This window comes from Sander vitreus, chromosome 4 (assembly GCF_031162955.1).
Source record: "Sander vitreus isolate 19-12246 chromosome 4, sanVit1, whole genome shotgun sequence".
In the NCBI taxonomy this organism is placed as follows: domain Eukaryota; kingdom Metazoa; phylum Chordata; class Actinopteri; order Perciformes; family Percidae; genus Sander; species Sander vitreus.
In genome coordinates this window covers 37,816,721-37,868,720 of record NC_135858.1, presented here as the reverse complement: position 1 = coordinate 37,868,720, position 52,000 = coordinate 37,816,721, and the positions used below count along the sequence as shown (strand labels likewise).

Here is a 52,000-nt window from a genome sequence, read left to right as displayed (position 1 = left end):
ATGAGGTTCATGTGTTTGTCGAAGGCCTTGAAGGTGCCGATGAAGATACGGCCGTCCTGCAGGATGCACCTCATCCTGAAGTCAATATGTTGCAGCATCTTACTGCTCTTACCCACCGTCTGGAACCAATCAGAGACACGCGTTACTATGACATCAGCACCAACACAGAACCAATCAGAGACACGCGTTACTATGACATCAGCACCAACACAGAACCAGAGAGCATCAGACGGACCCTTTGACTACCAAACACACACAGAGCGACACACACACCCCGAAAGACAGAGACACACCGAGAGAGAGAGACACACTATTGTCATAAAGCCACCAGCGCCCCAGTATTAACTTCAGGCCACTAACGTAGGCAGAAAGCTCTTCGTGGAGCCTCCACCCAACCATACAGACTTAAGTCTTCCTCAAACGAGTAAAAACACTGCATGGGGGGGTATTAAACAGGTAGAGCACGTGCTAGCACACAACAGGGGGTTACGTTTGGTCTGGCTGAACTTGCTCCAGGAGTTAAAGATGGCCGACCTCTATCAGTGCTGTAAACAACTTCACACATTAATTAATGTCTGCCAGGTCAGACACACTAACATATAAACTGATAGTTAACCCTGAGTACAGTGACTCTACGGGTCAATACTATTAATGGATGCATTCACTTCGACGCATGCGCAGTATCGGTACCGGTAGCTTGCAGCTCCGTTAGCATGTAGCTAAGAGGTTATAATATTATATTCTGTTAGTGTCGCAAGACCAGAAACGTTGGCCACCGGTGTGAACAAACATTAACCCGGTAAATGTTACGTTAACGGCGCAGTTAAAACAAACATGGAGGAAGTTTTCATTCATGAAACCGAAGTTATCACAACACCGCAGCGCTAACGTTTAACGGGCTAAACGCGGTGTTTACAGGCAGAAAGTCGTTAACGGAGCGACAGACTGAAGATTAACTGATTACTGATGAGATTTCTGATGAGTTTAACAACTCTTGAGTGCAAGCGAGGAGGCTGACGATGAACCGACGTTCATCCAAATCTTCCGCCATTATTACAGTCAAACCGTATAAATCTGGTATAAATCCGGTTACCCCCGCAGCCCACAGGCAGCGGACACTCCGCCCGGTAAACACTCACCATGTTCGCGGTTCTGATGGCTCCGATTCAGACGGATTCACCGAACAAACCCAAAAATTTAACCTGCGGAGTTCCCGCCGCCAGGCTCTTCTTTATCAGAGATTCACAGGAAGTGATGTGCAGCAGCGGGAGTGTTCCGACCCAAACAAGGACACACAGTAAAGAGTTCCTACCTTCACACACATGGTTCCCTCTGTGTAATGGTTTATTCAATAAACACACATATTTTTTTTAACTTTATATTCAAACAGATCCATGTCAGAAAAGCACAGATTAAATGTTTAAATGTTTGAAACACTTAAAACTATAAATACAAATAAATAAAAACAACGGGGCGTCTTATTACAATAATACATACTTGTATTTATTTCAGGGATTTCATTTTTTAACTTAAACTTTCAGTTTTAAGTATTAAATATTTAATTTTTTTCTAGTCAATTTTTTTATTGTACAGACGTTCTGATACAACGGTACAAACATATACATCGATTGGACATTAATAAACAGGAACACAAGAAAATAAAACATAAAAATAAATAAATAAATAAAGGGCTGGAAGGGTTACATATACTGCCGGAAGTTACGCAAAATTACGCGAAATCTAGACAAATAAATATACATTTAAACCCTTTCTTTCAGGGGGCGCTTTCTAATCTTGATCCTGAACGAACGAGTCGTGTTGGTGTTCGCTGGATGCCTTCTAGCTCAACCCCCCCGTTGCCATGGTAACCCCGTCTCCCGCTGCCGGCTTCGCGCTGCAGTGAGTCAGTGAGCAGCAGAGACACAGAGGACACACGGGGAGTCACCGACGGAGACCGACGGACCGGAGACACTACGGACACAGTAACTACGGTAACCGTTAGTCTGTTAGCCTGCTAGCCTGTTAGCTTTCCCGCTGCTGCTGAGGCGCGACACCCTCACCGTTACTGAGACTGATGACGAGCAACGGCCGCAGTGTTGCTTCAGCCTGAGACTCCAACTTATACAGGTATATATGTATGTATGTATGTATGATGCTGTGTATAATACATTATATATATATATATATATATATATATATATATATATATATATATATATATATATTATACACAGCATCATGCGTATATATATATATATTATGTATTATACACAGCATCATATATATATATATATATATATATATATATATATATATATATTATACACAGCATCATGCAGGTATATATATATATTATGTATTATACACAGCATCATACAGGTATATATATATATATATATATATATATATATATATATATATATATATATATATACACTTTTTAAGAAAGTTAAAAAAAGAAGGGTACTAAACAGTTGGCGACTGTGCTAAGGCCATATCGTCAAAATTTAACAATTAAGTTAACAATTAACAGTTAAGATTTAACAATAATGTAATCACTATAACAATAACTTATTTCACTAGTAAATTGCTGTTGAACGACAAAAACAACCACCAGATGGGAAAAGGACATTTACAATAACTTCAAATGCACCACGAGGCTGTAGTTTACCAGTTTCATTGAACGCACCGTCTGTGTTGTTTCTCCGACGGCAGCTGCAGATTGTTACATCCCGGTGTTGAATCCTCTACAGTAAAACACAGTCACACTTTACACCGTTTAGTGTTAGCTGTCAGCATTTAACCCTGTTTAATCCAGCTACTAGCTAGTGGTAGGCTAACGTTAGCTGCTGTCGAGTATAGTGTTAACTAGCTAGCGGTAGGCTAACGTTAGCTGCTGTTGAGTATAGTGTTAACTAGCTAGCGGTAGGCTAACGTTAGCTGCTGTCGAGTATAGTGTTAACTAGCTAGCGGTAGGCTAACGTTAACTGCTGTTGAGTATAGTGTTAACTAGCTAGCGGTAGGCTAACGTTAGCTGCTGTTGAGTATAGTGTTAACTAGCTAGCGGTAGGCTAACGTTAGCTGCTGTTGAGTATAGTGTTAACTAGCTAGCAGTAGGCTAACGTTAGCTGCTGTCGAGTATAGTGTTAACTAGCTAGCAGTAGGCTAACGTTAGCTGCTGTTGAGTATAGTGTTAACTAGCTAGCAGTAGGCTAACGTTAGCTGCTGTTGAGTATAGTGTTAACTAGCGTCATGTGCAGCGGTGTTTGTGTTTCAGAGCATCAGAGAGAAGAGCAGACATATCAGTGGCACCAGATTTCGGTAGCCAGGGTTGGCAGGAAGAAGATTTTTACAAGTAAATGTTCCAATCAATAATCCAGGCAGCACATTCTCGTCTCCCTCCTTCATTTTACAGTCCAATGGTGGCTGTCAAAATAACGCGTTCATTTCGATTAATTAATCTGAGAAAAAATAACGCGTTAAAAAAATAACGCAGATTAATCCATTCCATATTGAGGTTTGACCCGGAGCCGTTCTAGCACCATTGGACTCTAAAATGAAGGAGGGAGACGAGAATGTGCTGCTTGGATTATTAATTGGAACATTTACTTTATTTGATTTAAAAATCTTCTTCCTGCCAGCCTGGCTACCGAAAATCTGGTGCCACTGATATGTCTGCTCTTCTCTCTGATGCTCTGAAACAGACGTTACAGGAAACACAAACCCAGCTGCATGTGACGCTAGTTAACACTATACTCAACAGCAGCTAACGTTAGCTCTACCGTAGCTAGTTAACACTATACTCGACAGCAGCTAACGTTAGCCTACATGCTAGTTAACACTATACTCGACGCGCAGCTAACGTTAGCCTACCGCTAGCTAGTTAGCACTACACTCAACAGCAGCTAACGTTGGCCTACACGCTAGCTAGCAACTTGTACTAGCAGCTAACGTAGCTACACAGCTAGCTAACCTGCTCAACAGCAGCTAACGTTAGCCTACGCTAGCTAGTTAACACTATACTCAACAGCAGCTAACGTTAGCCTACCGCTAGCTAGTTAACACTATACTTGACAGCAGCTAACGTTAGCCTACCACTAGCTAGTAGCTGGATTAAACAGGGTTAAATACTGACAGCTAACACTAAACGGTGTAAAGTGTGACTGTGTTTTACTGTAGAGGATTCAACACCGGGATGTAACAATCTGCAGCTGCCGTCGGAGAAACAACACAGACGGTGCGTTCAATGAAACTGGTAAACTACAGCCTCGTGGTGCATTTGAAGTTATTGTAAATGTCCTTTTCCCATCTGGTGGTTGTTTTTGTCGTTCAACAGCAATTTACTAGTGAAATAAGTTATTGTTATACATTATTATTAAACATTTAATTTTGACCATATGGCCTTAGCAATAAACAAGCCCTTCTTTAATGTCACCAACTGTTTAGTTGTTGTTGTTTTTTTTACTTTCTTAAAAAGTATCGGTTCAGGCACCGTTAATTATGTATGCGATTAATTTCGTTTAATCACAGAATATGTAATTAATTAGATTCAAATTTTTAATCGATTGACAGCCCTTATATATATATATATATATATATATATATCTGTCCAGTCCACCCAGCATTCCTGGATGGGAGAAAAACGTGCTCTGGTTTATTGGCATTTCTTTAAACCAATCACAATCATCTTGGGCGGGGCTAAGCTCCAGACGGAGCCACGGTGCCTCTGCTAAATAGTCTCAGGAAGGAACTTGTTTTGGTGGAACATGTGGACGTTCAAAAGTAGTTTTAGTCGAGCAACAGAAAACTCCGATTGGACAGATAGTCTAGCTAGCTGTCTGGATTTACCCTGCAGAGATCTGAGGAGCAGTTAACCATAGTCCTCACAAATCCACCAGAGGTTAGAACGCCAACACAAAGGAAGAGGAAGGGGAGGGAAAATACATGTATCCGGCCAAATTTCCTGCAGCACCAGAGCAATCCCTGAAGTGGAATGTCAAGGATATGGACTAGCTAAATACTGACATTTGGATCTCTGACTTGGTAACAAAATGCTTTAGCTAACGAAGACGTAACAGACATAACGTTATCTTAGTGTCTCTCCATGTTCTCCCTGCTGATTCCTCATGTCTGTTTCCACTTTGGTCTTCATTAAACCTCAGTTCTGGGTTTCTTACACACTATACTACTCAGACTGTAAATATTAGTACATGAAATAAATACAAGTAAGATCATATTATGTAAACATGAGAATAGATGTTTAAATCTTGATAAAGTTAAATGGAGTCTGGTCTGCCGGGAACTAGCTGATCTGGTCTCATTGGAGGTTCAGCCGCAGGTAGAGCTGTTGCTATAGCAACATCAGCATCCCCAGAGTCCCCTCCCCCGGTTACATCACAGCTGCAGTGTGTGTGTCTGTGTGCGTGCGTGTGTGTTTCTGAGGAGAAAAAATAAAAATATACCTTTGTACTCTGCTTCTGTACATGGTTAGTACAAGATGATACTCTGTCTGTCTGTCTCTCTAACCTGTCTGTCTCTCTGTCTCTAACCTGTCTGTCTCCCTGTCTCTCTCTCTAACCTGTCTGTCTCTCTGACCTGTCTGTCTCTCTCTGTCTCTGTAGATGGGCGTCCTCTCTGACTGTCAGACTGCTCAGCTGATCTGGAGTCAGGTAGGTACCTGCTGCTCCGACTAATCAGATGACACTTCATTGAAGAATACGGCGTTTAGCTTGTGATGATGAGCCAGTCTGTGGAGTCAGCTAGCCTTCTATATAGCTATATATACATCTATATATCTTTTATCTAAATATAAGCACAATGAAAACGGAGGATAAACCACAAAAGATTGGTTTGAAACAACATTATATTTAATATTTTTGGCCAGTAAAAAGATTCTTGGCTGCTGAGTGAGAAAGTTAGTTTCACCCCACGGTGCTTTCTGATTGGCTGTCTTCCAGTCAGCTGACGGTTGAACTCACCTTCCTGGTTCAGGTGTAGACGGCAGCCAATAGGATGAGTCTGCTAAAGGGGGCGGAGCCTGGACCAGAGATGGATGCCAAGGTGAGATTCCTTCTTTCTTTCAATGCTGGGTCATTAACTGTAGTTATGGTGCGTTCAGGTGCCGACCTGATTAACTGTAGTTATGGGGCGTTCAGTTGCAGACCTGATTAACTGTAGTTATGGTGTATTCAGGTGCAGACCTGATTAACTGTAGTTACGGGGCGTTCAGTTGCAGACCTGATTAACTGTAGTTATGGTGTATTCAGGTGCAGACCTGATTAACTGTACTTATGGTGCGTTCAAGTGCAGACCTGATTAACTGTAGTTATGGTGTATTCAGGTGCAGACCTGATTAACTGTAGTTATGGTGCGTTCAGGTGCAGAACTGATTAACTGTAGTTATGGTGCGTTCAGGTGCAGAACTGATTAACTGTAGTTATGGTGCATTCAGGTGCAAACATTAACTGTAATTATGATGCATTCAGGTGCAGACATGATTAACTGTACTTATGGGGTGTTCAGGTGCAGACCTGATTAACTGTAGTTATGGTGCATTCAGGTGCAGATCTGGGTCACCATAAACACACCATAACTGTAGTTATGGTGTGTTCAGGTGCAGAACTGATTAATTGTAGTTATGGTGCGTTCAGGTGCAGAACTGATTAACTGTAGTTATGGTGCGTTCAGGTGCAAACATTAACTGTAATTATGATGCATTCAGGTGCAGACATGATTAACTGTACTTATGGAACGTTCAGGTGCAGTCCTGATTAACCGATATAAAGGTCAGCGACCATTAACTGTAGTTATGGTGTGTTCAGGTGCAGAACTGATTAACTGTACTTATGGAACGTTCAGGTGCAGTCCTGATTAACTGTAGTTATGGTGCGTTCAGGTGCAGAACTGATTAACTGTAGTTATGGTGCGTTCAGGTGCAGAACTGATTGACTGTAGTTATGGTGCGTTCAGGTGCAGTCCTGATTAACTGTAGTTATGGTGCGTTCAGGTGCAGACCTGATTAACTGTAGTTATGGTGCGCTCAGGTGCAGAACTGATTAACTGTAGTTATGGTGCGTTCAGGTGCAAACGATTAACTGTAGTTATGGTGCATTCAGGTGCAGACCTGATTAACTGTAGTTATGGTGCATTCAGGTGCAGATCTGGGTCATTAACTGTAGTTATGGTGCGTTCAGGTGCAGACCTGATTAACTGTAGTTATGGTGCATTCAGGTGCAGACCTGATTAACTGTAGTTTTGGTGAGTTCAGGTGCAGATCTGGGTCATTAACTGTAGTTATGGGGTGTACAGGTGCAGACCTGATTAACTGTAGTTATGGTGCATTCAGGTGCAGACCTGGGCTCCGTCTCTGGAGGAACTGGAGTGTAAGATCTGCTTCAGCCGCTACGACGCTCGCAGCCGTAAACCCAAACTGCTGCGCTGCCGACACCTCGTCTGCGCCCGCTGCCTGAAAAAGATGGTCAACATGGGTGAGTTCCCCTAAATACATCTGGCAGGGAAAACAGACTTTCTACCAGACTCCATGTAAATAATCAGTACTTTTATCATGGTAAAACACACTTCATTCAAAGTGGACAGAAACTAAATCAAACTATCAAAAGCCGTCTTGGTTCATCTTTCCACTGTTCCAACAATCACCACTCTGGTTTGGTTGAAATAAACCCTTAATTCACCCATTTACATGTGGAGATATGCTGGCTCTATACACGCTAAAAGTCCTGATTATTTACATGGAGTCTGGTGGAAATATGTTGGCTCTATACACGCTAGAAGTAGTGATTATTTAGATGGAGTCTGGTGGGTTTGAGAGAAAACTCCAGAGACGTGACTTGAACTTGTACTTAAGGACTCCAACACAATTCAGCTAATGAGATCGCTGATCACATGATTCTGAAATCATCCAGAGTGCCATGTGACGCCTGCGATCTGATTGGTTTTCAGGAGAGTCCTCGCCATGCATCATCAGCTGTCCATTCTGTCGCCATGAGACCCGCGTCCCAGACGACGAGGTGAGAAGTAAATGTTTTTGCTTCGCTTCCTGTATCAGTATCGTTCTCTCCTAAAGTGATATGTTCAGTTTGGTTTGTTAACGCATATTCTACTGATTTTTGACGCGTTTTTTTGTTGCTCTTTGTGATGTTTTTGTAGCTTTTTTTTCCGACATTTTGATATCATTTTACTAACAGAGAGGAGAGACCATTGGTGCAAATTCCCGTTTGCAATGACGCTTTTTGTCTCTCTCTAACCTGTCTGTCTCTAACCTTTCTGTCTTTTTTTTTATTATATTATATTTTTTCATTTTATTTTACATAAACAGTGTAAAGATATTTCAAACACACATCTCATCATTCATATTCCAGATCCTTCACACTAGGACACAGACAAGAAATGCCATAATCATAAACAAAAAAAATAAAACAAACTAAATAAAGACACAAAACTACAGGTTCTGTCTTTACTAATATAATAAATTCTGTCCAAAACAAAGTAGCTTGAGAGTTGATTCCACCAGTGGACTATTGCTGGGTGGTTGGAAGCCTTCCGTTTTAAAGCTATACATTTCCTAGCTGCCATCAAAGCAAGATCTATGTACATACTTTCATATATATTCCACTTGTCAGACATATTGGTTCCCAAAAGACATAAACGAGGTGAACGGGGAACAGATACATTTAAACACAGAGATATCAACTTGGTAACAAATTTCCAAAATAACGAAAGTTGTTCACATGACTAAAGCATATAAAAAAAAGTACCTTTATATTTCTTACACCGCCAGCAAAGGAATGATATTTCACTGTTCATTTTATTTAATTTCTCTGGGGTATAATAGACCGTATGCATTATCTTAAATAGTGCTAATTTATGCCTTAAATTATAAGAGCATTTATGTACTTTCCTGCAAATAAAAGACCAATCTTCTTGCTGTATTTCAGTCTGAAGATCTTGTTCCCACTTTTTGTCTTAAATAGTCAGTATTTACCCTTGAGCTTGTAGTAAGAACACTATAAATCTTTGAGATAAGTTTATCCTTATTTTTTCTCCATATTGTTCATTATAAAATCAAATTTTTTGTTGGTTCAGGTTCTTGCAAAGAACCATGCTCCAAGTTGACTACATGCCTTATTTGAAAATATCTAAATAAATGTGAAGAAAGAACTCCATATTTCTGCTGAAGCTGAATAAATGAAAGAAAAAATCCCCCTTTCAAACAAATGTGAAATTTCTCTTATACCTTTATCATACCAAAGTTTAAAAGTATCATCCCCACAACAAGAAATACCTGGATTTCTCCAAACTGGGGAAAACGGGAGAGAGTATTTTTATATCCTAACAATTTATGAGACCATTTCCAAATATGGAGGCTATTCAGTATAACAGGATTTCTAATGATTTTAACCACTTCTTTAAGATCCATATATGGTAAATATTCCAAGTTATATGGACCCATGTGCAAGGATTCTATTCTTTTCCACGAACATGTTGTATCTAAAAAACCTGAGATGACAAAAAAATAATAATAGAAATTGGGAAGCGTCAGGCCACCAGAGTCATATGGTAAGTGCAAAACAGACACCCGGACACGTGAGGATTTGTTATTCCAAATAAAGGAAGAGATAAGACTTTGTAGTCTTTTTAAAAAAATGTTGTGGTGGAGTAATCGGGAGATTTTGAAATAAATATAAAAAATTTAGGCAAAACAGACATTTTAACTATATTTACTCTCCCCATAAGTGAAATGGGTAGTTGGCCAATTCTTTTGAACTCCTCTGATACTTTATTAATTACTGGAAGGTAATTCAAACTAAACATATCTTCCATTCTTCTAGGGATGAACAAACCCAAGTATTTAATAAACTGTTTAATTGAATTGATTTATAAGTAAACTACAATCAAAACTGGAAATTGGCATTATCTCAGTTTTATCCCAGTTAACTTTGTAGCCTGATAACTTTCCAACGTTTTCAAACAATAATAACAAAAATGGAATTGAATTCACTGGGTCATGAATATACAACAAAATATCGTCTGCATACAAGATATGAGGTGCTCCTCCATCCCAATTTCCACACTCTTGATATGATCATGAGCTCTAATTGATGCAGCTAAAGGTTCGATAACAATAGTGAATAATGCAGGTGACAGTGGGCAACCCTGTCTGGTGCCTCTTGAAAGTACAAAGGGTTTAGAGTAGTTAGCAGTAGTTTTAACTACCTCCATCGGGGCACTGTAAAGAATATGTATCCAATGACAGAACTTAAGACCAAAATTAAATCTTCTGAGAACAGACTTAAGGTAATCCCATTCAATCCTGTCGAATGCTTTCTTTCTTATTTGGCAATAATTTTGTAATCAACATTTAGAATTGAGATTGGCCTATATGAAGAACATTGAACAGGATCTTTACCCTTTTTTTGGAGTAAGATTATGGAGGCCAGGTATAAGGACTGTGGAAAGTGACCTTTACTAAAGCAAGCATCAATCATAGCAAGAAACAGCGGCAATAAATAACTTGAAAAATGACTATAAAACTCAATTGGCAGTACATCCAAACCCGGAGCTTTACCACTTTTAAGTGTGGCCATGGCAGTCTGCAGCTCCTCTAAAGACACATCCCCATCTAATAATAATCTGTCTTCTTGTGTTAAGGTAGGTAATAAAGTGTTCTCCAAAAAAAGATCTGCATCTGCCCAGGTCACACTGTGAAGTAGATGGATATAGTTCACTATAGTATGATTTAAAAGCATCATTGATCTGAAGAGGGTCCATGGTAGTGCCGCCATCTTGTTTTTTGATTTTAAGAATTGTTCTATCTTCTGACTCTTCCTGTTCCGGCAGCATGACGTGAACACGTCTCGGTCGCTCCGTCCTCTGATAAAAGTTTGTACTTTTGACCATTCCTTTAATTAAGACTACACAATGTCCTGAAATCCATAATTTGCGGAGCAATTCTGCCATGCACTCAGTCAAGGATCGCACAGAGCTCACCGTGATTATAAGAGATGTTATTCGAGAGGAGATTGGTTTGGCATTTGATTTAAAATTGCAGCCGATAAAGTAATCACTAGACTCTTTACAAGAAGTTATAAAGGGTTAGGGTTAGGGTTAGGGTTAGAGGAGAGCAGGAGGTAGAGGAAGCAGTTACAGATAATGACCATCGGCTGACTGAACTGGAGAAGAAATATGCCAATCTACACGTAGAAAACATCTCATTGAGAGAAAAGATCCAACAAATCGAAGATCACAGCCGTAAATTTAATGTTCGCATCATCAGGATCCCTAGTGGCGCAGAAGGAGGACAACCGACTGCCTTCATGAACAACTTTCTGAGGGAAATGTCTGGTGCGGACAAACTTGGGCCGCAGCCATGTGTGAATATTGTGCACCGCACCGGTCCTAATCCCAGGCACGCACAATGATTGCCCAGCTGTTTAGCTGGGAAACTAAAAGTATCATTATGAAACTTGCTGGGGGAAGCAATCTGAAGTTTCAGGGGAAGAAAATACATATCTTCCCCGATCTTTCCCCTGACCTGTAGAAGAAGAGAGACGCATTTAAGGACATAAAAGTTTGACTGAGAGGAGCAAGAGTGAAATACAGCCTCCTGCATCCATGCAAGCTGATAGTTACTCATCAAGAGACCACGGTGACATTTACTGACGCTAAAGAGGCAATGATCTATTATGAGCAGGTAATCAAACCATCCCTCCGGGATCCACAAGTGTGAAAGGTCCATTCTCGAGTTCAGACTACTGTAAGCACCGCCAGATTTCTTTTTTCTTCTTCTTTTTATTATTTATTCAAATTTTTGCTGGCTGTTTTCTGGCTCACTTTTTGATATTGAGTATATTCATGTTTTGTTAGATAAACGGGCCAGGCAGTCTATATGGTGGTTTGATTTTCTATTATTATTATTACTATTTACGCCTGCTCTTGCCCTTTCTTATTTTTTTTCTTTTCTTTTTTTCTCATCATCTAAATGTTTGTCCAGATGGCGTAAAGAATTTAAATGAGTAGACTGGGAGTTACATGGAGTATGGATAGTGTTTTTGTTTAGTTTTGACTCTTAATGGACAATAGTTAAAGGATATGTTCAAACTTCAATACGGACACACGGCGGAGCTGACTGTATACCATGCAGCACCTCTTTCTTTGCTCAGAGGGGGACATGTACAGGGAGTATATAACGTCAGAGGTGATCAGATGTTTGTGATGATTATCTTCCAATAAATAATCAATAAAACATTCTAAAGACGTATTGTAGTACCCAAAGGTGGATCCTCTTCGACTTCGGGTCACATTGACCCGTTCATTTTTAATTTTTGTTTTATATCAGAAAAAATGGGATGTAGAAATGAGCGCTGAAAATGTGTAGAAGAAACATTTAACAGTTTAAAACGTTAGAAAAAGCAAAAACAAACTGTGAAAAAAAGGCGTCAACAACGTTGAAAAAAAGTGTTTTCTTCAAGGTTGATAGGAAGACAACACAAGGGTTAACCCTTTACTGATTATCTCTAACTCACTGTTACTACTGTTTGACAGTTTCCCCGTTTACTGACTGTTGTCTGTTTGCTGTTTCATGTTCAGTTACAGACAACGTTTACATTTTATTCTGAAGGAGAATCTATGATTTGTGATTTAGTTATTTATTTATTTGAATGTGAGTGTAGAGTTCTTATGATTGAAGCACTGATCATAAATGCGGCCATGATAGTAAATATCCTCCTCCATAATGATATCCCAGCATGCACCTCTGCATTATCCCTGACACTGATCCTTGATATTGACTGAATGAGGGAATAGAACATATCTTCTCATCGCTCCACACAGATGTGATGTTTTTGATTCTTCGGTGATATTGATAGATCATGCCGTGATGTCATTACTCTCCTGCAGGTGTTTGTCACAGCGTTGGCAGCGAGGAGGAAACGCTTCCAACTCCTGCACGGTGCTGTCGCTGCTCGGAGCCTCGAGCGCCTTCATGGGCTCACTGTCTGCTGGACCTGTGGCCGAGTGAGTACTGATCAATACGTACATCAATAATAACTGGCTGAGGTCATCATTTAGATATGACACTCATCCATCTTCCATCCATCCATCCATCTTCATCCGCTTATCCGGGGTCGGGTCGCGGGGGTAGCAGCTCCAGCAGGGGACCCCAAACTTCCCTTTCATCCATCTTATAAATATATATATATATATATATATATATATATATATATATATATATATATATATATATATATATATATATATATATACACACAGGTCTACAGGACATCCTGTATGTTCAGTTCCATTTAAAGCAGCAGATAAAGTGAAGGTGACACTTCCTGTCTTATTACAGGATCAATCATTGATCGTATCCGTGGAAACGGCTGAAGGTTGGACGACTCAGTGATCAAATTTAGATTTATAAACTTCTGAAACTCTACAAGTCCTTGTTTCCTCATCCTCTCTCATCTCCTCCCTCCATATATGGATGATGGGGGTGGCGAGACACATGCCTTTGGTGTGGGAGATCTGGGTTTAAGGGCGTTTTCACACCTGTAGTTGGTTTGCTTTGGTCTGAATCCATTGGTGAGTTTGTAAACTTGGAGCAATTTGCCCTCGGTTGGTTTGGTTTCACACCTGGACAAATCCAAGCGTACCAACATGCATCATTACAAATCACGCAAGAACGTCCAGCTCTCTTATTGGTCGGATATGTCTGGGGGCGGGAGCAAGAAAGTAAATACAGGAAGAAGGTCCTGTGTTCTGGTCTAGTGGTTAAAGCAGCTCTTTTCATTAAAATGATCAGACATTGTTACGCGAGAGACGTTACTACGTCTGCTCTGGTCACCGAGACTTGGCTCTGCTCTGCTGGCGTCTGTCTCCCATTTTAGCAGCAGCTGGTTTGACCACGGAGATAAGAGTGATGGACAGCGAGCTTGAACGGAGTCTATTTCTGTGATAGAAACACTGCAAGCTGCTACAGTTTGATGCTCTGCTGCATCGCAGATTGCTAAACACACCTGACTACAGGAGACACTAGCTCAGACTGCTGAACACACCTGACTACAGGAGACACTAGCTCAGACTGCTGAACACACCTGACTACAGGAGACACCAGCTCAGACTGCTGAACACACCTGACTACAGGAGACACCAGCTCAGACTGGAGGAGTACATATAGTTGGTGAGGGTCGAGTACAGATCACGTTCTCACCACAAACGAACCGCTCCAGAGTTGGATTGGTCCACTTTTGGTGCACACCGGAGTGTGAATGCTGCGTTCTCACCTTCCCTGACGAACCAGCGGGACAAACAAACACTAGTTCGACTCAACCAAACTAAACGAGGCAGGTGTGAAACCACCCTCATTCCCACTGCAATACATCAGCCAATGTGTGCCTGAGCAAGACACAATAACCCCTAGTTGCTCCGGAAGCGTACAGCCTCTGACACATATTTCAATTGTATGTTGTTTTGGATAAAAGCGTCCGCTGAATGACATGTAACGTGTGAACATAAATATAAACGGTATGTATTTATAATAAATATATTATATAGAGATGTGACATATCCTCACCTCATCAGTGTAATGTATGGTTAAGACACACTTTCCTATCTGTAGTTTTGACAGTTTCCTGTCTGTAGTTTTATTTTGGAGGATTTTCAGAAGTTCCATATCGATGTGTCTCTGGTGTCTGAGCACGCTCAGTGTGTTCTTCCAGCCTCTGTGGTCATCAGCAACATCAGCACAGGAAGCCGCACCATCCTGCACATGAACAGGTGTGTGTGTGTGTGTGTGTGTGTGTGTGTACACGTGTGTTGTCACTAACTGCCTCTATTTCAGAAACCTCACCTCCTTCTCCTTCAGAGAGCAGCTCCTTCCTCTTCCTCGACAGATGAGTCAATGGTCTGTCAGTGCTTTTATTGTGAAAGACAGAGATGATATGAAGCAGTTTCCTGTGTCTCTCTGTCTGTCAGTTTCATCATGGCTGACTTCTCGCAGCGTGCGATCGATGTCTCGGCGGTGGTTTGGCAGGGCGAGAGTCAAACTCCGTGTGCGTGTTGTGTTGTTTGTCCGTCCAGCGGATCTCGAACCGTCGTTCTCTCTGACACGTAAGACAACCTGATGACCGGCACAGAGCTTTCACTAAACACCTCTTTATCAATGTGACCTTGTTACCATAGAGACCGGCTGACATCACTCCTATACATTTAATAAACCTTCACTTAACAAGGTCATTTTCATTGAGTTTACAAATCTCTTTCTATGGCAGCAATACAGAATCTAGCTATTGAATTAGCCTTCAAACCTAACTAAAGTTTTAAATTATGAATCTGAAGCTCCACCTATCTAGTGTAGACCCCATCCATCTGGTGTAGGCCCCATCCATCTGGTGTAGGCCCCATCCATCTGGTGTAGACCCCATCCATCCGGTTTAAGCTCCACCCATCCGGTGGTGCAGGTATATAAAACAAACGTACTGAGGTGTTTAGTGAATGCTGTTTGACCCGCCTGAAGAAAGCATGAACTCCTGATCCTGGTGTAATGAACCACTGCAGAGCAGAGTGAGCTGTCCTGAAACTGAAACATTCTCATTTCCAACTCGTCATACTGACGCCTGGTCTGGACTCCTCTGGAGCTATTTTTTAAAGAGCAGGCTCAGACTTTGTTAGGTTTATGCAACAAAACTACTTGGATAGGTTTATTAAAAGATGGTGGTTAGGGTTAAATTAGATGTTTGTTACATATAACTGACGACGACTGACGTTAGGTAAGTACACTACCTACGTGAGTAATAAGTCAATGTTGACTTTTAATTCCTCATGGGACAAGAACAGCGCTCAACTGCATGAAAGTCCTGTGTTATTTTGACCCTGTCACTACCCGATGGGAGTCGAGTGCAGATGTGAGTTGTGCATGCTCAGATTTAAACGGTTTACGGCATAACGCCAAGAGATCCGGATCCAGCAAACGTTTTAGCTATCTATGATTGTTTGATTGCTAACGTTAGCTCAAAACGCCATTCAAGTGACAGCCTTTGTTGTGTCTGGTTGCTAACTTGTAGCCAGCAGTGAACCAATTTCGTTATTAGGTCCATTTTTATTGTATTGACATTCCAGAAGTCTCTCGTTAGCAGGTTCTTGGAGGCTACTTCAGCCTCTAATCTACAGCTGACATCAGGGATCGTGCCGTGACAATGTCATGCCTTACGCTAAATAATAAATTACTGCTACGTAATGTATCTATCTCATTATTCTGTGGCTAACAGCAGAACACATCTGCGTGAAATCTGGTCATTGTCGCAAAGTGACGCATGCACAACTCACATCTGCACTCGACTCATATCGGGTAGTGACAGTCCCACTCGTCCACCCGACCTCTTCCTTACACAGACTTTGATGCTCTTTTTATGATGTCATCTTACAGCGCCCTGGTGCAGCAGTTGCTCTGAGTGTCTAATTTTCTTGTGGATAAGTTTACTTAGTTACTCAAAAAGTCTGGTGCATCTAATACAGACACGTATCTTGAGCCTTGGTATTAGATATTGAGGGCTGCTGACCAAACTTGTATTTTATGAGTTGCGAGTGAGAACGGGTTGGAACCTGTATTGATCCACCAATTAGATGGAGCGGAGGTCAGCTGACTTTTAGCTTTGTCTGTGTGAAGAAAGGAAGTCACTAAAAGAAAAACTGAAAATTAGAAACGGTTTGTAAAGAGGCGAAGAGACGATAGGGTACACTAATGAAAGTACTGTTCAAAAACATCTATCCTACATTGTTACTTCCTCTCCATTACTTTGTACATTTAAAAATTCAACATACTTTGAGATGGATATCGTTGTCATGGCCGTCAGGATGTGGTTAGCTTAGCACGAAGACTAAAAAGAGAGGGGGACCGATAGCCTGGCTCTGTCCAAAGTATAAAAGTATACCTATCAACACCTTCTAAAGCTTGCTGATATCTTTTATCATTCGTACCGTCTCTATGCTGGGCTTCATCCCAAACATCGGTTTAGTTAGTTTGAGCCTCTGCAGTGGTTTTGGATTAATTCATCAACACTGATTAATTTAATATCTCTGATTCACACTGAAATATGTTCTATAATCAAACTGTTTCTAATCTGCCGTCCGTAAGGAGTTTTCTTCCAAAATGATCAAATTAAATGTAGCTGTACATGTGTTTTAAAGATAACTTCAGTTACCACCTCGGTCCTTTCACAGAAACTGGAGAGGGTTAAAGACAAAATAAAAAACTTAAATGTCTTCTGTAAATAGGGAAAGTTTATTTTTTCTGTTGATGACTTTGGAAGTGAACTCTTCACATTGAAACTAAAACAACATTTAACTGTTTCATGGCGACTGTTGGACTAGAGATGATGACTTATTTTTAGTCTGAACTGATGATCAAACATTTGTATACCAAAACCTCCAGATCCATAAACAGACTCAAAGGTCAGTCTGATACATACTTAATTGGCCTGATGGATCAGCAATAAAGTAAACTTCTTCAGAGGAGAAAGTGACACAAAATGCAGAAAATGAAATAGGACATGCAACGGTTCTGCCAGACATTTATCACATGTCCAAACTTTAATGTTTAAATGTCTTCATCTCCACAAAGTCCTGACAGACTCAAGAATCAATCACGTTTAATTAGAAATCGTTAAAATGTTTAAATTCTGAAAATGGTAAACTGATTGTTGAAGTTTGTGTTAAACTGATCCAAAGGTAACAGTTAGTCATCGGCTTGAGGAAAGTCTAATATAGCCTGCTGATGTCATAGTGACATCATCAAGCTAAGACTTTTATAACTTTGAGTCTGAGTGACGGACTGATGAAGTGACCTTACTTCCTGTCCATCAGGAACCTTCCTGACGTCACAGCGGAGGATTTCTCCAAAGTCGACCTGCGTCAGTTCAGCTGGATCCACTGGGAGGTGAGCTGACCTAAACCAGACTAACCCAGACTAACCATTCCGTGAACATTCTTTGTTTTAAAACAGAGTAAACGTTGACCCAGATTAATTAACAAACTTACATTGCTTTATTTTCAACATAAAAGTTTAGCAGTGTTACCTGGTGTTTCAGTCTGTGAATGTGTTTAACTCGTGCAGGGCCGAAACGCAGAGGAGCAGGTCAAGATGATCCAGCAGGTCATGATGTACAACAGCATGTTGCCACAGCAACAGAGAATCACCGTCTCCGTGGAGATAGAGAAGACCAGAGAGCCGCTGTATCAGCTGTTTCCTCACGGTGACGTGGTGCGAGTCTTTCAGACGCTGAGACATCTGTCCATCCAACACATTCTCACTCCCATCGCGTAAAATACGGACGCTTGGTCAGGTGCCTTTGGCGTTGTTATTGACACTAAAAGTCTCTTTAAGCGTCATATAACGCACTTTATCTAAACGCGCTGGGTTGGGACTATTGGCGTCACTTTTGACGCAGTTAGGTTAAGGAAAAAGTCGTGGGTGGGCTTATAAAAAGGTATGTTTCCATGACATGCGGGACAAGAATGGGATGGTTGGGTTTAGATAAAGAAGAACGGGACGGTTGGGTTAAAGTCCTGTGTTGTTTGACCCATCCACCACCCCAACCAACCTCCCTATGCCGATTTTCGGGCTTTCATACTACTCGTTTGCTCTTAATGCTCATCTGTCATCTTACAGCACCGTGTAGCTGCTGCTCTCACTGGTGCGTTCTACACACACGCTGAAGGGTGCTTTTCTTGTCGCTTCTGACACTGACAGCCACTGCCCAAGCGTCCGTATTTTACGACTTTGGAGTGAGAACGGGTTGGTCCATCATCGGCTGAGAACACCAACGCGCTGCACTTTTCCTATCAAATATTAATCCTGATGCACATTTTTCAGTCTAACATTAATAAAAACAGACCAGCTAATATTGGTACAGAGCAACAAGTTATACCTGGCTCACACTAAAAGATTTGGTTTCTGTAGTGTGTGGAGAGAAATGATTTGGCCACAACAGCATACATTGACATCATTTCATTCACAAACTACCAGAGAGTCCGGAATCTCAAAACAGGAAGTCTCGGGCGAGCAAACGTGACTAGACAAACATGGTGAGGACAGAAGAGCCGCGCTGCCCGGGCCGGCCTTGAGCGGGAGATCTGTGGTTTCGGTGAAGATCGCTCCCTGTTTCCTCCACCCTCTCTCTCCCTTACTGATCTGCTGATCAACGGTATGAGACAGAGAAGCAAACAAGATTCAAACAAGACTAGACTGTGTCCTCTGCTGTCCTCGGCATTCCTACACAAACAACATGATATCAGATCGTAATATTGTTTAATATTTGCGATTTGAAATCTGTGCGGCCATGACAGACTTCCCACCAATCGGAGGATATAAAAAACACTCTTAGGGTCCTATCTTGCACCCGGCCCGGCGCAGCACAAAGCCCGACCCAAGTGTCTTTGCTAGTTTAAGACTGACCCAGTCATCAGTTTCCCGTCCAGCGCCAACATCGTTTAAATAGCAAATGCACCTGCGCCCATCTGTGGCCCATGGGCGTGCTGGTCTTACAGGGAGGTGTGTTCAGGTGCATTCTGGGCCCATGGGCGTGTTGATCTTACAGGGAGGTGTGTTCAGGTGCATTCTGGGTGTGCTGGTCTTACAGGGAGGTGTGTTCAGGTGCTTTCTGGGCGTGCTGGTCTTACAGTGAGTTGTGTTCAGGTGCATTCTGGGAGTATTGCTATCTTGAGGCAGTGGGAAGTGATCGTGCCATTGACCAACAAAAACCTGGTCTAAATTCAATAACGCAGCATTTCATTGTTATTTTAACAGAGCATTAGTAAAATGCTCCTAGGCTCGTGCACAGCGCGCACACTATGCTTGTTACACACACAGGGATGCACAGCAGCACACACACACACACACACACACACACACACACATACACATGCAGAAGATTACAAATATTACGGTGCAAATCCTCCATAACAGCAATGCTCCAAGGTCCAAACGCGCCTGGCTTTTAAAGGGAATGGGAGATGACACTCTGATTGGTTGATTGCATGTTACACCCAAAACACGTAACATGATTAATGAAGACACTAAGTACAACCCTTTTGAACCATGCGCCCGGCACACGGAACCTTTTTTCCGCCGTCAAACTAGCAAAAGTGGATTTGGACACGCCCTAAACACACCTGCACCAGACGCTTCACGCAGTGCGCTTAGATCATTAAAACACCACAGGAACATCTGGCAACATAATCTTATAACCATCAAAACATTTGTGCTGTGCTGACTATTGTCCGGGGGGGGGGGAGATTATGAGGACAAATCATTACTGCACCTTTCTCTGCTCCACACCAAGAGAAAGCCATGCCGAAACAGACCAAAGGAGAGGAGACAGACAGCGAAACGCAGTACACTGAAACACTAAACCACTGTGCAGCAACATGTGTCTTTCAGATGAATTAAAACCAGGTCTGAACAGGGCCTTAAACCGCAGTTCAGACTAGAGATTCAGATTCAGACAAGTGTAAACTTTAGTCTCCCTGCAAGCCTTCAGTCTGCAGCATTCTGAAAGCTGCCAGTTTCCACCAATCAGATGAGACGGTGTATCATCTCCATAGAAACCTCTCTCTGTACTGCAGCTCCAACTTCAGACTTCTCAGGCTTTTTTGTAGCTGGATATCATTTGTAGCATCTTAAAATCAGAATGAGGATAGTGATAGTGAGAGGCTTGCTACAGGGTTAGGGTTACATCTCGTCATGAGTCTTAGGTCTGAACTGGACTAGTTTTCTCATCTTTTTTCATGTCTTCTTCAGGTGTTTGTCAGTAAAGACGTGGCTCGTCACTTTGGCTTCCTGTCAGCTGAAGCTGCTCTGAAAGGACTCTACAGTCGGGTCAAACCGGGGTGAGTGGAGGTCAAAGGTCAGCAGGTACAACATATGAGAGCAGGAAGTTTACTCTGTCTCTCTCTCTCTTTCTGTGTGTCTCTATATCTCTCTCTCTCTTTCTCTCTGTCCTGTCTCTCTGCCTCTTTCTCTCTCTCTGACCTGTCTCTCTTTCTCTGTCTCTGACCTATCTGTCTCTTAGGGCTGTCCTGGTCTGTGCCTGGGCAGAAAAAGGAGCAGATGCTTTGGGTCCTGACGGTTTGCTCTTACATTCAGACGCTTTTCCTCCTAAAACTCTCGTCGACACTCTCGGAGCCGGGGACACTTTCAACTCCGCCGTCATCTTCACCCTGTCCAGTGGTGAGCCATTTCACTGTCCAGCACTGAGACATTTCACTGTCCTACGCGCAAACATTTCACTCTCCAACGCTGAGACATTTCACTGTCCTACGCTGAGACATTTCACTGTCCTACGCTGAGACATTTCACTGTCCTACGCTGAGACATTTCACTGTCCTATGCTGAAACATTACACTGTCCTACGCGCAAACATTTCACTCTCCAACCTGAGACATTTCACTGTCCTACGCTGAGACATTTCACTGTCCTACGCTGAGACATTTCACTGTCCTATGCTGAAACATTTCACTGTCCTACGCTGAAACATTTCACTGTCTTACGCTAAAATATTTCACTGTCCAACCTGAGACATTTCACTGTCCAACGCTGAGACATTTCACTGTCCAACGCTGAGACATTTCACTGTCCTACGCTGAGACATTTCACTGTCCAACGCTGAGACATTTCACTTTCCTACGCTAAAACATTTCACTGTCCTACGGTAAAATATTTCACTGTCCTACGCTGAGACCTTTCACTGTCCTACGCTGAGACCTTTCACTGTCCTACGCTGAGACATTTCACTGTCCAACACTGAGACCTTTCACTGTCCAACATGAGACCTTTCACTGTCCAACATGAGACCTTTCACTGTCCAACGCTGACACATTTCACTGTCCTACGCTGAGACATTTCACTGTCCAACGCTGAGACATTTCACTGTCCTACGCTGAGACATTTCACTGTCCTACGCTGAGACATTTCACTGTCCAACATGAGACATTTCACTGTCCTACGCGAGACATTTCACTGTCCTATGCTGAGACATTTCAATGTCCTACGCTGAGACATTTCAATGTCCTACGCTAAAATATTTCAATGTCCTACGCTAAAATATTTCAATGTCCTACGCTAAAATATTTCAATGTCCTATGCTGAAATATTTCACTGTCCAATACTGAGACATTTCACTGTCCTACGGTAAAATATTTCACTGTCCTACGCTGAGACATTTCACTGTCCTACGCTGAGACATTTCACTGTCCTACGCTGAGACATTTCACTGTCCTACGCTGAGACATTTCACTGTCCTACGCTGAAATATTTCACTGTCCTATGCTGAGACATTTCACTGTCCAACGCTGAGACATTTCACTGTCCAACGCTGAGACATTTCACTGTCCAACGCTGAGACATTTCACTGTCCAACGCTGAGACATTTCACTGTCCTACGCTGAGACCTTTCACTGTCCTACGCTGAGACATTTCACTGTCCTACGCTAAAATATTTCACTGTCCTACGCTAAAATATTTCACTGTCCTACGCTAAAATATTTCACTGTCCTACGCTGAGACCTTTCACTGTCCTACGCTAAAATATTTCACTGTCCAACGCTGAGACATTTCACTGTCCAACACTGAGACATTTCACTGTCCAACACTGAGACATTTCACTGTCCAACGCTGAGACATTTCACTGTCCAACGCTGAGACATTTCACTGTCCAACACTGAGACATTTCACTGTCCAACGCTGAGACATTTCACTGTCCAACGCTGAGACATTTCACTGTCCTACGCTGAGACATTTCACTGTCCTACGTTGAAATATTTCACTGTCCAACATGAAACATTTCACTGTCCTACGCTGAAATATTTCACTGTCCAACATGAAACATTTCACTGTCCTACGCTGAGACATTTCACTGTCCTACGTTGAAATATTTCACTTTCCAACATGAGACATTTCATTTGCCAGCATATTGATTGGGATTTTAGTCTTTTAGTTTTCAAACATTTAGATGTTTTAAAGATTGTTTTGGGCATTTTTACTGTATTATGCATAGAATCAAAAAAGCATCAATCAATGAAATACTAAGGTTTATGACTTTTTAAAATTAATACAGACATCAAATATTATCAGTCCCAATTTAAAAAAAGGGCCACTTACATGACTTTTATTTTGATAGAGGAGAGTCGAGCCTTTACTTCCAGGTCAAAGTGAAGGCGTCTCAGATCTGATGTCGACCTGCAGACTCAACTCACATCGGATTTATTTGGTTTTGTGTTACTTCTACATATTACTGAAATAAATCAATTTGTCAACCGTAGGTGGAAGTTTGCAGGAGGCTCTGACTTTTGGCTGCCGAGTCGCCGGCAGGAAGTGTGGTTTCCACGGTTACGACGGCATTGCTGGAAAGTTTGACGACTGACCGAAGACTTTAAGACAGAGACATATACAGAGAACTGTGGTTACAGCATGTAAAGATGTTGGGTTTTAAAAACACATTTGTATCTTTAATGATATGAAAAAGAACTGATGATTTTATTTAGCAATCCATTTATAATAATAAACGTTATTTATATAGGACCTTTGAAACAGGGAGTGTAGCTTAAAGTGCATTACAGCAAAGGGAGAAACCGAGGAAGCAAATAGCCTAGAATATGTGAAAATAAAAATAAGACAAGGGAAAGCATAGTATGAATAAAACAGGTAAACTATGATAATAAAACGAACAAAGAGTGACCGTTAAATAAGTTTTCAACTGTTTAAAATGTCACGGAGGTTGCATCGCTCACAGCTCTTCTGGCTGGAAGATTATGAAAGATGTAAGTTGGTGCATCTGAGCTGCCAGTTGTTTAATTTGTGTGATAGTTTGCATTTAAAAAAACGGCAGCAGAGGATCTAAGAGGCTGTGAAGGATTTTTAAACAACAAAGATTTAGTGTTGTAGGGTTACAGTTATTTAAGGAAAACTATTAACAAGCTGCTAACAAATAGTTTGAATTAACTGGGAACTGTGATGCAGCGAGTGTAAATGAAGTGAAATGTTATAACTTCATTGCTGTATTTTTTACCTGATGAGAATAAAATGTCACACTGATCAATAAATGATGTAATTCTGATTTAATCTGACTGACTGAAGTCAAACCTGAAGCTTTTCATCAATCGATTCATTCAATGATCCAAGAATCCGTTAATGATGATGTTTAAACTCACTTCAGACCAAAGATTCAGATGAGACGAGTGTAAACTTTAGTCTCCCTGCAAGCCTCCAGTCTGCAGTGTTCTGAAAGCTGCCAGTTTCCACCAATCAGATGAGACGGTGTATCATCTCCATAGAAACCTCTCTCTGGACTTCCGATCTAACTTCAGACTGTCAGGGCTTTTTGTAGCTGGATATATTGCATCTGTGGAGTATCCAGAACTTAGTCCACAGCGCTGGGGAGATAAAGCTGGACATTACTCTTGTTTACATGAGATTACAATAACATTATTTATTTTTTACTGATTTACACTGGTTTACACTGTAACATATAAACGTATGATCTTATAGAATATTATGCATTGTATGTAAATATAAAGGAGGAGTATATAAAGGAGTTAAAACATTAAACATCTACAGCAGTAAAATTCATATTAATGCAGCAGGAATATTATACCATATACCATATTATAGAACCAGAACAGAAAAACACTGACCGGGAAACCTTTACTGCAACATATACTCTATCACTTACTTAAACAACATTGTGCTGATAATACTTTTACTTCAGTAAGGTTCTGAATGCAGGACTTTTACATAGGGGAGTATTTTCACAGAGGGTATTATTACTTTTACTTCAGTAAAGGATCTGAACACTTGTTCCACCTCTGCTGGTTTCAGTCTAATCCACAGATCTACAGGTGGTTCAAATAAAAAAACAGAAATGCAGACTTTTAGCAAGTGAACATGGATGCAAAGAAGAATGTAAAATATTTAAACATTCCACTCTGTGAATGTTTTATGATTTTTATGTTTGTTAGAGGTTGGAGATTCAAACAGTTGTAATAAGAAACAACTCCACATACAGATTTAATTACAACTTTCACACAAAACAACAAAGATGTGAATGTCATTTGTCCTCGAGGTTCAGTACAGACCTGTGTGAACTGTATGTTCATATATATATATATATATATATATATACACATACACATACACACACAACTTGAACCCTATATTTCTATGTATGTATGTGTATATATTAGATTCAACTTTATTGTCATTGTGCAGAGTACAAGTACAAAGACATACATATATATATATATATATATATATAAAAATGACAGACAGCTAACAGACTTGGAACATCAGAGGTCATGGGACTGTCCCAGTTTAACACCGGGAGTAAACTGTGTTATTTTTATTTTTTGAGCAGCATCAGGTCACTGAAAGACTTACCTAAACTGACCACGCCCACAGAGGGGACATCCGTTATATTACTGGTGCTGTAACCATAGAAATATAATGGATAGAAAGGCCATTCCCACTAAAATCAACATAGAATGATCAGTTCTATGTTGCTCGCCGTCTCTCCAGTGACTCTCACAACCCTACACTGTACATTGCTGCAGGTGGAGATGGTTAGGGGATGTGCTCTGCAGCACATCCGCTCCGCGAACAGTCCACATATGTTATGTGTTTGATGTAGCCAAAGCGTAACTGTTCCTCCTCTTCAATCCCCACCACTACTGTTGTCTCACTACATACTACTATTGTCTCTTCATACTACTACGGGAGAACTTCTCCCGAGCTGCGTTGGACTGCTCTCCTCCACCGAGCTGCGACACACTTTACACTGACGTGTTTCTCAACATGACAACTAACAACAATCGCCGTTTTGTTTTGGACTAATTAAATGACCATGGCAAACAGCTCAATGAGCTCTCTATCCATTTGATTTCTATGGCTGTGACACATTGTTGTCATGGATACAGTCATTACCTATATGCTGTTTTTAGTCAGTGTTTAACGATTCAGTATTGTTTTTACAGTCTTATATCTGTGTCTATATACTGTAGGGACAATAACTATGTAATGTATATATACACATACATGTATAGAGGCTGTGTTGTATCTGATTGTTTCCAGTGATCATTCTCTCAGTGCTTTGCTGAAGTGTGTGTATATATTCACATGTTGTAATATATGTTCACACAGTGTATTATATATTCACTTTGTGTGTGTCCATATAAATATTTAGATGTTTAGACAGTGTTGGTGTCTGTCTCTGTCTGATTGTTGCCTCCTGTGATCATTTCTCTCAGTCCTTTGCTGAAGTGAAGATTCGCTCCGATCACAATGAAACCCTGCAGAGATTAACACAACTGTTGTGAACACCAGGAGGCAGCAATGACAGCATTGTAAAGTGCTAATTCAGTCTCACTCCTAGCGGGTCAAAAACCATTTGGTCAGGGGAGTTAGTTACTGACGCAAAATGTCTCATTTAGTCTCAGTCAGACATGGGGCTTTAAGTCATTACAATACCATCCTTGGAGATATATGACGCTCCGGATCAGGAACCTTGCTGTCAATTTTCAACATGCGGGGTAAAACCACTTACTTGTTGGTGAAAGATTGTGGGTGGGATTAAAACATTTATGTTTAAGTGACACGCTGGACAAGAAGGGGACATGAACCCCAGTCTCCTGGCTGAAAGTCTTGTGTTGTTTGTGTTGTCTCTCTACATACTACTCTCTACTGTTGTCTCTCTACCTACTACTCTCTACTGTTGTCTCTCTACATTCTACTCTCTACTGTTGTCTCTCTACATACTACTCTCTACTGTTGTCTCTCTACATTCTACTCTCTACTGTTGTCTCTCTACATACTACTCTCTACTGTTGTCTCTCTACCTACTACTCTCTACTGTTGTCTCTCTACATACTACTCTCTACTGTTCTCTCTACATACTACTCTCTACTGTTCTCTCTACATACTACTCTCTACTGTTCTCTCTACATACTACTCTCTACTGTTGTCTCTCTACATACATCTCTCTACCATTGTCTTTCTTCAAACTATTCTCTACTGTTGTCTCTCTTGATCCTACATCATCTTACAGACGCTAAAGGAGACTTTTTGCATGGGTATCTGACGCTGAAAGACACTGACCAAGATTCAATATGTGACGAGTTGGGAGTGAGAAAGCGTTGACATTGGAGGGTGAAACTAATACACTCTAATGACCAATCAGAATACAGCATCATTTATAAACATATACAGGTCAATGTTTAACTTACGTTGTGATATTCAACCACCTCCTCAATGAAATCCATTCCATCAGCCAGAGGAATCCGAACTCCTTTCTTTGTCCAGTCTGAACACACACACACACACACACATAGTCAGTAAAACATCATTACAGTCAGAGACAGTTTAGAAGCAAGACGCCTAGCTCAGAAAACGTCCTGTCTCAGAGTGACTTCCTGTCTGTGTGTCCTGCCTCTTTAGGAAACTAGCGGCAGGTCCTGAGTTTTGGTTTCCAATGGGAGAAGTGAACGTGAACACAGAATTAGAGCGATTCTTATGGTCATTGCACATGCACAACACAATTGAATGCAGTCCTCTCACTGCAAAACATCAGTAAAAAGTGCAAAGCAGGAAAATAAATATGTAAATACCAGGCTTGTGCAAAATTCAGAATTTCAGAATTGGCCTCCATTCAATTCATGAATTGGAATTTGAATTGAATTGACTCCGCCCCACAGGAAGTTGAATTTGAATGTGAATGACAGGAAGTGGAATTAAATTCATGGCAATTCAAAGAAATTCCACACAGTCCCACAACAGAAAGAATGTGTTGAATCTCACATCCATCCAGTGTTAGGAAGGTTACTTTGGAAATGTAATTGCTTACTGTTATTAGTTACCCATTATAAATGTGGTTTGGATTACTTCATCAATGCAAAGAAATTTCCTTTTAATTTGATTAGTAACTAATTGAATTACACATTTTACCTCAGTAATACAACTAAATACAATTACATTATTTTGTAATTTAATAACATAATTTCATTACACGTAACTAGTCACTCCTCAACCCTGCATACATTTTGTTCCAAAATATAGATAATGATAAGCATTCTGGGAAATGGAGTCATGTTCCATTATGTTCCACAAAACAATTATAACAAAATCATTACAATAAATCAAAACTTAATTATTTGTTTTGTGACTAGAGCTTTTAACATTCATTGCTGGGGGAAAACATTTCCTGTTAATGTAATCTGTACAAGGAGTTCAACTTTTATACATTTATAGAATATGTAATGCAATCATATCTGACATATATAGTAAAGCTTCATTGTTAAACACTTCACTTAAATGATGTATATGAATTTCTTTGAATTCTTATTGAATTGCAATTCTGCCTTCTTTAATTCAAATTTGAATTGTAATTCTAGATTCTGTTTTTGACATCAATTCAAATTCAAGAATTGAATTGGAATTTAGCAGTCATTCTCAATTCAATTTGGAATTGTACACAAGCCTGGTAAATACATTAAAAAAGTCTCTAAAGTCACAATAAAAATATATTAAGAGGTAGGTTATTTCTTTAAAAAGGAAAGTTAAAACACAACACACAGGAATACCAAACAAACAAGACTCAAAACTCAAGTGACTCAAGTCAATTATTAGTTCCTTTGTTTTTGTGGTGTTAAAGACCAGGTTGCTGTCCGTGCACCACACTGACAGGTGCTCCACTTCATCCCGATAGGCAGACTCGTCTCCCCCAGAGATGAGCCCCGCTACGGTGGTGTCATCCGCAAAATTAATAATGCTGTTGCTGAGGTGGTCAGTGGGTGCAGTCATGGGTGTACAGGGTGTAGAGTAGGGGGCTCAGCACACAGTCCTGTGGCGAGCTATTGCTGAGGCTGAGGTTTGAGGAGATGTGAGGGCCTACTTTCACCCTCTGGGTGCGATCCGAAAGGAAGTCTTTGATCCAGAGGCAAAATGTTTGAGAAAGTCCTAGGTTTGTCAGTTTGTCCACCAGTCTGTGAGGTAGGATGGTATTAAATGCAGAACTGAAATCAACAAAGAGCAGCCTGGCATAGCTCCCCTGCTGCTCTAGGTGGCTCAGGGCAGTGTGAAGAGTTCAGCTACAGCATCCTCTGTAGACGTTGTTGCTCTGTAAGCAAACTGGTGTGTGTCAAACATGGGTGGGAGGCTTGAGATGATGTAAGTCCGTACGAGTTTCTCAAAGCACTTCATGACGATAGGTGTAAGTTCCACTGGACAGTAGTCATTCAGGCTGCTGATGCTGGTCTTTTTTGGAAGAGGAACCATAGTAGAGGACTTCCGGCTGGGTGGGACAGTATACTCGGACAGGGACTGGTTGAAGATCTTGGTGAAGAACCAACTAGCTGGTCTGCGCAATCCCTCAGTACATGTCCAGAGACACCATCAGGTCCCGCAGCTTTCCTTCGGGTTCACCGCCCTCAGTGCATGCCTAACCCCATGCTCCTCCACAGTGAGGATGTGGCTGCTGTGGGCTGGTGGATGTGATGTTGTTGTCTCCGGCGGCTCCACCTCGAAGTGGGCAAAGAAGTGGTTCAACTCCTCTGCCAGTGTAGTGTCCCCAATAACAGCTGAGATGTTGCTAGATTTGTAGCTGATGATGATGTGCTGAACCCCCTGTTGTTGCTGAGGAAGTAGTCCTCAATCCTCTTATAAGCCACCTTGGCCTTTCTGATGCCTCATTTCAGGTTGGCTCTGGCAGCACTATATTGAACCCCATTATCAGACCTGAAAGCAATGTTTCTGTCTCTGAGCAGGTGCTGGACAACTTTTGTCATCCAGGGCTTCTGGTTGGGTTAGGGTTAGGATAGACCTAGGTAAACTTGTCCACAGTGACAGTGTCTGTACAATACCTAATGTAGCACAAGACAGTTGTGTACTCCTCTAGGTTCTGATACTTAAAAATGTCTCAGTTTGTTCTCTCGAAGAAGTCCTGCAGCTGATGAGAGGCACCTTCGTGCCATGTTTTAACAGTCCTAGTCCACTTTTCCTGAGGGGGGGTGTATGCTGGGATCTAGAGCAGTGATCCAATTCAATTCAATAACATTTTATTTATAGTATCTGATAGGGGTGGAACGGTACACAGAAGTCACGGTTTGGTTCATACCCGGTTCGGATTTCACGGTTCGGTTCGGTACAATGGAGGGAAAAGCAAAACAAAAATGCAGAAGGCAATTTATTTTTTATTGTGCATGTCTCAGGCTGTACCACCTAGTGTCATCCAGTCTCTCTCCCCTGAGCTAGCTGCAATAGCCTGAAGTGTGTAAAGTAAGATGTAAACAATAAGGACCCCACATCATCTCCAGACTCCATATGTAAGTTGTAAACAAAATAAGACAATCAGCTATAAAACTGGAAATACAGCATCTCTTATTTATGAAAGTGCAAATTACATAGAATAATAACAACAACAAAAATATGTGGATGGGATGGCATGTTGTAACGAGGTTTGAGTACATACAGTAAATACTTGAAGCCAGGTTCCTCTACGAGTGAGTACGGGCGCATTGAAGATGACATGTAAATTCCGATTGCTTCAGTGATTTGGCCCTATTTGTATTTGTATCTAAAGGCTGGTTAAGCACTGTAGGGAGGAGAAGTTGGACAGTTTTTATTTTGTCTTGTTCCAGTAATTGGTACAGCTGGGTGATGGCGTCGGATATGCGTTAGCATCTTAGATGTATTTCCACTCACATACCCGACAACTGAAACCAAAAAACAAAGTTTTCGAGGCTGGGACGGCACCAGGCGGGAGGGCATGAGACGGGAGGCTCCAGGCTTCATCCATACAGTCTTGAAGTTTTCCCAAACTTGCAATCTTAAAGAGGCCGGCAGATCCTGTAACTCTTGTGGGTCGCCACCACTCGCCATACTCGTCCTTTCGTGCTGCTATCTCTGACTCACTCAGTGGACCGTCGACCTGACAAAAAAACTGCATGTAGGCGGAGCTCGGCTAGCTTCAGAGTTAAGGCGGGGCTACAGATTCGGTGTCCCTAGAACCCGCGTATCTAACAGTAGTTCTGCATTACATTAGTTCCGCATTACATTAATTCATTTGCATGCCAGTTTTATTTATTTTCATACCGTGTATTCTCCATGTAAATTCATGCACCGAACCGTGATGGTTCAATACAAATACATTTACCGTTCCACCCCTAGTATCAAATCATAACAAGAGTTATCTCAAGACACTTTACAGATAGAGTAGGACTAGACCACACTCTATAATCGAAGAAATTGTCTCCAGGACTCCAGGGAATAAGCTCCCCAGAGCTAAGTTAGTAACAAGCATTTCTGGGACATGGATGCACACAGATGGAAAGAGAGAGAGAGAGAGAGAGAGAGAGCTCAGTGATATATGGTCAGACTGGCCCAGGTGTGGTAGCGGTTTCACCTTGAACCCCTGTTTGATATTGGAGTAGACCTTGTCTAGTGTATTTGCTACCCTAGTAGCACACCTTACATGCTGATAAAATGTAGGGAGCACTGCTTTTTCTGGGGACACAGAGAAACTTACGGCAGCTAACGTTCACCAACGCCCTAACAATGTTACTGCAGAGAAATATGGCCTGTAGCTGTGAAATAATCTAATATATTAATAGATTATACAAATATAACGTTTCATCCATCCACACAATGTTCAATACACTTTCAAACAAGGCCACACCCATTTAGGAGAAATGAAGTGTGTACTGTTTCATACCATCAGGGCAGTGTGTAATGATCTTTACTTAGAGATAACCTGTAATCAGTGTCACAGTGTGTTTCAGTAAAACATGCATTAACTATGTAGCAATGTTTTACAGTTGATGAATCAGTTTCTTACTGTTAATTAAAGGAACCACAGACATCTGCAGCATCGCCTTTAGAGGAGCCTGCAGAGGAATCAACTGACAGACAGACAGACAGACACAGCGAACAGGGAAACAGACAGGGAGAAAGACAGACAGTTTACCCTAATGTATCATGGTCGACAGTCTCTTACTGTTGTTGTCAGTCAGCTTAAACTCTAAAGTTGTAACTAACTAAACGCTGAAAAACACTCACTGCTAGAGATTCCAGTGCTGATTGATTGGAGAAGATTTTAAACCTGAAAGAAAATAATAAAAAGAAATAATCACAAGTTCACACATTCCTTATGCATATTCCTTATGTGATTCAGATATTAAAAGACAACATGTGTGTGTGTGTGTGTGTGTGTGTGTGTGTGTGTGTGTGTGTGTGTGTGTGTGTACGTATGTGCGTGTGTTTGTGTTTACCTGCGGAGGTCAGCATGAACAGCCAGACGTTTTCCCTTCATAGAGACTTTAGCGTTAAACTTTGATTCCTGCAGGAGGACATGAGACAATATTAGAAATATTATGAATAATAGAAAAATAAGAACAGCTGTTGGATGTTTGATCAGCAGGCTGAGTTGGAATAAAACCAGCAGTTATGTGAAACTTGAAATAAAATGTATTTATTTCAAGGCTGTCAAAATGAACGCCAACATTTTTAGCATAAATTTCTTTGACGTGCTATGTGCGTTCTGTGATTTGAGCCTCTGGCCGCTCCGTAGTTTGTGAAACCAGGTAGTGATGCAGCACTAGTGTGTGTGTGTGTGTGTGTGTGTGTGTGTGTGTGTACCATGGTCATGCTGCTGAGCTGGATCGGAGGCTGACCCGGAGGCAGCACCATCACCTTGACGCTGGCTGTCATGCCGACGGTTGCTCCAGACGTCTTGATGGTTGTTTTTGGAGGCGATGTGACGGCGAGATGCAGAGAGAGCGGAGCGTCCACCAGAGCCGGGTACTGCAGAGAACATGGGGTATTACATTTTAAAGTAAGTATTAAACAGACAGTACTGCAGTTCTACCGTGTTTCTTTGTTGTTTCTACTCACCAGCATCATGAGGGTTCCAAAGTAGGTGGTTCTCAACAACATCTCCAGATCTTTGGGCATCTGTAGCACGAGACGACACAAACAAAGGGTCAGATTGTATCACTACACTTCTCAGTAGTAGCTTCTATATTTTATATTCTATATTTTAGCTATTTTTAAAAATGCATTTTGTATGTAGTTTTTATTAGTTTTTTAATGCTTTATGTTATTAAGTGCTTTAAATTGCCTTGTTGTAGAAATGTGCCACATCATAAACTTCCCTTGCCTTCTGTCTGCTTTGATGGATTCAGGGTCTGTGAAGGTTCTGGAGGATTCTATGGTCTGTAGTAGTTCTGGAGGATTCTAGGGTCTGTGGTGGTTCTGGAGCAGTTTTAGAGGTCTGTGTTGGTTTTAGAGGTCTCTGCTAGTTTTAGAGGTCTGTGTTGGTTTTAGAGGTCTGTGTTGGTTTTAGAGGTCTGTGTTGGTTTTAGAGGTCTCTGCTAGTTTTAGAGGTCTGTGTTGGTTTTAGAGGTCTGACCTTCTCGTTGATGATGTCCATCTGGAAGATTCCTGCCTTGTAGTAAGCATACATCCCGCTGTCGAAGAAGAACTCAGACAGAGCAAGATAAACCATCCGGTCGTACTCTCTGATCACCGGGTTGACAGCATAGTTCGCCAACATATCGTTTGGATCAGACAGGTCGAAGAACATCCCCTACAGACACATCACACTCGTTACTGTTCCCTACAGACACAACACATTATCTTACTTCATGAGCTATTAAAATATCTATAGTCAAAATATATAATGTATAATATATAATAAAACATCTGACCCTGAAGTGCATGTCGAGGCTCCGGGACGTCACTACCGGATCATCGATCAGAGAATAATCAATCCCAATAAACTGATCGACCTCTGTCCTCACAGGGATCGTGTCCAACATCGAGTTCACATGAACCAGAGCGGAGTGGTTCAGAGCCGGACAGATCTGAGAGACCGACAAGGAGACAGAGAGATAGACAGGTTCAGAGAGACAGATAGATAGACAGATAGACAGACAGATGGAGAGACAGACAGGTGACTGACCTGCTGGTTGAGGAGGAAGCGCATGCCTGATGTCAGGAATTTGGACAGGAAGTCGTAAACTTTCCTGAATGAAAACAGATGTGATGACAAGATATTCATAATTGGCCGATACTGAGGTCACATGATAGCGTGGTGAAAAATCAGTGAACAAACTGATGATTGCTTGGATGAGACTTTATTGATCATTATTAATAATCATTAATTTTGTACTGTAATCGTTAATCATTATAGATCATTAATAATTAAACAGTAATCTTTATTGTGGTTATGGTTAGTAATTAGAAGTCATTAATCTTTATTGTTGTTTTACCCGAGCGTTCCGCTGAACTTTGCCCTCATTTTGTCGATTTTGGCGTCACAGGTCACGTTGTTGATTTTCAGTCGTCCTTCATCGTCTCTGATCAGACTCAGAACCGTGTTGATGTTCACTCCTTCAGCCGATGCGTTGATGTTTCCCGTGTCGTAACTGAGGGACACAAACACTTCATCACACAGCTTCATCACAGACTACAGAATACAACCACTATCTTCATCTTCAACAATTGTCATAATCTTCTAATCTTCACTTTTCATCTTCACTTATTATAATCTTCACTTATCATAATCTTCATTTATCATCATGATGAGTTACATCAGTGTTTTCAGGCTGACCCCGACTGAGAGCATCGGTCACCCTAGTTTTTGCAATATGTCCCGCACTGTTGGGACTAGTCAGCCCTTGTCGGCTTTTTTCAGATCAGTGTCGGAGCCCGCCTGTGAGAGGAATCACTCTGATTGGCTGTTCAGCTTAAGCTAACGTTAGTAAGGAAGTAAATCAGTGTTCTGTTGAGAAATATTAGTCGTATATATGAATGTTAAGTTTGTTTTTGTAGAGGAACTAACAAGAACCAGTAGAGGATCCGTCGGTGGAAACTCAGCGAGATGGATGAGTCCTGAACGTCGAATAATAATCCGACTTCAGGGACGAACTTCAAATCAGCGTGAGTCAGATTCAGCTCCATTATCTTCACACTGAGACAGACAAGAGAAATATATTACACACAAGATATTAATACACCCTGAGTATTGGGTATTACAGTATTACTTAAAGATATAATACACACTGAGTATTGGGTATTACAGTATTACTTTAGTAGAAAGTGATTTACTCAGTGATGGTGTATTGGAAGCGTCCTTCCTTCCCCATCATCTCTGGCATACTGATGTTGCCGAGCTCCTCTTCAACAAACCTCTGAGTCTCAAATTTCACTGAAAACACAAAACACAGAATGTCTGTACTTTTAGAAATACTTCTAGTAGTACACTGTAAACAAAACCAGAGACTCTCGCCGCAAGATTTTTCATTTAAAAGTTTGTTAATATACTTCTGGATAATAACTGCATATACTTACACATGTCCAGTCCTTTGTCAGTAATGCGGATTTTGCAGCCGGCGGGTTGAGCGGCAGCCATGATGAACAAGACCGAAAGGAGGAAGAGGGACAACAAACAGGAAGTCATCCTGAGCCGGAACATATCAACCTGAAACACAGAAGAAGAACATCAAAACCCGGGATAAGAGGTTGGATTCAGTCGGTGTGTCGTGTCTCTGCTGTCGGGTTGTTTCAGAGGTTCTGGGTGTAGGTCAGATCTTTATATTCTTTTTAAAAGTTTAATATTTGGCCATTATTTATGACGGGACAGCTGAAGAAATGAAAGGTGAATGACATGCAGCAAAGGGCCGCAGGTCAGAGTTGAACCCTGGCCCTCTGCGTCAAGGAGTAAACATCCTCCTCTATATATGGACATCCGCTCTACCAACTGAGCTGGCCGGGCGCCCAGATCTTTAGCTTCTTAGTTTCTTTAGTTTAAGTTAGTGGATCCTGTTAGTTTATAAATTATTCAGTGGAGAATAAGTTAATGCCCAATAGTTGGACAATGAAGACCTCGAAGGGCATTAACCCTACTTATTTATAGCATATTTTAATGCATTTTACAATCAAAATCTAAAGTTTTTTCCAACAATAACATAATGTTATTGTTATTGTTTCCCTGGTTACACCTGAGGGTTTGACTAATACCTAGAACAATTATTCCCATCCCATAATACGGTTCTTATGCAATTCAAACATTGTTCACTGTTCCCGGAAATAGGTTTTTATGTCCAAAAACAAACTGTTAAGCTGTCCAAAGACAATATTGATGATTATTTCATCATCCTGTTTGTGATGTATGTGAATGTTGTGTGTGATGTCTTTAAGCTACTGGGACCTTGAATTTCCCCTTGGGGATCAATAAAATATCTATCTATCTCTCTCTCTATATATATATATATATATCTGTCTATCTCTCTATCTATCTATCTATTGATCGATCTATCTATCTATCTATCTATCTCTCTATCTATCTATCTCTCTCTCTATCCATCTATCTATCTATCTATCTATCCTATCTATCTATCTATCTATCTCTCTATCTATCTATCCTATCTATCTATCTCTCTATCTATCTATCCTATCTATCTATCTATCTATCTATCTATCTATCCTATCTATCTATCTATCTATCTATCACATTACATTACAAGTCATTTAGCTGACGCTTTTATCCAAAGCAACTTATAATTAAGTGCGTTCAACCTTGAAGGTTCAAACTCCAGACAACAAGTAGTAAGTGTGAGTACATTAGCTCTAAATGGATAATGCTACGAAGAGCCCTATGAAAAGTGCAGAATCAAGAGAGATATATGTACACATACATTTTTTTTTTCCTTCATTATCCGAGGTGTAGTCGGAAGAGATGTGTTTTTAATAGGGCTGTCAGCGATGCGATTAAGGGCCGACGCGATTCATTTTTTTTAATCGCATGCCAGCATTTATAAATTTATTTTACATAGCCTAACAGGCTACTATTTTGACCCTTTGCAGCCCCGTTACTTATCATCAAGCTGCCACTTCCTCCTAACACATCCTGCTGTTGCTTACCAAAAATAATCATACAATAGTCATTATAAACATATATGGATATAACTCCTCTGTGGAGAATAACATGCTTCTTGATACCATAGAGGATAAAATATCACGCACCAAATACCCTTACTTTAGTTGTGGGAGGAGATTTTAATATAGCGATGATTAATATATAGACAGACAGCCACCAAGGAGGTCAGGGTCTCCTAACTCGTGTTCAATTGTATCATGGATAAATTGGACCTGGTTGATGTTTGGAGGGAGCAGTTTCCAAATGACAGACAGTATACCTGGTCCAATAAGGACTGGTCAAGACAATCCAGAATTGACTACTGGTTAGTTTCCAGATGTTTAACGAAGAACAACATTTCAGTCAATATCAGTAACACTCCATTGACCGATCACAAAGCGATTTCAATAACTCTGTCCTCGGATCAGTCCTCTGGCCCAAAAGCCTCATTTTGGAAACTTAATAGTTCCCTCCTTGAACATGATCAGGTCAAACGAAGAGTCAAAGAATTGATTGAAAACTTTTGGAATAAAGCAAACTCTCAGAAAGCTTATGGGACAAATTGGGAGCTTCTAAAATATGAGTTGGGGAAGTTTCTCAGGAGGTTTGGTGGTGATCTGGCCAAGAACAGACGAGCAGTTGAAGACGAGGTTATTAAGAAGCTAGTGTTTCTTTCTCAACAAGAGTCTCTATCTAATGAGGAAAAATGTGAATGTATGAAATTACAAAATAAATTGGATGACATTTATAAATCAAAAGCTAAGGGAGCCTATATAAGGTCAAGAAAACGATGGATGGAAGAGGGTGAGCAAAACTCAGCCTACTTCTTTAGACTTGAAAAGAGTAAAAATGTCCTGGCTGCTGTAGATCAAATTAAAGTGGAGGGAAACATTATAAAAGATCCAAGAGAGTTAGCCATCCACTGCTATAATTTCTATAACAATCTATACATATCTAATTACTGTGAGGTAACAACTAAATCATTTATGGACTCTATCAGCCATTGTAGAATGATATCCCCAGAAGACAGAGACTATTGTGATGATAGCATAGCCCAAGAGGAGGTTCTGAAGGCGATTAAAAATCTAAAAAACAACAAGAGCCCAGGGTGTGATGGTATAACTGCTGAATTATACAAAATGTTTGATGAATTACTAACTCCCTTTCTGGTAAAAGTTTTCTCAGAGAGCTTAGAGAAAGAAGCTCTTCCAACAACTATGACACAGGGTGTCATCACATTGATCCCGAAACCAGACAAGGACAGAAACTGGCTAGAAAATTGGCGTCCTATCACTCTCTTAAATAACGATTACAAAATGTTTGCACTAGTTTTCGCTAATAGACTTAAAGACGTGTTAGACTCTATTATAGATGAATCACAATCTGGGTTCATGAGGAAACGACATATTGCAAATAACATTAGAGTAGTGCTGGATTTGTTAGATTATAATGATCTTATCACTGACAACAGCTTCATTCTGTTCCTTGATTTTTATAAGGCGTTTGACTCGCTTGAACATCCTGCAAGCGCTTAAACAATTTGGATTTGGAGATGGCTTTTGCAGAACTGTCAGGACCCTGTATGAAAATGGTAGTAGTGCAGTAAAATTGAAATTTGGTACTTCCCCTAGATTCAGAGTTTCACGTGGTATCAAACAAGGGTGCCCAATCTCCCCATACTTGTTTTTGATCGCCTCTCAACTCTTAGCTCTACATGTCTCTAACAGTGCCTTGGAAGGGATAACATTGGCTGAAAGAAGTATCATCCTTAGTCAACTGGCTGATGGCACAACCATCTTCCTGAGAAATGCGTCCCAGATTCCCGCTGCGATAGAGCTGATCACAGGATGTTCACAAGCTTCAGGTCTCAAATTAAACTTAAGAAAATGTGAACTAATGGCAGTTAAAGAATGTGATGTTTCAACTATATGTGATATCCCTGTGAAGGATCAGGTTACATACCTGGGAACAATAATAACTAAAGACCACAATATGAGAAGTCTATTCAATGTTAGCCCTATCATTGAAAAAACAAAAAAGAAGTTAAACTCTTGGCTACAAAGAGACCTATCCTTGAGAGGAAGAGTGTTACTGACAAAAGCAGAATGAATTTCCAGACTTGCTTATGTGGCAGCCTCCTTGGATGTTGATTGTGTGGTATCGAAAATAATTGACAATATGTTATTTAATTTTGTGTGGAAAAACAAAACTCACTGTAATAATGAATAGAAATAAGTGTGTGGGTGGGGGGGCTTACATTTTTTGGACTTCACAACTTTAAGCAACACCGTCAAAATCAACTGGCTCAGACAATTCTTTAATAATCCAATATCACTATGGAATTTTATTCCTAGCTATATTTTCTCTAAAATTGGTGGCCTGAATTTTCTGTTATTATGCAATTATAATATTAGCAAACTCGCAATCAAACTGTCCAATTTTCATAAACACATGCTCTTGGCTTGGTCTCTCTTATTTAAACATAACTTCTCACTTCCCATGGCCACTGACTCACTATATGGATCGATCTGATACTGCTGTGGGGAGTTCATGCTTTTCTGCGGTGCGTTGGACTAAAAATAAAACAATTAGGACTTTATACCAAAAACATATTGTTTCTATTCCTTATATAATCCCATATTGGAACAGTTTAATAGAGAATGTCCCTTGGAAAAACATTTGGTCTTTGCCTTTCAAATATATGCTTACTAATAAAGTGAGAGAAGTTATACGTTTAGATTAATTGACAGATTCTACCCAGAAAAGTGTGTCCTTAAGCGATATAAACCAGATATTGAATCTGAATGCTCTTTCTGTAAAACGTCAGATGAAGATATTTCCCATTTATTTTGGAAATATTCCTACACAGAAACATTCTGGTCAAACGTCCTGGAATTTATCCAAACCTATTTCATTACGGATTTCTCTTTTTGTTTTAAGGATGTTTTCTTTGGTGTGGTTGAGTTTAAGACGGATAAGGAAGGAAAATATTTCATAATTAATCTTTTATTTCTACTCGCTAAATATCACATCCATAAATGTAAGTTCAGGGGCTCTAAACCTTTCTTTCCTGTGTTTCAAAATGAAGTCAATGAATACTTGGACTCTATACGATATTCAAAGAACTGTAAAGCTCTGATGTGCAGATATACTCAACACTTGTGACATCTTGTGACTGAATGATATTGGAACTCTAACTGTAAGTGATGCTACGAATCGGACTGCTTGTTGATTAGCCTTGATGGACTTTGCAGACTCCCTGGAATATTAATTGCTTATGTATTTATTTTGTAGTTGTGTGTATGTGTTGTTTGTAACTGCAAATGCTCTCAATAAATTAATATAAAAAGAAAATTAAAAAACACCCTGCTGTTGCAGGCTGCAGGCATGATGGAGAAACACAGCAGCAATAACTCTGAATGGAGCTTTTTATTTTCCAAAACTCCCGGACGGCTCGTAGACAAGTCTAAACCATATGCACGTTGTGTAAAGCTGAATTAAAATATCACCGAAGCACGTCAAGCTTGAGCTACCACCTACGGAGCTAAGCATAGTAGTACAGTTAACGTGATGCTACCCACTAGCGGGATAAACGGGTGGCAACTACCTGTAGACCTGTCAGCATCGTAGAGGACTCAGGTCTTTAAGACGTAGTACGGTTGACCTGTCTTGTTGCCGTCGAGGGAGACGGTAGTTTCACCATACACATACCACACGGAGAATGCAGCCACACTGGAACTGCTGCAGAGTCCAAACTCTGTCTCATTGACTGCTGATCACTGGACGTCAGTGAGGAATCTACATTATTTAGGAGTTACTAAACACTAGATTGACTCTGGTAAGGATAGGGATCTTTAGTTTTTTAGTTAGGTACTTGGAGGAATGGTGCAATAATGACAGATTCACACATTTTTCTTTTGTTTACAGTAAATAAATAATTACAAATCTTAAAATCAAGTTCATAAAGTAACTTTCTTTGCATTCGTTTGATTCCCAATCAAGATCCTCTGGTAAGAACTGCTTTCCATTGTTAATATGTCCTTAAAAACTGTTCTGAAATGCAAAATAATAGAATTTTAATCATGTGATAAAATATGTGATTAATCGCGATTAACTATAGAAATTCAGCGATTAAACGCGATTAAAAAATTTTAATCATTTGACAGCCCTAGTTTTTAGCCTTTGGCGGAAGATGTGTAGGTTTTCAGCCATCCTGATGTCAATAGGGAGCTCATTCCACCATTTAGGAGCCAGGACAGCAAACAGTCGGGATTTCGTTAAGTGATTAGTTGCCCCTCGCTGTGAGGGGGCAGCAAGCAGGTTTGCTGATGCAGAGCGGAGTGGGGGGGTTGGTGTATAGGGTTGGACCATGTCCTCGATGTATGCTGGGGCTGATCCATCATGGCCCTGTATGAGAGTACTAGTGTCTTGAACCAGATGCGGGCAGCAACTGGTAACCAGTGAAGAGAGCGGAGGAGCGGTGTAGTGTGAGAGAACTTGGGGAGGTTGAAGACAAGTCAAGCTGCTGCATTCTGAATGAGCTGCAGGGGACGGACGGCACATGCAGGCAGGCCAATCAGGAGGGAGTTGCAGTAGTCTAGACGTGAGATGACTAGAGCCTGAACCAGAACCTGAGCTTCCTTCAGCATTAGAAGGGGACGTATCCTTCTGATGTTATGCAGCATGTAACTACACGATTGGGTAGTTGCAGCAATGTTGGCAGTGAAGGAGAGTTGGTCGTCCAGTGTCACACCCAGGTTTCTAGCAGTCTGGGTGGGGACTACCACAGAGTTGTCAATTGTTATAGTCAGGTCCTGGGTAGGAGAGCCTTTCGCTGGAAGAAAAAGGAGCTCAGTCTTGTCAAGGTTGAGTTTCAGACTCCGGAAAGGAGAGAATTAGTTGGGTGTCATCTGCGTAGCTGTGATAAGAAAAGCCATGCGACTGAATGACAGAGCCGAGAGAGTTGGTGTACAGAGAGAAGAGGAGGGGACCCAGGACTGATCCCTGAAGAACCCCAGTTTTGAGTGGGCAAGGTTCTGATGTAGATCCTCTCCAAGTTACCCGGCGGGGAGACGGGTCTGTAGTTATTTACTCTATCTATCTATCTATCTATCTATCTATCTATCTATCTATCTATCTATCTATCTATCTATCTATCTATCTCTCTATCTCTCTCTCTCTCTCTCTATCTCTATCTCTCTATCTATCAATCTATCTATCTAAACTGTCCAAAAACAAACTGTTAAAGAAACTGTTAAACTGTCCAGAGAGAGCTTTCCGGGGTCTGTATATATCCGGGGTCTATATATATATATAATATATAAGGGCTGTCAATTGATTAAAAAATCTAATCTAATTAATGATATACTCTGTGATTAATTAAACGAAAGTAATCGCATACATAATTAACGGTGCTTGAACCGAGACTTTTTAAGAAAGTAAAAAAAGAAAAGAAAAAAAAAGGGTACTAAACAACAGTTGGTGACATTAAAGAACGGCTTGTTTATTGCTAAGGCCATATGGTCAACATTAAATGTTTAATAATAATGTAATCACAACACAATAACTTATTTCACTAGTAAATTGCTGTTGAACGACAAAAACAACAACCAGATGGGAAAAGGACATTTACAATAACTTCAAATGCACCACGAGTCTGTAGTTTACCAGTTTCATTGAACGCACCGTCTGTGTTGTTTCTCCGACGGCAGCTGCAGATTGTTACATCCCGGTGTTGAATCCTCTACAGTAAAACACAGTCACACTTTAGGAAAACACAGTCACACTTTACACCGTTTAGTGTTAGCTGTCAGCATTTTAACCCTGTTTAATCAGCTACTAGCTAGTGGTAGGCTAACGTTAACTGCTGTTGAGTATAGTGTTAACTAGCTAGCGGTAGGCTAACGTTAGCTGCTGTTGAGTATAGTGTTAACTAGCTAGCGGTAGGCTAACGTTAGCTGCTGTCGAGTATAGTGTTAACTAGCTAGCGGTAGGCTAACGTTAGCTGCTGTTGAGTATAGTGTTAACTAGCTAGCGGTAGGCTAACGTTAGCTGCTGTCGAGTATAGTGTTAACTAGCTAGCGGTAGGCTAACGTTAGCTGCTGTTGAGTATAGTGTTAACTAGCTAGCGGTAGGCTAACGTTAGCTGCTGTTGAGTATCGTGTTAACTAGCGTCATGTGCAGCAGTGTTTGTGTTTCAGAGCATCAGAGAGAAGAGCAGACATATCAGTGGCACCAGATTTCGGTAGCCAGGGTTGGCAGGAAGAAGATTTTTAAATCAAATAAAGTAAATGTTCCAATTAATAATCCAAGCAGCACATTCTCGTCTCCCTCCTTCATTTTAGAGTCCAATGGTGCTAGAACGGCTCCGGGTCAAACCTCAATATGGAATGGATTAATCTGCGTTATTTTTTTAACGCGTTATTTTTTCTCAGATTAATTAATCGAAATTAACGCGTTATTTTGACAGCCCTAATATACATATATATATATATATATTTTTTTTTTAGAGACAGCTTTCCGGGGTCCTCCAGTGTGCAGAGGAAGTTGCAGCAGTGAACAGAGGTCAGAGGTCACTCTGTACAGACAGATCTGAGGGTTTGTTCCTCCTGTTGCTCCACAGCTGGCGGAGAAACTTGAACTGCGGTAACCCCTGTTACACAACACTCCTCTCCTTCTCTTTTCTCTCTCTTTCTCTCTCTCTCTACTTCTCTTTTCTCTCTCTCTCTCTCTCTCTCTCTCTCTCTCTCTCTCTCTCTCTCTCTTTTCTCTCTCTCTCTCTCTCTCTACTTCTCTTTTCTCTCTCTCGCTCTCTCTCTCTCTCCTTCTTTTTTCTCTCTCTCTCTCTCTCCTTCTCTTTTCTCTCTCTAACTCTCTCTCTACTCTTTTCTCTCTCTCGCTCTCTCTTTTCTCTCTCTTTCTTTCTCTCCTCTCTCTCTCCTTCTCTTTTCTCTCTCTAACTCTCTCTCTCCTCTTTTCTCTCTGTCTCTCTCTCTCTCTCCTCTTTTCTCTCTCTCTCTCTCTTCCTTCTCTTTTCTCTCTCTTTCTCTCTCTCTCTCTCTTCTCTTTTCTCTCTCTCTCTCTTTTCCTTCTCTTTTCTCTCTCCTCTTTTCTCTCTCTCTCTCTCCTTCTCTTTTCTCTATAACTCTAACCCTCCTCCTCTCTCTCTCTTTTCTCTCTCTATGTCTCTCTCTCTTTCTCTTTTCGCTCTAACTCTAACCCTCCTCTCTTTCTCTTTCTCTCTCTTTTCTCTGTCAACAGCCTCCCGTCCTTCAGCCTGTTTTTCTTTCTCTGTAAAGTACAAAGAGAAGCTAAGAAATCTGTTTAATTTGTATTTAAACTCATTAGTAATCCCTCAATGGGATTACAGTGAATAGTTTTACATTTATTTTACTGGGTTCTTGTTCTTGTTTGTTTGTTGTTAATTCATTTTTAATATTTGAACTGTTGTATATATTTCCTGTTAACCCTTCTAAGCATCAAGAGGATCTGAGACACTGCAGCTGCTTTTTGACACATCGATCCCACTCCGGGACCCACGTGCATTCAAACCTCACTACAACCGAAGGTCTGAGCACAATAACACACAAAAATAAGATGGTGACCACCTGACAGTCTAAACAACATAAAAAGGAATAAAAACTGTCCATATTTATGAAAGTGGTGTAGAACTACACTCTGAAACAGTAAGGGGTCCTTCATAAAGCCGCCTATTTTCATGAAGCATTGGTACATGTAGCTGTGAAATGCAAACACTGTAATTGTAAAAAGAAGTTAACTTAACGTCACACTCACACACTCTGTATCGTGACGTTCGCTTAACTGACATGCAGCACAAGAACGGGACAGTTAGGTCTAGGAACAGATGGTGGGTGGGGTTACAAAATGTAGGTTTCAGTGACACACGGGACAAGAACGGGAAAGTCCTGTGTTGTTTGACCCCCCGTCCCGTCCCGTACAGACGCTGAAGGGGATTGGTGCGTCGGTACCAACAGTCAGTAGGAGAAGGGTTGGACAAACCCGTGAATGAGAATGTGTTGCATGATGTTACTTTAACGTCTCGTCATTAATGTGTCAGATGTTATAAAACAGGAAGCAGAATTCCCAAACTAATTAATGAAACTCAGTGGATTTACTGTAAGAAGACAGACAGACAATGAATTCAAGCTTTGACAGTAAAGTCTCTTTTAAAACATCAGTAATCATCAGGTCTGAAGCTTCAAACAGCCTTTAACGAGCAGAAAGTCCTCACAAATATAGACATACCGGCCCACACACACTCTGTAATCTGTTTGATTACAGCTCAGAGCCGACAGCCAATCACCAGCCAGCTGCTGCATCCACATCTGGTGACCACTAACCGCTAACAGCTAACTGCTAGCAGCTAGCAGCTAACAGCTACAGCTAACCTCTAATTAAAAAGCTTCAGATGAAAGAGAAGAAGACTACACCCAGCCTGACCTCTGACCTCTGGTCTGTCACATAATATACAACATAATATATAAATGTAATATAACCTTCAGCACGTTATACTTTAAACATAATATATAAATATAATAGAACCTTCAGCACCTTATGCTTTAAACATAATATATAAATATAATATAATCTAGTCAGATTTCACACAGAACAGAAACACAGGAGATACCCTGTTACTCACCTGTCCATGATGAACGTCTGTCTGTCTGTCTGTCTGTCTGCCTGCCTGCCTGTCTGTCTGTCTGTCTATCTGTCTCTCTGTCTGTCTGTCTGTCTCTCTCTGTCTGTCTGTCTGTTTCTCTCTCTGTCTGTCTGTCTGTCTTTAGTTGAACTCTGAATGATGAAATGATAAAATGATGAAATGAAATGAACTCACAGTGTGAAGGAGGAGCGTCTGAAGCGTTTCTGTTCTTCTGTCTCTGTTCACTCTTAATGTCTCTGTCTCTCTGTGTGGACACTTTTATCCCGAGGGATACACTGACTCCTCCCCCCCTGCGCCAACCCCCTTCTCCCTCTCCCTTTTAAGAGAACATTGGCTTCTCTTCTCTCTTCTTACATTTGACAATGTTTCTGTCTGATTATAATGTCACAGTGACAGAGAACCCACTTTCCAGGAAAACCAAAGCTGTGTGTATGTGTGTGTGTGTGTGTGTGTGTGTGTGTGTGTGTGTGTGTGTGTGTGTGTGTGTGCGTGCGTGATGGTCTCAGGATGTTTCTGTTGAACTAAAGCATTTGATTTAACATCACCCCCACCCCAACCACTCACACACATACACACACACACACACACACACACACACACACACACACACACACACACACACACACACACAAGACAGAGTTATACAAGAACCTTTTGGTTTGGAGTCCATTTCTTGTGTGAATGTGGTATGTCTGATAATAAAATAAACTTTAAAATACATACATACACACACACACACACACACTCTCTCACACACACATATACAGACACACACATTCACACACACAGACAGACACACACACACACACACACAAAGATATATTGTACTTGCACAATCATTGGTTCAAAAAACTAATGTATTGTGAAATACCATTGAAACGTTACTTCAGATCAGCCACACACAAGCTACCCATAGTTTCACTGGGTCATCGTTCGTACAATCATTAAATACTGTAGCACAAAATAGGTGATACATGTTTCATTATGGTACTACATATAAATACATCCCTGTAAAAGTACTGCAGTAGTAGAGAAAATACTACGGACCAATGTTGTATGAGTATATATTATATATTTCCTTGAAAATGAGTTTATTTTAAAAATGTGACAAGGGGGGGCCTTATATAAGCTGAAGCTTCCGACCCTACCCTTTGGTTATGACCAATAAAATTCATTCATTCATTCATTCATATATATATATATATATAATATATTAGCGATTAATCGCTGAAGTTCTATAGTTAATCGCGATTAATCGCATGTTTTATCACATGATTAAAATTCTATTATTTTGCATTTCAGAACAGTTTTTAAGTCCATATTAACAATGAAAGCCGTTCTTACCAGAGGATCTTAACTGGGAATCAAATGAATGCAAAGAAAGTGACTTTATGAACTTGACTATTATTTATTTACTGTAAACAAATATGTGAATCTGTCATTATTGCACAATTCCTCCAAGTACCTAACTAAAACACCACAGCAATTGACTGAGATGTAACACTAACACGTTGCTTATACAGTACAAACTAAATGGTCCAAAAACCAGATGCCACAGCAGGACATTTAACCTTTACATTTTTAACAAGGATTGAGAACAATTGACTGAGATGTAACACTAACAACCACCGTTAAGGCAAACGAGTGTAAAGTCCAGCCAGAGTCAATATAGTGTTTAGTAACTCCTAAATATTTTTTATTACTCACTGACGTCCAGTGATCACCGGTTAATGAGACAGAGTTTGGACTCTGCAGCAGTTCCAGTGTGGCTGCTTTCTCCGTGTCATACAGGCTGTGTGTGGTGAAACTACTGTCCCCCTCGATGGCAGTGTATAAGACGGGTCAGAACATGCCAACCGTAGTATGTCTTTAAGACCCGAGTCCTCTACCATGCTGACAGGTCTGCAGTTAGTTGCCACCCATTTTGCAAGAGCTGTATTAATTTTTTTGGATTTGGTTTCATCCACAGGTCGGCAAGTAGCACTCTCCAAAATACTGCTTTACCTGAGCCCGCTAGCATCAAACTGTGTCACGTTAATATGCTTAGCTCGTAGGTGGTAGCTCAAGCTTGACGTGCTTCGGTGATATTTTAATTCGGCTTTACACAACGTGCATATGGCTTTGACTTGTCTACGAGCCGTCAGGGAGTTTTTTAAAAGAAAAGGGTTGCTGCTGTCTTTCTCCATGCCGGCAGCCTGCCTGCATTCTGCAGCAGAAGATGTGTTATAAAGAAGTACGGCAGCGGCAAAGGGTCAAAATAGTAGCCGTTAGGCACGACGCAAACCCTAGTGAAGTGTAAAATAAATTAATAAATGCCGGCATGCGATTAATGCGATTAAAAAAAATTAATCGCATTGCGTCTGCCCTTAATCGCATCGCGATTAACGCGTTAACGCTGACAGCCCTAATATATATATATTAGGGGTGGTACGGTTCACAAAATCCACGGTTTGGTTCATATCACGGTTTTAGGGTCACGGTTTTCGGTTCTGTACGGTTCTTGTTATTTTTTCTTTTAATCTTTAACAGTCCAGAAATATACTTCAGCATCTGATATATAGCTAAAATTAGCATATTGAATGCATGTTGCACAATACATGCACACAGCTGCAGTTATAGATATTGTTTTATTTCCGCTGTTGTCATAGGTAACATGAAATCCAAAATGTTCCCACACACCAGACTTATACGACGCTGGCGCATCCTCCAACTCCGGGCAGCCTTCCTTATCTCTCCCACTTGACATTTCTGCATGTGACGTGACCTGCAGCAGCAGCACTCCACACTCCCGAGGAGCGGTCGGCTCGGCGCCTCTCAAAATCTGACGAAAATCTTCTAAACTGACCTTTGTCGATCAAAAAACAGACAGATACAGCAACTGTATGGCCTATTTCTCGCTTAAAATGTTTTCAGAAACATGTTACGGTGAACTATTTTCGTAAAATACGAGATCGTATTCAGAACGAGACGCCATTAGAGTCTGTTTTCAAATTCGGGAGTAGCAAGAACCACGTGACGCGTTCGTCCAATCAGCTGCCATGTGTTGCGTTTGTCACGCTCATCCCCCTCGTCGTTTCCAGTAAGTGTTTTAACATAGGTGTCGAAAGTGGGCGCTACGGCAGTAAGTGGTTAGTGCATATTAATAGTGTACTGACAAACCATGCGACACACACATGCTCCGAACCAAGACAAGCGAACCGAGCAGTTCAGATGTTTTTTCATGAACCGTACCACCCCTAATATATATTTATTTATTTACTGTATTTAACCTTAATTTACAGTATAAGTCGATTGAGAACAAATTCTCATTCACACAGTTCAACATTCATACCTGGAAGCTGCCCAGTACCACCACAGTCTGATCTGACCACATTCATACTGGAAGCTGCCCAGTACAACCACAGTCTGATCTGACCACATTCATACTGGAAGCTGCCCAGTACTACCACAGTCTGATCTGATCACATTCATACCTGGAAACTGCCCTTAATGTCTAAACCGTTGGCAACAAAAGTGTGTACACCCCTATGTTAAATTCCCATAGAGGCAGGCAGACTTTTATTTTGAAAGGCCAGTTATTTCATGGATCCAGGATACTATGATCCTGATAAAGTTCCCTTGGCCTTTGGAATTAAAATAGCCCCACATCATCACATACCCTTCACCATACCCCCACATCATCATCATCAGGATCATAGTATCCTGGATCCATGAAATAACTGGCCTTTCAAAATAAAAGTCTGCCTGCCTCTATGGGAATCTAACATAGGGGTGTACTGACTTTAGTTGCCAGCGGTTTAGACATTAATGGCTGTGTGTTGAGTTATTTTGAGGGGACAGCACATTTACACTCTTATACAAGCTGTACACTTCAGTGTTGTCCCATTAAAAGATATAATGAAATATTTACTAAAATGTGAGGGGTGTACTTACTTTTGTGAGATACTGTATACCTGTCAGCTGTGATTCTCTTATAAATACCTGTCAGCTGTGATTCTATTATAAATACCTAACCTATACAGTCTATATAATAACCTAACCCTCAGCTGTGATTCTACCTCCGAACAGCAGGCGGCGGGCTGAACCTTCCGCGGATAACAAGCTCCGTGAACCGGAAACACACCGCTACCACTTCCTGTTTCCGTCAACACACGTGTGTTTGTGTGGAGAGAAAACGCCAAAGAAATAAATAGAACCAGAACCCGAACCCGTTTAGACCCGTTTAGAAGAAGTCCGCGATGTTGCAGCAGCTGGGTCTGATCGGGACCCTCCGGGACGAGGACCAAAGTCCGGAGGAACCCGACACCGAGTCCGAGCAGGAGGTGAGTCAGCCCTGTCACACGGCCGCAACTCTCCCCCGGAGAAACGGCTCTGCCAGGCGGCTGCAGGGGAACCAGAGCCGGGCAGGAAAACAGCAGATTCACCGCTGTCTGATCCATACAGTTATAAAGACAGGCAGGGATTAAATAGATATTTAAATATCTAAAAATCTGTTGACACGTTTACCTTTTAGATTTAGGAGTATTAACTTAGCCAACCAAATTAAAAGACATAAGATAAATAGAACTTTACATTTTATGATATTGAGTCACATCCAGCGGATCAGTAACAAGTTTATCTGCTGACGTCAGTGATCCAACTGTAAGCACATTTAAATATGATTCTGCTTTTTATAAAAGTATTTAAATAGTTTTATTTGACACTAATCTGTCGCACAACAACTTTTATTTACATACAAAGTATGCAGAGAGAGGGGGTTCTGTATATTCAACCGTGTGTGTGTGTGTGTGTTTGTGTTTGTCTCTCTCTCTCTCTCTGTGTTTGTCTCTCTCTCTCTCTGTGTGTCTCTCTCTCTCTCTCTGTGTGTCTCTCTCTCTCTCTCTGTGTGTGTCTCTCTCTCTCTCTCTCTCTCTGTCTCTCTGTGTGTTTGTGTGTCTGTCTCTCTGTGTGTGTGTTTCAGGACGAGCCGATCGTCCTGAACAGGAAGAAGAAGTTGGGGAGTCGCGGGGCGAAGGACTTCAACGCTGACTTTGATTTTGGAGAGAGAGACGGACCGACCAATGACGACTGGGTGATGGCCGACGTCATGAAGCAGCTTAAGAACAAGGTACCACCTTACAGAACCTTACAGAACCTTACAGAACCCCCCTCTGTGTCGGTACAGTCGTGTTGGAGCCTCCAGTTCTCGTTTTAAACACTTTTTAAAACAAAAAACTAAATGGGACTCAGAGGTAGAGGTCGGCCGATTTTTGGCATTTTCTTTTACATAATCGGCATCGGCCAATATCCCAGTATATCAATCCGATTAATAGGCAGGTGCATCTGCGGACAGCCTAGTGTTAAAAACATGAATAGGCGACATTTTTTTACAGCGCACCCAGACCAGCTGCCTCCAGCCCCTCCCCTCGTGAAGTCTTGCTGTGTGTCTCGCGCAGTCACTTCAGGATCAGATGCTAGCGTTAGCAGTAGCATGCTGCCGGTGTTCCTGCCTTGGGATTAACTGTACTAATGAAACCATACAAAACACCGTAGCCACAGCGCTGTGGAAGCTCCCCGAATGTCATTTATCAGAGTCTGGTTGTTACCCCTGTCTGTGGAAGTCTCATCCACTCTATAACGGAGCTAACTGGAGCTAACCACTAACGGAGCTAATGGTTGCTAACAGAGCCTTCAGTTCTCCGTGCCTGTATCCATTAACTGCATCTATGGACTCAAGCACGAATAAAACCCTTCATTTCATTAAATTGGCTGGACGAGTTTTAAATTCCAACTCAGAGTTGTTTGAATGACAGAAATGTGCTCAGATAAGATCCTAATGAGTGCTACAGGACATGTAACAGTAGGGCCCCCAAAACACAGATACAACACTTCACCAAATGAACAATGATCTAACAAACAAGGTGACCAAGAACTGACTTTAGAGAGCCCTGGTCTGATGTGATTCAACAAGAGTTAGGAGGAAATAGTGTGAGATTAATAATAATATGTCACTTTCTGTGAAGCTTGAGGATTTGTATTCTCAGAAGTTTAATAAATGCTGCTAAGTGCACTAAACTTTATTTTTTCATTGAAAAGTTTATTTGACAAAGTTTATTTTCTTCTTACCTGTTTCGTTTATTTAATATATTTTTCATACATTATTTATACAATATACAGTATGTTTTTACATGATACATTTTTAATTGAAGTATACAAGTGTAGATTGGTGAAGTGTTCAATAAATGTTTTTGTAGAGAAATTCTGTGTATATTAGTGTTACATTTTATCTTTCAAATAGAGGTTTAAAAACTAGCACATATCGGCCAAATATCAGCCAAAATAAGTCGGCCATCGGCCAGAGAAAACCCAT

At 40.9% G+C, this 52,000-nt stretch overlaps 3 protein-coding genes across 5 annotated transcripts in view; 2 read left to right on the top strand and 1 right to left on the bottom strand.

Moving 5' to 3' along the window:
* Positions 1–1,762: 1,762 nt before the first annotated feature.
* khk (ketohexokinase) lies at positions 1,763–24,130 on the top strand. Its single transcript, XM_078247349.1, has 13 exons — positions 1,763–1,991; positions 5,622–5,669; positions 5,992–6,060; positions 7,346–7,487; positions 7,960–8,034; positions 9,849–9,864; positions 12,916–13,032; positions 14,659–14,793; positions 17,878–17,950; positions 18,128–18,274; positions 20,813–20,901; positions 21,084–21,241; positions 23,332–24,130. The coding sequence occupies exons 3-13, from the start codon at positions 6,013–6,015 to the stop codon at positions 23,430–23,432; spliced, it is 1,101 nt and encodes a 366-aa protein (XP_078103475.1). The 5' UTR covers positions 1,763–1,991; positions 5,622–5,669; positions 5,992–6,012; the 3' UTR covers positions 23,433–24,130.
* A 540-nt stretch (positions 24,131–24,670) lies between these two features.
* Positions 24,671–45,892, bottom strand: pltp (phospholipid transfer protein). Of its 2 annotated transcripts, none has more exons than XM_078249544.1 (15): positions 45,826–45,892; positions 35,405–35,534; positions 35,162–35,261; positions 34,896–35,024; positions 34,324–34,479; positions 34,014–34,077; positions 33,760–33,915; positions 33,462–33,638; positions 32,945–33,004; positions 32,690–32,854; positions 32,323–32,390; positions 32,111–32,153; positions 31,890–31,953; positions 27,286–27,362; positions 24,671–26,352 (listed from the first exon to the last, which is right to left on the bottom strand). In XM_078249544.1, the coding sequence occupies exons 2-15, from the start codon at positions 35,526–35,528 to the stop codon at positions 26,251–26,253; spliced, it is 1,485 nt and encodes a 494-aa protein (XP_078105670.1). In that variant the 5' UTR covers positions 35,529–35,534; positions 45,826–45,892; the 3' UTR covers positions 24,671–26,250. The 2 variants fall into 2 exon arrangements, with proteins under 2 accessions (XP_078105670.1, XP_078105671.1); XM_078249545.1 differs by lacking the exon at positions 45,826–45,892 and adding an exon at positions 45,631–45,756.
* A 3,876-nt stretch (positions 45,893–49,768) lies between these two features.
* Positions 49,769–52,000, top strand: part of ddx27 (DEAD (Asp-Glu-Ala-Asp) box polypeptide 27) — a 15,769-nt gene continuing 13,537 nt past the window's right edge. Inside the window, exons 1-2 of one of the 2 annotated variants that reach the window (XM_078249539.1) lie at positions 49,769–49,973; positions 50,612–50,758. In XM_078249539.1, the coding sequence (XP_078105665.1) occupies positions 49,890–49,973; positions 50,612–50,758 (231 nt within the window). In that variant the 5' untranslated portion in view covers positions 49,769–49,889. Of the gene's footprint in view, positions 49,974–49,996; positions 50,293–50,611; positions 50,759–52,000 lie in introns of those variants that run through there. The other variant, XM_078249540.1, reaches the window with a different exon arrangement.

Bases quoted from the DNA above. Each gene is read 5' to 3' on its own strand.
- khk (XM_078247349.1), top strand. From the start codon at position 6,013: ATGAGTCTGCTAAAGGGGGCGGAGCCTGGACCAGAGATGGATGCCAAG. The intron at 6,061-7,345 runs GTGAGATTCCTT...TGGTGCATTCAG, and splicing joins GACCAGAGATGGATGCCAAG to GTGCAGACCTGGGCTCCGTC. The intron at 14,794-17,877 runs GTGTGTGTGTGT...CCTGTCCATCAG, and splicing joins ACCATCCTGCACATGAACAG to GAACCTTCCTGACGTCACAG.
- pltp (XM_078249544.1), bottom strand. From the start codon at position 35,528: ATGTTCCGGCTCAGGATGACTTCCTGTTTGTTGTCCCTCTTCCTCCTT. The intron at 32,855-32,944 runs GTGAGTAGAAAC...TGTTCTCTGCAG, and splicing joins TTGGAACCCTCATGATGCTG to TACCCGGCTCTGGTGGACGC. The intron at 27,363-31,889 runs GTAAGAAACTGA...GTGTGTGTTCAG, and splicing joins TGTGGTTCCTTTAATTAACA to ACTGGACAAAGAAAGGAGTT.